Here is a 72,089-nt window from a genome sequence, read left to right as displayed (position 1 = left end):
ACAAATCCTAACTCCACACAGAATTTCGCTGTCACACACTTCACATTATCCTGGGTTAGGAAGAGAGAGACTTAAAGAGATGGTGTTTGATTTTCAGAAGAGGTTCTGTAATTCTGCAGCCTACAGCAACTGTGGTAGCTTCAGAGCTGAGCTCAACAACCCACCAGCTCCAAGCTCTACTTCAAAGTTAGGCCCAGCCTCATATGGCTGTCAGGGCATGGTTGGGTGAATGGCAACTCCAGGTCCTCAGCAAAATGGCCCAGTGTGAGGAGAGAAGTGGCAATGCATTTCTCCCACTTGACAGCCATTAAAGTTGGTTGGGAATTTTCAGTGAAAAAGAGAAAGAAACATCACTGAAAATGTCAAGAAATCATTTCCCTTTCTCTTTTAGCTAGCTGGCATTGATGTACAGATGCCACCGCTCCTTATCTCCTCCATGGTGCTTTGGCCTTGGAGGTCTCAGGTGGACAAGTCTGAGACACACATTACTGTATCCCGAAAAAGTCAATGAACAATATAAAACAGGTATTGGCAACCTTTGGCACACGGCTCACCAGGTTAAGCACCCTGGCAGTCCGGGCCAGTTTGTTTACCTGTCGCATCCACAGGTTTGGCCAATCACGGCTCCCACTAGCCGCTGTTTGCCACTCCCGGCCAATGCGAGCTGCAGGAAGCAGTGCGGGCCGAGGGATGTGCTGGCCAAAGGATGCCGATCCCTGATATAAAATAATGAAGTATCCTGGTTATGGCTAATATCAAAGGGACAGATTACAACTGGCCTTCCTGAAATTGACACCATAGCGTCATGGCCAGCTTCTATTGGAGTGAAACACACAGGCACACTGAGCTACACTAATGCTGGAAACACTGAGTAAAGGAGCTGGGCAGGGGCAAGAAGAAGATGTCCTCTCTCCTTGTGCACTGTCCAGTGCCGCTGATCCAAGGAAGTGTATCTCTCAGGCTGACATTTATGCTTCCAGAGCTCCAGAAGAATTTCTGGCTAACTCAGACATCAGCAGCATGTCCACACTTCTTTTCTAATGAGACCTGTGCTTTAACGTCCTACTGTATTCATGATCTTGTCTGTTTACTAAATTAGTCATAATATTTATTGGACTCTCTTAATCTTTCATGATTTAGATTATCAATTTTGAGGTATCATGCAGAATTAGAGAATGATTGTCAGTATGGTCAAATAATTCCTCTCTTTAAAATCCATTATATACAGCTCATATAAATATATGCCGTCAAGCTAAGGTATTCATTAATAAGAAGCACTAAGTGGACATGCTAACATTAAATTGTTTTTCATATGGTAATAACTGATATTTATTTTAGTAACCATAGTGATGAAAAAGGTTGATTTCACACCCACTGTGAGATTTTCAGACTGTTGCAAAGCTACTTTAAGCACTATAGATCAATACCAGATGAAATGGACTCTTATACAAGATTGACGTTTACAAAAAATGATGCACAGTGCCACAGCTATGTCATAAGGGTATACCTTTTGATGTTTATTCTTTGTGAATACCATTTTCAGTTTTACATTTGTCCCTGCACATACAAATGAGAAACTTTGGCAAAGAAGCTCGACAGACATTTTGGATTCCGGTATCCCATCAGACTCATAACTTTGACAGATGGTAGGTAGCTCTGGCCTTGCCTCAGTTAATTGTGCCATATGGCTGCTAGAGAGTGAATGCAATGCCTGTGCAACTTGTCTTGTGGGTCAAGAACTTTAGGTCTGTTTCTTCTGAAAAATTACTAGTGAATAGAAGCTACTGTATTAAAGGCTGTAAAAATTGTTCAAGGATGAAGAAATTATTTTTGATAACTGTCTAATTTCAGTATTTCTGAGTAGTAGAGGACATTTGGATATCCATCATGAATTATATGCATTACATACTATTTTGTAGTGTCACATTTTATAAATGCGTGAAAACTTTTCATAGCATTGAAGGTATTGTTATTTACAGACAACTGTCTGATGGAATGAATCCAGATTTTTTCCTAGTTAATATTATTCAGCTATGTTTTTACATCAGAAAAAAATCTTGAGATAATAACAACATAAAACTTTTACATAGATCTGGGGGAAATGAGCACTAAAATATCACTATTCTTATCATTACCCAAATTCTAGAATTTAAAAGGTATAGTCTAGTTTCTGTCAGAGGCAGAGATGAAGCTGCCATGTTTACATTACATAATTCTGGTGCAATTGTGAAAACTTCATATTTTCACATCTGATCTTTCATTTTATAAGAGCTGATTTGCCAGAAAAAAACCACACTATATTATTTTTTTCTGGCTAATATAAGGACAGATTGGATACTGCGAATGAAAATCTGTAGTTTAAAAGGTGTAGATTTAAAATCTCTGCACCTGACAGATGCACTCTTTTCTGCTTTGTTGTGAGTATTGTATAATATAGTATAGTAATATAGTATTGAAGTTTTTGTCCTGCTTTGCTAAATGTAAATTAGGGCTCAATTGTGCCAATTAAATACTGACCTGCATTATGGGTGGTGCAGAATCACACAACACTCCTGAGGGCCTTCCAATAGTGCCTTAAATGATATCACTAATGTGTCTCTCTCTCTCTCTTTCATCCTCTTCACACTGAGGGTACGTCTACACTACGGGATTATTCCGAATTTACATAAACCGGTTTAGTAAAACAGATTGTATAAAATCGATTGTGCGCGGCCACACTAAACACATTAAATCGGTGGTGTGCGTCCACGGTCCGAGGCTAGCGTTGATTTCGGAAGCGTTGCACTGTGGGTAGCTATCCCATAGCTATCCCATAGTTCCCGCAGCCTCCCCCGCCCCTTGGCATTTCCGGGTTGAGATCCCAGTGCCTGATGGGGCAAAAATCATTTTCGCGGGTGGTTCTGGGTACAGCCTCACCCCTCCCTCCCTGAAAGCGGCAGACAACCGTTTCGCGCCTTTTTTGCTTGGTGAACTGTGCAGACGCCATAGCACAGCAAGCATGGACCCTGCTCAGCTCAATACCGCAATCGTGGATGTTTTAAACACCTCGCGCACTCTCGTGCAGTATATGCTGAACCAGGACCTTCGAACCGAGGCGAGGAGGAGGCGGATACGGCAGCGCGGCGATGACAGTGATGAGGACGTAGACACAGAATTCTCTCAAACCGCGGGCCCCGGCGCTTTGGAGATCCTGATGGTAATGGGGCAGATTCTATCCATTGAACGCCGATTTTGGGCCCGGGAAACAAGCACTGACTGGTGGGACCGCATTGTGTTGCAGGTGTGGGACGATTCCCAGTGGCTGCGAAACTTTCGCATGCGTAAGGGCACTTTCATGGAACTTTGTGACTTGCTTGCCCCTGCCCTGAAACGCCATAATACCAAGATGAGAGCAGCCCTCACAGTAGAGAAGCGAGTGGCGATAGCCCTGTGGAAGCTTGCAACGCCAGACAGCTACCGGTCAGTCGGGAATCAATTTGGAGTTGGAAAATCTACTGTGGGGGCTGCTGTGATGCAAGTAGCCAAAGCAATCACTAAGCTGATGCTTAGAACGGTTGTTACTCTGGTAAACGTGCAGGCCATATTTGATGTCTTTGATGCTCTGTGATTCCCTAACTGTGGGGCGATAGATGGAACCCATATCCCTATCTTGGCACCGCAGCACCAGGGCACCCAGTACGTAAACCGGAAGGGTACTTTTCAATGGTGCTGCAAGCACTGGTGGATCACAAGGACGTTTCACAAACATCCACGTGGGATGGCCAGGAGGGTTCATGGCCCGCGTATTCAGAAGCACTACTCTGTTTAAACGGCTGCAGCAAGGGAATTACTTCCCAGACCAGAAAATAACAGTTGGGGATGTTGAAATGCCTGTCGTTATCCTGGGGGACCCAGCCTACCCCTTGATGCCATGGCTCATGAAGCCATACACAGGCAGCCTGGACAGTGGTCAGGATCTGTTCAATTACTGGCTGAGCAAGTGCAGAATGGTGGTGGAATGTGCATTTGGCCGTTTAAAGGCGCGCTGGCGCACATTACTGACTCGCTCAGACCTCAGCCAAACCAATGTCCCCTAAGTTATTGCTGCTTGCTGTATTCTCCACAATCTCTGTGAGAGTAAGGGGGAGACCTTTATGGCGGGGTGGGAGGCTGAGGCAAATCACCTGGCCGCTGATTACGCGCAGCCAGACACCAGGGAGATTAGAAGAGCACACCAGGAAGCGGTGCGCATCAGAGAAGCTTTGAAAACGAGCTTCATCAATGGCCAGGGTACAGCGTGACTGCTGTGTTTGTTGATGAACACCCACCCCCCCTTGATTGACTCATTCCCTGAAAGCAATTCTCCCTCTCCCTTCGAGTACAGCTTACTTATGCAAATAAAGTCACTCTCGTTTAAAAATCATGAATTCTTTATTAATTCATTATAAAAAGAGGGAGAGAAGTAAGGGTGTGGTTTGGGAGGAGGATAGGAAGGATGGAGAAGGCCATTAAAAAAATTTCACATTAACGACAGCCTTCTGGTTGGGCTGTCCACGGGGGTGGAGTGGGCGGGTGCACGGAGCCTCCCCCCACGCGTTCTTACACGTCTGGGTGAGGAGGATATGGAACATGGTGAGGGTTGAGGGTGGTTACACAGGGGCTGCAGCGGCACCCTGTGATCCTGCTGCCGTTCCTGAAGCTCCACTAGACGCCGGAGCACGTCAGTTTGATCACGCAGCAGCCCCAGAGTTGCATCCCGCCACCGCTGATCTTCCTGCCGCCACCTCTCATCTCGGTTGTCCCTCCTGTCCTCACGTTCATCCCTCCTGTCCTCACGTTCACTGGCCTCTTTCCTGTAATTTGATACCACGTCCTTCCACTCATTCAGATGAGCTCTTTCATTGCGTGTAACTTCCATAATATCCAAGAACATCTCATCTCGCATCTTCTTTTTCCTCCGCCTTATCTGTGCTAGCCTTTGGGATGGAGGAGGGATGGTTGAAAAATTTGCAGCTGCATGAGGGAGATAAATATTTAGAAAGATACATTTTACAGAACAATGGTTATACTCTTTCACAGTGAACAGCACTATTCACCTAGCACATGTGATTTCCCTACAAGGTCGCATTTTTCATCTTAATAGTGAGTGCTTGCAGCTCTGGAGTTACAGATCTCACAGACACAGGTCCAGGCATCAGAATTCAGCTTGCATGCGGCCATGGTAAGCCACTGTCTTTCGGCTTCTGTAGTGATGTACCCCTCCCCCGCAACGCATGGCTAATACCACGCTAGCTCCCTGCTAATCAACAACCTTCCCACTCCCCCCACCCACTGCGTGGCTGGTAGCTTGGGGAAGATCGCCGGTGACCAAACACAAAAAAGATCATCGGCATTTCACTCCTCCCCTCCCCCCGCTTCGCTACGTGCAGGAAAGGTTTTTTTTTTAAGCTTGCAGTCCACGAACCCATTAGAAAAATGGCCACCCCCCTTACTTAAATTCCTGATTTTTAACCAGGTTATCCTGAACGATATCACTTTGCTGAGGATAACACAACAAGATAAAGAACGGATGCTTCTTGAATGCCAGCAGTCACCGGGACCATACGTTGCTATGCTTTGCCACGCAATGATACCTGATTACTTGCTACATGCATGGCGTGGTAAAGTGTCCTACCATGGTGGGCGGAACAAGGCTGCCTTGCCCAGAAACCTTCTGCAAAGGCTTCTGGAGTACCTACAGGAGCGCTTCATCGAGATGTCCCTGGAGGATTTCCTCTCAATCCCCGGACATGTTAACAAACTTTTCTAAGTAACTATACTGTATGCGACCGCATCCCAAGTCCTCAGGGCAAATCAATCATTAAAAAACGCTTGCTTAAAAACAATGTTTGCTATTTACAAAGGTACACTCACCAGAGCTCCCTTCCATGGCGTCATTGTCTGGGATAGTTGCTTGTGAGGGCTGGGAGCAGGGTAATTCCGTCAGAGTGATAAAAAGCTCCTGGCTGCTGGGGCTCACGGAGTGCTGTGTGCTCTCTGCTAGGTCTTCCTCCTCTTCTTCATCTTCATCTTCCCCGTCTGCATAATCCTCAGACATGGCAGAGATTACAACCCCCACCTCGGAATCCACGGTCAGGGGTGGGGTACTTGTGGCGCAGCCCCCTAAAATTGCATGCAGCTCAGCATAGAAGTGGCATGTTTTTCGACCTGCCCCGGACCTTCCGTTTGCTTCTTTGGTTTTCTGGTAGGCTTGTCTGAGCTCCTTAACTTTCACTCTGCACTGCACTGAGTCCCTGCTGTGGCCTTTATCCGTCATAGCCTTAGAAATTCTTTCAAATACTTTTTCATTTCGTCTTTTGGAACGCAGTTCTGTTAGCACTGAATCCTCTCCCCAGATAGCGATCAGATCCAGTATCTCCTGTGCAGTCCATGCTGGGGCTCTTTTACGATTCTCAGGAGACTGCATTGTTAACTGTGCTGATGAGCTGTGCGTGGTCACCTGTGCTGATGAGCTCTCCACGCTGGGGAAACAGGAAATGAATTTCAAAACTTCGCGGGGCTTTTCCTGTCTACCTGGCCAGTGCATGCGAGTTCAGAATGCTGTCCAGAGCGGTCACTGGTGCACTGTGGGATACCGCCTGGAGGCCAATACCGTCGATCAGCGGCCACACTAACCCTAATCTGATATGGTAATACCGATACTAGCGCTACTCCTCTCGTTAGGGAGGAGTACAGCAACCGGTTTAAAGAGCCATTAAAATCGATATAAGGTGCCTCCTAGTGTGGACGGTTGTGGCGTTAAATCAGTTTTACGCTCCTAAAACCGATTTAAACGCCTAGTGTAGACCAGGCTTGAGTGAATTATGTCTGCAGCACAGTGATTTGTTTTGGTAGGACTTTAGTCTCTTTGTTTAAATATGTTTACGTTAGAGACGGCAAGGTTAAAGTACAGTTCCTTGCACCTGCAGCAAATGTTGGTGAGATTTGTGATGGCCCTTAGTTATTGTGAGGGTTCATTGCTGGGTTCTGTCATGGGCTATAAGTACTCAGGACTACAGCCAGTCAGAAATTTTCAAACAAAATGTTTTTCTGTCAGACAATGCAGATTCATCAAAATCAAAATGTTTCACAGGAATGAGTCTGTTTTGATTGTGACCAGACTTCCAGAGGAAACCAGCCAGGGTTTTCAGGACCTCCAGTATCCATGGTGTGCAGCTTTTGAGTATAGCAGGTCTAACAGCCCCAGCTCAAGCTATTGCTTTCACTGTTTCTAGGCTTCCTGCTACATGGCAGACAGCCTGGCAGCCCTGGAAACCTGGAAGCTCAAGCTTGAACTAGAGGTCTCATGGCTTCTGGATTCCTATTTTTTTCAGTAGCTCTGGGCAGCTCAGGGAGTCTTGTCAAGTTTAAAAAATGAGAATTTTCCACAGAATGGGAATTCCAGCAATCTGACCAGGCCTGTTCAGGACGGATGAAGTGATAGCTCCTTTGGATAGCATCTGGCAGTTTCAATGGATGCTGATAGGAAGGTTCTCACGGCCTATAATACAGCCCCAGCATAAGCTTGGTGGAATTATTTTTGTTCCAACTTATCTGTTTCAGCCTTTGTTTTCTATCATTGATACTCAAGTTTCTGACCCTCTCTCTGGCACAGTGTGTGAAAAAGCCATGGAAATCTGTGTGGGCAACGGGGAGGAAGGGGACATTTAGAGACCAATGTGTCAATGGTCAAAGTTAGCATACAACAATAATGATACACCAGATCCTGGACTCTTTATCTGTGGGTGGAGTGCTGTTGTCCTTTAATATGTTTTTTGTTTTCTAATTTGATTCAGTCTTCATGGTAGAATCAAGATCATGGTTTGTTGTTGTTGTTGATGGTTGTTGCTGTCTAGGACCTGGGAGACCTCTGACCACTTCCTTAGTGATGTGATGATTTGTCCAAGACAGTGGCTGGCTGTAATGTCCTCAGTATTGACACTGAATCCAAAGACCAGGTTCAAGGTGTGCCTGGCTATGTGAGCTAGGTCAGAGATGACCTGTAAAAGTTCTAGGGAAGCAAGTGAGGAAATGATATTTTGGGTTATTGCACTTGTGGCCATGTCAACAGGAATGGTGAACTCTCCCAGAATGGCAAGTCCAGGTTATTGTACCAACATCACTGAAAAGGTCACAGATAGATCCTTTCTGAATCCTTTCGTTTTAAGCGGTCAGTAACCGAGCAAAAAATCTGTCAGCTTTGGTTCTGGTCTGTATTGTTAAATGAATGAATTCCCATGACTCCTTGTCCTATCTGAGATGGGCTAAGTAGCCTTGCAGCAGGGCCGCCCGGGGGTGGGGTGTGGGGGGCAAGTGGGGCTATTTGCCCCAGGCCCCGCAGGGGCCCTGCAAGCTCTGGCCTGGTGGCGGTCTGGGTCTTTGGTGGAATTTCGACGGTGGGGGGCCCTTCAATGCTGCCGAAGATGTGGAGCGACTGAAGGACCCCCCTGCCGCCGAAATGCTGCCAAAGACCTGGACCGCTGCCAGGTGAGTACAAGTGCCACAGCTCCCCCACATTTCCCCAGGCTCCTTGAATCCTGTGGGCAGCCCTGCCTTGCAGGGGTCACGTATGTCATAATGGAGCTTGTGGTGTCATCCAAGTAGGTCTCTGTGATGCAAACTGTATCAGGAGTTTCACCACTGATGAGCTCAGGTATTGTTTGTCATTGGTTGACAATGGATATTGCATTGATCAGCATCAATTTTAGTTCAAATAGCTTTACTCTGCCTTCATTAAGCCCATACTTAGGTAATGGTCTTGTGCAATGGATAGGTAGTAGAGGCCTGGTACACAGTTTTTCATATCTGCTCTGCAGTTTCCCTGAATAGTTCCTCCCAATGTGGGCTGGGAAAGGTGAAGTACGTCACTGAATTGAGGAACACTTCACTAATGCCACAAACAAGACTAGTCTGCTGGACCCCTTTAGGTACCATGACCTGGCTGACTCCTGGGAATGGAGCAGTCTATTCCTGGAGTCTATTGCTGGAAGCATCATGTCTAGAGCTTGAACAACAAGTAAAACAACAACAAAACAACAAAAAACAGAGTAAAAAACAACACCAAAAAACCCTCCACTGCAAATTCACCAAAACCCCAAATATTTCAGCCAAAACCCAAAATATCTTAATTTAGAAATACTGTCATGGTGCCTCATGGGAAATGTAGCTCAGATGCCTTTTGCTCCCATTCTCCTCTATAACCCAGACTCCCTGGTCAAACTACATCTCCCATAATGTTCCTTATTGTAGAGGGAAGGTGGCCTATCATGGGAGTCCCTGGCTATGGTGCATTCTGGGAGATGTAATCCAGCTGAGGATCCTTGCCAATAGAGGAGAGTGAAGAAATAAGCATGCAATCTATGTCTCCAATGACACACGATGGCGTCACTACGAAATGGAACTATTCAAGTTTTCAGGTATTTAGTTTTGTTGGTAAAAAAAAATATCATTTTTTTGGAAAGCAGACTCTTTTTTTTTTTTTTTTTACAAAACATTGCATTTAATTGATTACATCACTGGGAGTTAGACACATTGGGTCTTCTCAAAATCCCACCAGGTGTCTATCTGCATTTGAAGGTGCCTAAATACCATGAAAATCTAGCTGAGATCTCCTAAGACAGGCAGAATCTTTTGGAAGCCTCATTCCTAGTGGAGGTTCCCCGGCTGGAGGGAGGAGCTAAGTGAGGACAAAATCTCTCTCATTTCTCAGTTTCAACTCTTCAAAAAGGGAAAGGTATCCTCTCCCCTGTTGCTGAGTCCCCAACCAGAGGAGAGGAGGGAGAGAATTGCCAACAGAGTCTGAGCTCCTTTAAAGGTGCTCAGGCTCTCCTGCTCCTTGCAGTGGGATTTGTGGCATAGGTAGTGAGCTGCTCAGTGCTGTTGCTGCTGCTGTGTCCCTGCCTGAAAGTGAGAATGCTATCACTGCGGTTTGTGTCTGTACAACGATCACTACATTTATTGATATATAGAACTCTATTCTTTGAGATCCCCAGATAGCCTGTTGTTAAATTGTGCATAAACTTATTAAGTTATTACCACTTTTGATGTTAAAAATACCTAAATACATGACTAATATGAAGTGCAGATTAGATTTTGGCATAAACACATTATGCACATAGTGCCATCATCACATCCTTTATAATTACATTTTTCCCCTGCTTTCTAGTAGGTTGGATGTTTACATCTTCATAACAGTGTACAAATGCTGCCCACATTCACAGTGAGTTTTATATTCCTCCTTCATGAGCTTTTAAAAAGACATTTTACCATTCTCTTTCTACAGAGGTCTGCAGGAATGAGTTGACTAACAATTTCCGGTTTGATCGGGAGCAGAAAGGTCAACCCTACGTATTTATAGTAATTGAACCTTGCAGTCATTTTGTAGAATGTTTTTCCTCTGTAACATGCCACAATATGAGGACTATTGGCACCATTGCAATTAGGAGAAAAGCTATAAATTGAGTAAAAAAAATGACATAATATAATGAAGGCCAAAATGATGTGTGCTTATAAAAACCCATATGTATGGTTTTATAATACAAAAATCATTCATCTACTGTTACCTACACAGAAATAGGCTTATAGTACTATTACCTTGCCCTCTCTCCAACACCCTTACCACCAGTCATTTGGTATATCCACCTTTTATAGCCTATCGTTAATCAAAATTGTAAGATCTTGGTGCATGATTTCTTGTTACTACTTGTTTATACAATACCTTGAACAAAAGAGCCCCAATGCCTGAGTAAGACCTCTGGGTACAAGGACATTATTATTATTAATTATTATTATTAATAATAATAATTAATAAGAAAACAACTTGATTATATATGTTAAAAGTACTTGCAGTAGCACAAAGGGAGTATTTGCAATTCCTAACTTTCCCAGAATTACCAATGCAACACATATACAACCTATAAAACTCATATTTGTTTGATGACCACCACTGTTTTCAATAAAATGAACACAGGCCAAACAGAAGGATTCTATTTCTATCCTGGTAACTCCTTTTATAGTCTTGGGTCAGACACGTACACACACACACACACACTATATATATATATATTAAAAGAGAGAGAGAGAGAGAGAGAGACATTGAGCCCAATTCTTAGGATTTCTCTGGTTGCTCCCACAGGATTCCACATCCAAATTCCCCCTGTGGTGTAATTTATTATTAGGCATGGATGCCTGTTTGGTTAGTGAGTAATTCCAGGTGGCACAGACTCAGTGCAGTGACTGTGCGGCACTTATTTTTTTCAGAGTAGCAGCCGTGTTAGTCTGTATCCGCAAAAAGAACAGGAGTACTTGTGGCACCTTAAAGACTAACAAATTTATTTTAGCATGAGCTTTCGTGAAGTGAGCTGTAGCTCATGAAAGCTCATGCTAAAATAAATTTGTTAGTCTTTAAGGTGCCACAAGTACACTTATTTTTTTGTCTCCTGAGGTAGGCCTCATCCCTATGTAATTCCCAACTGCCAGAACAACCTTTTAGGGGCATAGATGCTTGTCCAGACACAATTACAGCAGCCCCAAAGTTCCTGTAAGTTACTTTGGGAGCCAGAATGGCTTTGATTGGTCCTGGGGATGGGGCAATGCAAACATGGTTTAGAGATGTCTTTTCCTCTCTTCCCACTTTAGTGGTATTGAGAATATCTTTGTTGTAACTACTGAGGCCCAAGTCCATTATCTGGAAATAGTTGCAGTGTCACCTAACCAATTGCTTACTTCATGGCTTGAACTTCAGTCATTTGAAAAATACACTACATTTTAAAGTGGTAAAGAGAAACACAGACAATGCAAAAATCTACCAACCAAGTAGCTTTAGTTATGATACAATTCAAATTTATAGTACAGAAAAGTCATATTACTTTATCCTGTATATAGTGCCTTCTATATTTGGCCATAAGAGGTCTCCTCTAAAATGACAGAATAAAAAATGGGACAACGAACTATTACACTTGAGGTATGTTGGCAAAATTAATTGTGTGTGACAGTGAATCTTAATCTCTTCTGGTGCTATATACTCTTCACAGATGGAAAACCACTCTGAAATTCACAGGGATTTTATTCTGGTGTCCAGGAGATGTCATTGCCCAAACACACACATTAAATTGATCATTCTGTGGTTTATTTTTGAAAAACACACTGCGAATTGCTATTTTGAATCTCACTCACATAATCTGGCAACATAGAAGTAAATCTATGTTTACTTCTTCCTGCACAGTGACTTATTAATTGGCACGGATGTCTCTTTATTTAGAGAGATGTAATAGCCCCTGTTTGTGCACAAAGAGATACTTAGGCTATTTCATTCAGAATTTCCTTAAACCATTACATGAACCAGAATTATATTACAATTTACTATGTCATGGATTTATGGGTTTACAAGGGCTCATGAAAAAATATGGAGTATTGGTGGTAATTCCACATTTTTGATTGATTTTGATTGTTGATACTATCAGTACTAAGACATTGCAAAAATGTGCGTTTTTAACATCAGTTTGTCAAAGATCAGTAGTTTGTATGAACAACAAGGAAGAGCACAGAACAAAGAAAATGGACTGCTAGTTTAAGGATTAATATGTTTACCTGGGAAGGTATTTGCTCAGTGAAACAACCTACACAGAGGAGACAGAGAGAAATAGTTTTCTATTAGGAAATGATCCTTATAATTATTCTTTTGGCTAATAGTGAGTGTAGATTCAGTTTAATAACGGATGTGTCCTGGACTGGGAGGGCTGCAAATGACTCTATCCTGCACATACGAGGGTATATGCATAAAATTTAACAGATTGTCTCCATCTGTAATGTCTATGATATTAAGATCAAGGAAACTAAGAAAGGATGTGTATGCATATACCTTCATATATGGGATGTGAGGAGTGAGTCCAAAGGCCACCACTGCTTCTGAATGGTGCTTAGAGCTGGTCTTTGTCAAAAGCAAGGAAACATCATCTTAGATGCTGTTCCAATGTCCAATACACATCAGGCATTTCAAAGGAAGCTAGGACTATCCAGATTCAATTAAATGAAAATGGGAGACTGCATCTTAGAGGTGCAATACAAAGATTTTAATAATCATAAATACAGTAAATTGCCATTTAGTAATACTTAGGGGTGATGGAACAGACCTCAAATAAGGCTTGCACAGAGTTGGAACTGTGGGAAGGTTCATTTTAAAATTATTTTGAATAAGAAAAATCATGTATATTTATCATCATGCCTTTAGCCAGTGCTTTACAAATTTTTAACAAGGCATCCATTGCTCCAGAGGATTTATAATTTAGAGGTCAGATTGTGCCTGGTGCATAGGAGGAGCCTTCCTTTACACTTGCATAATCCACATAAACCTGGCCAAAATTAAAGTCCTTGCACTCTAGGGGAACACAGGGACTGTTCCCTCTCTGTATTCCTGTGATGCAATTCATCCCAAGTGGTAGGGAGGGTTGATGGTCTCACCTTACTTTGTAGTAATTTGGAGAGTCTGCCTGTCACATTGGAGCTGGTGCTTACTGCATCAAGAGTTCTTACTCTGTGCACGGAGGAAGTCTGGGAGGAAATCTGTTTCCATCAGCCATATCCTCCAGACAGGGGGCAGCTCCACTCAGCCTTTTAGTCTGAGCTGTGTGCAATATGTTACCTAACAGAATCAAAATCATGAGTTACTTTGCTGTGAATTGTTGCCAGATTTGGATGACTACAGTCCCAATTGTTCCTGAACTGTCAGTCCATGTGTCTTGAAAGAAAAAAAGAACAGCTGATATGGTAGATAAAGGACTAAAACATTTATGTTTCATCAACACCAGGTAGTGTAAACTCAGGTTTCAATAGAGCTTATGCCAATTTATGCCAATGGTGAAATTCTGACCACACTGAAATCAGTGGCAAAATTTTTATTGACTTCAATTGGCTAGGGGTTTCACTTGGCTCAGTATCTGGTGTTCTCCATTTTTTTCTGCTCCTGCATTATCAGCAGTCAAAACTTTCCTAGAACATGGCTTCAGTTAAACACCAATTACAACAAGCAGTGGAGTTCAGCAACTTTTCCTGGAATAATAGTAAGCTTCTTTAAATATGCTAAGGAGCAGGTTCATTCCAGTTATTTCTAAAAGGAATTCTGTTCTACACTGTATGCTCTATGCTTTTGGATCTGGCCCTGGCCTTATTGAGGTCAAAAGCAAAACTGCCATTGAGTTCAAAGGTGTAGGGTAGAGCCCTTAATAAAGTGGAATCAACTGTTTCTGGCTTTTAGAGTCTTCCACATCACAGGAAAATTGCTATGATTCCCTTGAAATCAAAAGTTTTAAAATATATTCCACCACTCCAGCATGCATCCCCCCACAATCAAATCCAAAAATTACCACTCCCCCAAAAGTAAACAAACAAACAAACAAATAAAAACCTCTAAATTGATGAAAATCCAAATATTGTGTTTTTAGGATATTGCAGTGAAATACAGGGACATCAGTGAGAAAAGCAGAGGTATTCTGTCTCCAGCTATATTACCTACATTTCTGTGTACCTGGATATTGCCATGGAATTTAAGTGAAAATGTCACTTACATTGATTTCACTTGCTCACTGTAAATCCCAGTTATAGGCATGCATGTGGGTCCCAGTCTATGGGATCAATGCACAGAGAACAAAAAGAAGGTAAAGGGTGAACGAATTAAACAGAATATAATACATGTTTTAAAGGAGGAAAAGGTTATCACCCAATTTGCCAGCTTTTTGTTTCATTTATCTTAATCCACCTTCCTTTTTAACATACTGTGTAATTCCTTCATTCTCAAGCAACAAATCTAGGTGTCTTTGGATCTCAGTGATATTTATGGTTTCCCATGTCTTGTACAGTAAATTATTTCTTATTTTTTATCTTATGAATTGAACACTTTTCTCCTAAGCTCCCTATTTACTCCTTGTCTGATTTTTGTATTATGTCCTGTGTTTTTAGCTTTTTATACTACAATTAAACTTCATAAATTTCAACAATTTCTCCTTCCTAATTTTTAGAGATGGAGCCCAAAGCAAAACTCTGATATGTTCTCAAGAAAACTTTGAGGTATGAATTTGATCTTAATTTCTCACTTAACCCCTATCTCCATAATAGGCTAAACCGGATCCCACAACCAGAACTCTGAGAAAGTTTAGATCTGGATCAAACTTTGGGGATGGGACTAGCTCTAATGACTTCTGTGAGGTCACCTCAAAGCATCTTCTTTTCCAATCAGAATAACACAAACCCTTAGCATTTCTTCACAACTTAGATTTTTGTGACCTAGCTCAGCTGTGTACTTCATCCTCTCCAGTGCAATTATATCCTTCCTATTCTCTGCTCCAAACACTCAAGATAAGAAGCCAGGTTAATTATACCCATCTTTGGTGTAATTTATGCTTTAACCTTGGACTTGACATTTATTCTGCTATCTCCTCCTCAGCTCCCACCAATTTATTCAAACTTGTGGCCTTAAAACAAAATAAAAATGATAAATCTACCTCATGGTCATTACTTATATCTCAGTTTTCAATCCCTTGATGAAGTGCTGGGCAGTTGAGATTGTTATATGCATATGCATCATTTGAAGATTACACATTTAATAATGACTATGAGATGACTACTTAGCAGTAAATTAATAACTACTTATGAACAAAAATGATTATGCCAAATTTATGTTTAAAAGTAATTTTAACTGTAAGGGAATTGACTCAATTTTCTAGAGTTTTAAAGGTGGTAAATGGATAAATTCAAGTATTTCAAATACATTGTTAGAATAAACTGACATCCATTCACTTTTAATAGTCCCTTTCATTTCAATTCCCCCCCCCCCATAGGATTATCAGAGGATTGGGCCCATGCATGGTTATCAAACAGAATGTAAAAAGAAAAGACAAATGATTTCTCCAGAAAAATCTGATCACTTATTCAGTTGGCTCCATTTTCAAAAGCTGCCTTTGAAATTATTTTATTAACATTTGGACTCCAGTTGCACAGTGTCAGAAAAAGCATCCAAGTGAAATAATCAATAGGACCTTGCTTCTTGGCAATATGATGGGGAGGAGGGGGAAATAACCATTTCCTGATGGCAATATTTGGATAGAAAATAAACCATGCCTATCCTTTAACCATAAAAGCTTATTATTTCATAAGGTGGAATACTAAGGGCCAAATTCTGATATGCTGACTCCCAACCGAGTAGTAGTTTATTTCACCAAGAAGTCCTTTTAGGCCAGATTCTGCCATCCTCTTAAAGGTGCAGCATAAAAATCACAAGTCAATGGGCCAGATTCTGATAATTTTACTAACTTGTACTTTCTTTCCTCCATGAGTAATCACACTGAAACCAGGATTCTGGTAAGTGTCAGAACTTTTGGGTGTTTGTCAGAGCTGGGTGAACTATTTTCTGTAAACAACTGAAACCAATGGCACTACTCAGAGTGAGGTGCTTCTCCAAGTATCAGAATCTGGCCCATTGGAATCAATGTGTGTGACCCTGTACCTCAAAGAAGCCATTGTGAGGGCCCATAGGGCTGCCCAAATTACAGCAGCCTGTCCCAGATATTCTATGTGTGGCAATGACACCCAGAAAGCCCACTGCATTAACTGCTATGGCTCCACCTCTAGTATGTTCTTCCCACATCAGGCCCCACCTCTGATACCCTCTACACTATGCCAGGCCTTGAAGTATAGACCTCATAAGGAACTATAAGCTGCCTTGTGTCAAGCTTGTGCCAGGGGGAATTCTCCCTTGACTGGATCTGGGTCTCTAACTATCCTTTTGCAAGATTAATAGCAGATGGGAGAATCTCTCTCAATGGGACTACCTGCCAAGTGCTGCCAAGGAGCTGCTTAATAAAAATAAAGGGATTAAGATCTGTCCTAATGGTAATTGCATCTGAGGGGAAAAAAATCATTTACACACTCATAACCGAAGCATTTGACTTTCTCCCTGTCTTTTTTTCTCTTCTCACTGCCAAGCTCTCCCTTTACAGCAGTTCCAGAATATGCCCTTTCCTCTGTATCTCTACTGCTAAAACTCTAGTGCACATTCTGTTTCTCCAGCCTTGCCAGCCAAAACATTCAAAAATAATGACCCAGGCCTTCCAAAATCATGAAATTGGCTTAAGAATCGTGAGATTTTTTAAAAATACATTTTTTATAGTTTTTATTTGGATATTGGCATTTCAGTTATATTCTGGGCTTGTTTTCAAGCTATTCTCCATAACCAAGAGGGCTAGAAACTGATTTTTTTAAATGAAAGATGGGATTCTTCCATAATTTCAAAATTCTAGGAGCTTGGGTTTTAAGAAAAGCATAATGAGCCACTGAAGTAAAGAGGTGGCACTGCCACATCCATAGGCTAAATTTTGCTTGTAAAGATTAGGTTGAATTATGGTTTTAATTGGCTCTTAAATTATTTGAACTAATTAATTGATCCATAGATATCTTTCCTTCAGAGAAATGATTGTCCTCAGAGGTTTAGTGTCCAGTAGGCCTCGGAAGACGAGAACCAGAGGTCATAAAGACCAAATTTGGTTGGATTAGGTTCTATTCTTGACATTGAAAACATTTGATTTCTTGCATTATCTATGGGGGGAAACATACCTTGTTGGCATTATTTATATATTACAGGGATTGGCAACCTTTGGCATGTGGCCCATCAGGTAAATCCACAGGTGGGCCAGGACAGTTTGTTTACCTGCAGCATCCACAGGTTCGGCCTATTGCAGCTCCCACTGGCCGTGGTTCACCATTGCAGGCCAATGAGGGCTTTGGGAAGTGGCGCGGGCCAAGGGAAGTGCTGGCCGCTGCTTCCTGCAGCCCCCATTGGCCTGGAACGGCAAGCCACGGCCAGTGGGAGCTGTGATTGGCCGAACCTAAGGACGCTGTAGGTAAACTAACTGTCCTGGCCTGCCAGCAGATTTCCCTGATGGGCCGCGTGCCAAAGGTTACCAATCATTAGCGATCTGGAGGATGGTGTGGACTGTACCATTAGCAAGTTTGCAGATGACACTAAACTGGGAGGAGTGGTTGATACGCTGGAGGATAGGGCTAGGATACAGAGGGACCTAGACAAATGAGAGGATTGGGCCAAAAGAAATATGACGAGGTTCAACAAGGATAAGTGCAGAGTCCTGCACTTAGGACGGAAGAATCCCATGCACTGCTACAGATTAGGGACCGAATGGCTGGGCAGCAGTTCTGCAGAAAAGGACCTAGGGGTTATGGTGGACGAAAAGCTGAATATGAGTCAACAGTGTGCCCTTGTTGCCAAGAAGGCTAATGGCATTTTGGGTTGTATAATTAGGGGCATTTCCAGCAGATCGAGAGATGTGATCATTCCCCTCTATTCAGCACTGGTGAGGCCTCATTTGGAGTACTGTGTCCAGTTTTGGGCCCCACACTACAAGAAGGATGTGGATAAATTGGAGAGAGTCCAGCGGAGGGCAACAAAAATGATTAGGGGGCTGGAGCACATGACTTATGAGGAGAGGCTGAGGGAACTGGGATTGTTTAGCCTGCAGAAGATAAGAATGAGGGGGGATTTGATAGCTGCATTCAACTACCTGAAAGGGGGTTCCAAAGAGGATGGATCTAAACTGTTCTCAGTGGTAGAAGATGACAGAACAAGGAGTAATGGTCTCAAGTTGCAGAGGGGGAGGTTTAGGTTGGATATTAGGAAAAACTTTTTCACTAGTAGGGTGGTGAAGAACTGGAATGGGTTACCTAGGGAGGTGGTGGAATCTCCTTCCTTAGAGGTTTTTAAGGTCAGGCTTGACCAAGCCCTGGCTGGGATGATTTAGTTGGGTTTGGTCCTGCTTTGAGCAGGGGGTTGAACTAGATGACCTCCTGAGGTCCCTTCCAACCCTGAGTTTCTATGATTCTATGATTCTATGAATCCCTGAGATATGATGTTAGCATTTATTCTACCATCTATGCTTACTCTTAACCCAAAAGGCGGCATTAAAGTAAAAAATGGATGGGAAAACAATTTTTAAATTTATTTTCCATTAATTATCTTGCTTGACTCAATTGACTTTAAGAGTATCACCATGAGTACCTCAGAAGGCTGATTTTGGCTTTAAGCCCTAACAGTTACAGTATGCCTAACTGCAAGAACAGAGGAGTTGAGGATGAGGGTAGATTTATTTTTAGGACATCCCACCTCTAATAAGATCCTCTTAGAGTAATAACTTTCCAAGTGCTGGCAATGTTTCTAATGATTGGCCACAGAGCCGATATCTATGACCTTAAACTTAATAGAGCCCATATAAATACCAACACTATCCCTTTCTTGGGAATTTCTACCACTTCTTTTGTTAAACTAGGAAAATGCATCTAATAGCAAATGAAGTTACACTGGGGGGATTAAAGATTACTATTAATATTCCAACCTAATGAGGTAACCAAACGTTATGGTGTGATGTGTGAATTGCAGCCATGGGCTGTTCTTATTATTATAGATTGATGGACCTTGAAGCCTGATAACATTATGCTCACTTTATAACTGCTAGTCTTTTATTAGACAGCTTTTTTTCCTTCATTTTTGAAGATATTCAACCTTGGATCATGCAAGGATCCCATATGGAAATGTATTAAAATATACAGTAAATACATAATGTAATCATGTTTCTCTTTGAAGAAAAGTATGTAATGCATAAATGACCCCAAGGAGGTAATATTTTAGATGAATTTTTGGGTTCAATATTTTCCAGTAGATTGGATTTATTCCTTATTTGATTTGCATATGAGACTCATGCTACATAAAATGTATACTTTGAAAGCTACAGCGCTAATGATGCTTCCAGTTCTTTTTAAAAAACAACAACTCTGAATTAAAGATACACCACATACTTTTTATGTAAGGGAAACATGTAAAAATGAATCAAGTTCTTTATTTTAAGTTAAATTATACATCAGTCAAATATACCAGGTGTAGCTTAACTTTACACCTTGACAAATTCTGCTCCCAGAGATGATTTATGAATTAGAGATGGGTGACTTGGCTTGGCTTATCCTGCCCTTTCTCTCAGCTCTGTGTCCCACCTCTCTGATCTACTGACTACGATTTAATTCCCAGTTAGCATTCTGTGGATCGGCAGAATTCTGCCTTGTGACCAGACCCAGAAATATTAGTTATTACGAGCACCCTGGTGTGCACAAAAGAGTCAATTACATTTAGGAAAGGCATTATTTTGTTGTAATATTTTTGTTAGCAGAGTTAGCAAAATCACAACATTGGAAAAAAATTTAAAAAATAAAAATTAGACGTTTAAGAAAAACCCAAGTATTTCTAGTATTACGATTTAACTAGTAGAGAGAGAGAGAGTATATGCTTGAAAAAAAATCAGTTTTCAAGAGGAAAAAAAAAGTCTCTGGTTGCTGCAAATTGGAAAAAAATGATTTTCACGTTTTTGATGAAAACCTGAAACATTTTGATGAAAATTAAAAATTTTCATTTTTGTTGAACTTTTTGTAGGAAGAAAATAATTTGTTGCTTTAGTAGAGACTCATCCAGGGCCCTGTCGTGCTAGATATGACACAGAGTTAAAAAAATTATAATCCATTTGTTATATGATAAGAAACAAGAACTGGATACAGCAAACAGGTTACAATAAGACAATGTGATTAATGAAATAAGCATCAGGCAGCAGTGCTAGAACTACACATTCCTGGAATTATTTTTATAGTATTTGAGACAAGACACTGTACTCCAGGGGGATTTAAATAAGGCCTGATCCTCAGATGGTATAAATAGGCCTAGCTCCATTGTTATATTAGGTAGCTTAAACAGCCAAATATGCATCATCAAAGAGGTTGCTAAATGATGTAGAAGTAAACTTTACTATCTAAAAGAACGGAGTGATAAAAAAAAAATAGTAGGGAGAGTGGCAACCAGTGACCATGAACAACTTGATTTAAGCATAATAAAGAATACGAGGGTTTTCTGACTTCAGCACTAAAATAATTATGGCTGGATTCTCATCCACCCTAAGGCCAATGTACACTGATCTAGTAGCATTAAGTAGACTTCAGGGTGTGTAAATGTAATTTACCGTAATTTTCTCCCATTATGAAGCCTCTAGCCACTTCCAGAGTGTAAAATCATCTTAATGTAAATGAGAACCAAATACTTTGTTGTCACGAAAGCAAACTTGGGGGAATTAAGAAATTTGGGGGCAGATTTTCAAAAGAGTTCAGCTCTCGGTAGCTGCCATCCATTTAGGCATCTAAATAAAGTGGTCAGATTTTCAGCAAATGTTCATCACCTAGTAGTTTCTGTTGGGAATAATTGAAGCTAATACATGTTGAGCAGTCCTGAAAATCTAGCCCCTAAAGGCTCAGTTTAATATTTCTTCCCGAGGCAAAACTACTAGTGCTTGACTGAATAAAGAGTGTTGAATAAAGAATGTAGGACTTTAATGAGTAAAGTGCAGTCACAGGCAATATTAAAAAGACACTGTGAAATTCAACACCACACTTCCATCAGTAAATATTTTTAAATTTACAATTGTAACAAATAACTTGTGGCTATTGTAACTGTAATCTCAGATTAGAGAAAATATTATTTTGTTTCTATTTTTAAATTGTATTTTGTGCTTCGTGAATAGCTAGTTTCAATTTTCTCCAGTATATTTGGTCAGTCAATTTCCTCCTCTATTTGTATGGGTCTTTCCAACAGCAAGAGGGGAGAAAATAATTATAAAAATAAAAGAGTGATTATATAATCATAAAAATTAGCACTGGGTGACTCGGCGTCAGGTGTTCTGTCTAAAACCAGTTTGAAATCATTTTAAAATGGAGTAGATATCAAGTTAACAATGCCCCTTTAAAATCCTCCAGTTTGAGAGCTGGCTGGCGAATCCTAAGAAACAAGATGATTAAGGTGTGAGAGACTCTCATTCCTTTCAGTGAGAAGCATTCGCAAAGCAAAATGTGGCCAGTGGGGCTTTGCAGAATATGCTCAAAGATCTGATGTTAGAAGAAAAACACACACACCTACAAAAATCCCTGTCCTTTAAAGGCCTGACCCAGAACCTGCTGAAATTCTATAGAAAAACTCCCATTGGATTTAATGATTTGGATCATGCCCTAAACAGAAAAGAGGGAGTCAGCCCAACAAGAACACACTGAGTTAGTTACAGCTCACAAGAAAACAACAAGGGCGGAAAAAGAGTAAAAGGAGTTGTGGGGAGTAAGAAGGGTTTTTATAAAAATATCAGAAGAAAGAAAAGGTACTAGACAGAAGATAAAAAATACGACTCAAAAATGGACAAGATAGTGAAATTCAAGAAGCAAAATAAAGATAAAGGGTTAGGTTAGCCCAACTGGATTCAGAGGGTACAATGTATAGCCTCCTGCACTCACATTGACAGCTGCACCTATGGAATGATTCACCCTATTATTATTAATATTATTTATTTATTGCAGTATGTAGGAACCTCAGTCATGGACCAGGATCTCATTGTGGTAGGCCTTGCACAAACACAGAACAATAAGGCAGTCCATGGATTAGTCATTGGTATGGGACAGAAACTTTAAATTCTGGCCAGAGCTCTACCAGAGTCCCTCCAGTGATGGCTGTCTGGGAGCAGTGCTGAACCTGCCCACTTTAGGGTTGTACCAGTCAGTTACATCCTCCATGAACACTCTTCTTGACGACATTCTGTTACCAAAGGTATGGAGTAGAAGTAATGAGAAAGAAATCAAGACAGTGCAGAGATTCAAACTGGATGGAACTATGGTCAAAGTAGCTGAAAAGGGAGAAAATGCTAACAGCAAAGTTTTGGGTGCACTGGGGAAAGGGGGGAAAGAGAAAGATGCTGCAAGGAGCTTACAAGAAAGGGAAAGATCAGATTCTAAATAAAAGCCTTCTGCTTTTTCTTGTAGTCAGTGGATGAGAAGCCAGACTAAGGAGTCACAAGTCTTAAGTGGAAAATGCAGGTTCCTATTTTAGGTTTTTAGTCATTTCTTTGTCATCTTCACATTCTGATACTGCAACAAGGATGAGGATGATGCTACAGAAGTTTCTCTGATGGCTAAAAATAATTCAATCAAACCATGATTCTCTGGAGCCTGGCTGGCTGCCATGTATCTAACCTGGTTGGCTGCCAAGTGTCATGCCCACACTCCCACACAAAAATGTTTGATAATTTAATCTACCGAGGATTTAATTTAGGCTGGTAATGAATGAAAAATGAGATTTAAAGGTAGCCAAGGGGTAAATTCAATGACTTCAAACAAATATCCCACACAGAAGAAATTACTTCAGTTCTTAAATGATTTGGCAAAGGATTTTCCCTAAGGACAACATTTTATTTATCAGGTTTTTATTTTCCTGTTAAAATGCCTTTATAACTATATTATAAACAGTTCAGGTCTCAAGGTAAAATATGCAATGTATCCCATATAAAGGAAAAAAAGATCTTCTCCGCAAATGACCCCTCTTGTCATCCTTCAGTGTGGCTTCCGAATTTACGACCAGGATATTTTTGCTTGTGAGCACTTCTATGTGTTTGAGAGAGATAAAGTACTTTTGCAGTAGTCTGACTATTCTTCTGAGGAAGTTGACATGTTGTAGAGCCAGAAACCTTTCCTGGGACATATGCATCTCAATGGCACCAGTACTATATTTGGGCTGAATAAAGTGTTACGGACCAAGTTCAATTTTAAATTATATGTGTTTATATCCACTGGCTGCAATGGAATTGCACTAATGCAACTGAGGCCAGACTCTGGCCATCCTTTGTAAATTATGATGTACATTTTCATCTATTAATTTGGGCCTTTTGTGGAGAGATTTATAAAAAGCTTGGGAAGTTCTTGCCATTTCCCCCACATCTCCATTCTTTTTTTCCCCTTTCCAGTTACCCCTTCTACCCTTCTGCACACTATTTTGCATCAGCTCTGCAGAAGCCCTTATGTACAAATATATAAACCTGATGGAAGAAGTCATAACCTTTGCCTCAATTTCAGGAACTCCCAAAGTATAAAGGTATGCAAGACTTGTGTCTCTAGGAAGAAGGTGGCTTGGAACTTAGTGAGACACATGCATACTACAAAAAGGGACTACATTGTGGCTCTTTTATTTTAGTTAGAACATCAATGCAATATTGGCATTCAGGAACCTCCAGGTGCCTCAAAGACTAGTAGTAAAGTGTCAAAGAAACACTTTCTGTGCCAAAGGCCTTTCCTTTGGACCCTTAAACATATTTTCATTGAGTAAAGCTATGGCATTTTTATTTCTGCAGTGATTTTTTTTCTTTTACTGCTACATCACTAATAACAAAAGAAAACCATAAAAGATTATTTTTGTGATTCACCCAGTATTTGGCTCCTCAGCTCCTCTGTCACTGGGCACATGGTGTTGCAAATACATTCAGGTTTGATATTTGTATCAAAACTCATAAGGTTAACATTTTTCTCTCCGAACAAGTTAGATCCCTCCTCTGGTGGTACTGCACTCAGTGCAGAAAGGGTACTTCCATAGAAACCACACTGCCAACAACAAACAGAGAATATACAAGAGATTTGCATTGCAGTCAAGAGAGCCACAGTGTGTATCAGGAAGGAGAATTTAAAGTGCCTGGTTTACAAGAGAGTTTCAACTCAGCCAGTATTTTTGTGGACACAGTTTTGCTCAAGCAACATAGCACATGCAAAAACGCTACCACTTAGATATCTAACCACAGATTTCTGTGTGCAGTGAAGTAGTAAGATATCCAAGTACAATGCTTGCAGTTAAATGGAGGTTCTATTATTTCTGGGAATAAAATTGAGCCTTTAGAAATGTTGTCTGCCTTTTAGAATTAGGCTGTAGTTATAAAACAAAAATTTAAGTGTGTTTGGCCCCTGATCTAAATGTAATTTGTGCTAATTTTGATGGACTGTCAATAACAGAATCCATTTCAGAAAAATGTAATATGGAAAAAAGAGAAGAGATAGGAAAGAAAAAAGTGAATTTCTTGTAGTCAACATTTGTGTCATGTTTTTCTGGTAGCTAAACACTTCAAATAAGTTAAATACCTGATAGGCTGCCACTTCAACTTTGTTAGAGTAAAAGATGCTGTAAAATGACTGGACAGAGAGAATTATAGTCTGCAAGAAATTTCTTTCTCAGCAGAACACCAAAATGAAACAATTATTTTCTACAGCTGTGACACCATGGAATTTAAACCCTTTTCAGAAAGATAAAAATGGAGCACAAGTGACTGACACATCAATATACATCCTATAAATTAAGGACAGCATATAGTAATAAATATCTAAATGATAACTAACCAATTTGGGTCAATGACCAATTTGTGTGAAGACCACTCAAAATAAGTTCTATAGGTTCTTATTTTCAAATGTATCAATACAAAAATCAAAATGATGCAAGGTTTAGGCTAGTTTGGAATTTCAAAGTCCCGTGGGGCCTTAGTCAAAGCCAGTTTAAGTCAGCAGAAAAACTGCCACTGATTTCAGTGGGCTTTGGATCAGTCCCTTACTCTGCAACCAAGAACAATGTCAAGGTACCAGAGTTTTACAATGCATGATCATAGAAAAGACTAACTGAAATTGTGAAGACTCCTGCTTTTCATTTATAACATATGCATCTCAACTTGCACTTGTCCATTGATTACATGTACTGGTTTTATTTTACACAGAAGTTCCCAAACCGTGGCCTATGGAGCACTTGCTGGTTGTTCTTAAAGAGTTGGCTAGTCACAGGGTATTGGCTTATTTCCAGATGGGTGGGTGAGATGAAATGTAGTCACTGACAAGGAAGTAACATAGAGGGCAAATTCTACTCTGGTAAGTGGGCATACAAATTCTTCCAATGACGTTTGCATCTGAGAACCAAATTTGGTCCTAAAGCATAGAGAATTTCAATATCTCAGAACATATTTTGAGAGTGTGTGGACTAATCACAGATCTTTTCCAGGGTTATATACTTATCGATCCCCGAATCCTTTTCAGATGCCACCAAGTCTCCAGTGTCATGTCAACTTCTATAAAGTAGGTCAGTGTTTATGGCCAACCTCAATAAATACACCTTTTTCTTAGGGAGAGAAAGCTTGTGCAGTCTTTGGCTGCTAAAGCTACCTTTATGTCCCCAGAAACCCTCTGTTACAATTTCCATCGAATACAGTGACACTTCTGATTAATTGCCAGCTTCTCCCCTGCTGAACTCAGCCAACAAGACACTTATGACTCCAGCAGATGTTTCTGCACTTTAGGCAAATTACAAAGTTTTTATATTCCCTCCACTTTCTTCAGCTGTAACAAAGACTTTTACTGCAGTCAATATCACACAGAGAGGAACAAGATGCTGGCCAACCAATACTGGCACTGAATTGAGGCCAGGGCCCCATTGCAGGATACCTTACTAGCCCATGGTGCCATGCAGGAGATGTAATATTTTAGAAAGGAAGTGTTATATACATCAGTGTTGTAATTCCAGTGGGATCACTGCACTCAGACAGGGAGAGGGTCTGCCCCCCGAAATCAGGACGCTGTCTCATCTCTTTTTCACTGTACTTATCTGAGCACATCCCCCCAGAGGCCTGCAGAAAGCTGGAGATAGGAAGAGATGAATATCTGGGAGGGTTTCTTTCACCTAGCTCTGAACCTCTGCAGTGAGCTGAGAGAGGGAAATGGAGACAGAGTCAGCAGACAAGTAGTAGGGAAGGAATAAAGGGAAATCATTACCAGGGCCTGAGGACAGCAGCAGGCCTCCATTAGATTCTCACATGGCCTGGAGGCAAATTGCCATCAGGAGCAGTATTGGGCAGCAGAGCTACCGGGGTTACTACTAATCTCTACTCTATAGCAGCATGTGCACAGTAAGGGGATCAGTGTTGCAAGGATCACTCTCTGGTGCCTGCTGTTGGGCCCTTGTACAAACCCTTTGCTATATGTTTGGTTCTCCTGACCCCTGTACTTCACACACATGCTATTTTGTCTTAAACCCTCTGCTCTCCTAGGAGGTCCAGAAAAAATTGTGACTGTTAGCCTTCTTTTACTACATCTCACTGGATATGTCAAAATACTTAATCTTCTGAATAAAACTTGTTTCATACCAGCTGTGATGTCCTTCATAATTATGAATCGCCACATCAGAGGTGCATGAAGGTTGTACATTTATTCCTGGAAATGCTGTCACTTTTCAGGGCAGTTTGGAGTGTGCTGTCAATTTGCCTTTTGGCAAACATGGTATTTTTTGTAGCACTACATCACCAACCTTGTCTTATTTGTGAAATTTTGTTTTGGAAGTGGCTCATTTTCAGTCCAAAGTTTACTGTGAAGTGTTACAAAGGGATCTCAAAAACTGGGTGACTGGGCAAGAAAATGACAATGATGAAATGCAATGTTTATAAATGCAAAGTAATGCACATTGAAAAACATAACCCCAAATATACATACAAAATAATAAGGTCTAAATTACCTGTTACCACTCAAGAAAGAGAGCTTGAAGTCATTGTGGAAAGTTCTCTGAAAACATCTGCTCAATTTTTAGCTGCAGTCAGAAAAGTTAACCAAATGACAGGAACTGTTAGGTAAGGGATAGGTAATAAAACAGAATATATCATAATATCACTATATAAATCATGGTATCCTCACACCTTGAATATTGCATGCAGTTCAGGTCACCCCATCTCAAAAAGCTATATTACACTTGGAAAAAGTACAGAGAAGGGCAAAAAAAATGATCAAGGGTATGGAGCAGCTTCCATATGAGGAGAGATTTAAAAGACTGGGACTGTTCCGCTTAAAAAGAGATGACTAGGGGGTGATATGATTGAGGTCTATAAAATCATGAAAAGTGTGGAGAAATGGAATAAGGAATTGTTATTTACCCCTTCACCTAGCAAAAGAACCATGGGTCATGCAATGAAATTAAGAAGCCAGAGGTTTAAAAGAAATATAAGGAAGTATTTCTTCATACAATGCACAAAGTGCGGAACTTGCTGCCAGGGGATGTTGTGAAGGCTAAAAATATAACTGGTTTGGAAAAAGAATTATTTAAGTTTAAGTAGGATAGATCCACCAAAGGGTATTTGCCAAGATTGTCAGAGACACAACATCCTGCTATCTGTGTGATTGTTAGGTGCTTGTATTGGACAACACAGGATGGATCAATAAATTGCCCTATTCTGTTCATTCCCTCTGAAGCTCAGTCATCAGTCAGTATCAGACAACAGGTTACTGGTCTAGATGGACCATTGGTCTGACCCAGTATCGCCATTCTTATGATCTAGTTTTATACCATGTTCACACTATTGGTTTCAATGGAATGATACCAGTATAAAACTGGAGAAACACAGTAGTAAATCAGGTCCCATACATAATATATATGTTCGGTATCCAATATAACATAATAAAATAAAATTAGAGATGAATGGTGAAAGTATTCTGAAAGTATTGGACAAGGTGCTTTGGAAATATAGGGGGTTTTGTTTGTTTGTTTTTTAAAGAGTTATCTTTCACTTTTTGAAGATTTTCCTTTTGGAGGTCATTGTGACACCAAATCAGTTAGATGCAGAAACTCCAGATGTTTTATTCTGTTGGTCTTATTAAAATATGGTTAGTTTACGGGTAATTGGATGTGCATTTATTTAGTTAATAACTCTGATTTTCATATGCATATTATAGTCCACGTGGCTATTGTGCACATTGTAATCAAGCATCAGACCAAGGTGAATATTATAAGTGTGAATAGCACAATGGGTGCTTTGTAAATTATTTCTAGTCTGACAGACTTCATAAGCCTCACCCAAATGCAGAAAACCATATCTGGAATGGCATGTGTGGAACAACATAGGGAGGTGAGTGCTCTGTTCTAGAAGAGGATGGGGAGATGGAAAGAAATGTGAAGGACAAATGGTTTGCTATGTGAGATGGGAACTTGTAATAGGGGAAGCCCATTTGGTGGTCTGAGAAAGCATGGGGTTCATTCCAGTGCAGCTCAGGCACCCCTGTTACTTGACAACCTTTAGGCATTTAAAAGCCTAATTGAATTTTCAAGGTAAAAAACCCCACTCATTTAAAAAAAAACCCTAGAGTTAAGGCTGAACATATGTAACATTAACCTTCCTGGAGAATTCCTTAAAGAATGTTGCAGCTTAATGGTGGGAAAAAAGCAGAACTTTGGAAACCTGAGAGATACAAAGTTATCTCTTTAATAAACAGTAACAGTCACACATTGGGAGTTTTGGAAATGCCTATTTAGTCTCTTTCAAACAAGCTTAATCCAGTCACTCTCCCACCAAAAGCCTCTTCAGGGATGCTGGAACAATTTGTGTAGTGGGGGTTCTGAGAGCCATTGAACCAAACTGTTAACCCTGTATATAATGGAAATCACTTTAAGCCAGGGTGTGTGGCAGCTCCTCCAGCATCACTGGTTCCAGCACCTATGAACCTCCTATTCCTTCTTTTTTCATAGCTACTTTATACAGTGCTATCCGTTTACTGTAAGGAATTTCCCGGAATGAATATTTGTTAAATATCTTTTCTAAGCACCTTAATACATCAATAGGCATTATTTATGGGCATCTTACATTTGGAAGAAAAAAAAACGGTGACAAAGTCAGGCTGAACGGCTGCAAGAGGGTCCTGGAAGGCAGATATATTAGCCCTAGAGTGTTAAAGGCCCTTTTTCCTACAAGCTGAGAATGGGTTACCTCAGGTCACTTAGGGACACCTGAATCCAATTAAGGGAAGCCTGAGGCCTTTAAGAACCCCTCCTCTGGGGGAGAGAGAGAGAGAGAGAGAGAGAGAAGCTGTTGTCAGACTGAGAGGCTGTGCTCCTTCCCATAGGGGAGACAGACAAACCTGAGTGCCTGCTAGGGGAAGGACTGACACCGCATGGCAACTAACAGGGTGACACCTTGCCCAAGTGAGGGGGGCAGCAAAAGGCTTACCATCACCAGAGGAAGAAGCACTGAGCCGGGTGAGAGAAAAGAGGTGCCTTGCCACACATGGTGTCAGGGGTGAGATAGACTTCGTGGTGAACCGTCCCAGGGTAAGGTAAATCACCCCCACCCCCAAAATGGACGACATAGTGATGATGTGACAGCATATCTTCTCGCCTTCTAGAGAATGTATATGAGTCCTAGCCTCAAGACCAGTGAGCCAGCCTCCTTGCTCCTTTCCTGGGTTGGGAGGCCCAGAAAGCCTATTACAACATGGCAACAGAACTGGCTACAGATTACTCCCAGTTGAAGGCTGAGATCCTGGCAAGGACTGGAGTGATGACTGCTATAAGAGTCCAGAGGTTCCAAAAGTGGAGGTATTGGGACAGAAAAGCACCAAGGTCCCAGCTGTTCTACCTGATCCATCTAACAGGCTGCGCCCTGAGATCCACAGCCTGGAGAAAATTTTGGAAGTCGTAGTCTTGGACAGGTTCATGAGAGGACTATTGCCAGATCTACAAGGATGGGTCAGCCAAAATGACCCCTCCTCCTATGATGAGTTAGTTGCACTCGGAGAGCGACACTTAACAGCCAAAGAACTTTCTAGGACTACTGGGGAAGAGATGTGCAGGATCAAGAGGCCAGACCCCTCCATGAGGGCCCAGGTTTTTGAAGCATCAGGTAGGACTATGTTGGGGAAGAAGGAGGCTGAAGAGAGGCCTAAGGCCGCAAAGGGACTTGGGGACTTGGGTCATGGGGTAAGGGCCACTAGCCCAAAGAATGAGATAAGGTTATAGGTGTCATGCTTTTAGGGAAGTAGGGCATATAGCTGCTCAGTGCCTTAATGTGGAGGATCCCATGCAGTGCAACCATGAAGATCTTTCTGGCTTGATAAACCTTGTGGGAGTTGTGATGACCCTCATAGAAACACACAGCCGGTTAGGAGGAATGACATACAGACCATTGAATTAGTAGACTCCAGAAGTGCCGTCACGTTGGTCTCAGGAAAACTAGTGGGATGGGAGCAGCTGTCTTGGGCCAAACACATCAGAAAAACCTGTGTACATGGTGCTATCAATTATTATCCGGCCATCCCTTTACAAATTGAGATCCAGGGAAATATCACAAGGGTGATGGTGGGGGGTGGACCCGACCCTCCCATATCCGGTCCTTATAGAACAAGACTTCCCAGGTTTTGGAGGCCTACTCCGCATAGATGAGTCAGAGGAGGTTAGTAACCCCGAGTTTGATACAATGACCAAAGTAACTTGCCCTCTCCCAGTCTTCTGTGAGTTAGCCCAGGACTTGTTCTCTACACCTGGGAAGCCCTGGAAGACTAGGCACAAAAGGAGGGCAGACAAGAAGTTGGGAATGGGCATCTTGTCCCAAAACCAAAAGGCTACACTCATAGGGAAGAAATCATGTCTAGCTGGCTTGGGGTTGATGCAGAGGTTTGATGAGCTGGAAGCTGGGCCCAGTTCCCCAGAGACCAACCCTGAGAGGGAAAAAGAAGTAGGTCCCCTTGAGTTTGGGCATATTGGACCCTCATTTGAGAATTTGGGGCAGGATTAGGCCAATGATCTGCTACGCAATAATATTAGAAAGGAAGTATCTGAGGTGAATAGGGTCATGGTGAAGGGGAAAACCAAAGGCCCAGGGCCATACTTCATGTTAAAAAGGGATCTATTATATTGAGTATTTCGAATGCAAGAGCAAGAACTGGAGCAACTCTTGGTACCTCAAAGGCATCAGAGGGCAGTGTTGGACCTAGCTCACAGTCATTTGTTCAGAGGACACCTAGGGATAGATAAGACCTTCAATCCAATTCTATAGAGGTTCTTTTGGCTAGGAATTTATATGGAAAGCCAACGATATTGCATCTCCTGCCAGAGTGCCAATTACATGGCCCCTGACCAAACTTAAGGTCCCCTTCAGTACCTCTGCCAATTATTGAAGTCCCATTTGAGAGGATAGCCATGGACCTGATAGGCCCACTGGAAAAGTCAGCCAGGGATCATCAGAGAGCGTTTGTTGTTCTGGACTACACCACACAATACCCAGAGGCTGTACCCCTATGAAACACGATGTCCAAAACGATAGCCAAAAAGTTAATTCAAATTTTCTCTAGGGTGGGGATTGTTATGCTTATAAGAAGCACATGGAATCTATTAAAGGGGATAAGGCAATATGCTATGCTTATTGAGAGTACAATTTAAGCATTAAAATCATCATGCTTCCATTCACACACACACACACACACACACCAAAGGGTTCTGCAGCTGGATTTTATAGTTACCAGTCCTTAGTGTTGCTCCCTCGGTCAGTTCCAATGGCCAGATGAAATTGCACACGAGGGAGAGGAGCTGGGCATCTGTCAAATGCATTCAATGCTCCGATGTTGATGCAGAATGAACCCAAAATCCCATGGCAATAAGTTCCCATACAAGTCTGTGAACCTTGCTGTGTCACACTGGAGCGGTCAATCACGAAATATTTAAGGTTGCTCTTAATTAGCATTATTTTGAGCTGTTACTGGGAGGATCTGCAGCTGTTTCTTATCTGTCCCTTTGGCTCAACTCCTTATCTCATCCTTGGGGTGTATGCCTTTGCTTTAGGGTTGTCAATCTGCCGTCTGGGTGATTGATAATAAAGTTGGTGCCTCTTGACTCCTCCACTCCCTTCTTGATCATCCGACCCAGTTGTCTTTTCTCAGTTAATTACCATACATTCTTCACTCACACCAAACAGTAAATAAGGCAGTTACAGTCATAAAACTTCTATCCTTTTAAGAACAAATATTAACACAATCAGCAAAAAAATAAACTCAGAACAATTTCTTCTTACTAAGTCAAGGCTACAATGTCTTCTTACTAATTCAAAGCTAGCAAAATGGAGTATAAGGCAAAATAAGCAAAATGGAGTACAATTTTACTTGAGACAATTTCTTCTTTTGGCCTACAGGATACCCAAAGAGATCTTGACGGATCAAGGAACCCCTTTTGTGTCAAAGTTGATGAAGGACTTATGTACGCATGCTCCACAAACGGGCCCTAAGAATGTCAGTCTACCATCCACAGAATGATGACCTCATCAAACACTTTAATAGGACTCTGAAGAACATGATATGGAAAGTGATGATCTGGAACTGGAAGAACTGGGATACCTTACTACCCTACTTGATTTTTGCTATAAGGGAAGTTCCCCAGACTTCAACTGGGTTTTCCCGTTTTGAGCTGTAATACGGTCTCCACAGTTATGGACATTGCCAAGAAAGGCTGGGAAGAACAGCCTAATCAGGAAAGAATCATCATTGAGCATGTGATGCAGATGAGGGACAGGATAGGTCAAGTCACCCCCATAGTGTGGAAACACATGGAGAGGCCACAGGAGGCCCAATGGACCTATTACAATCACCGAGCGACAGCCCAGAAATTCCAGGTGGGATATTGGGTAAAGCTGCTGGTGCCCACAGCTGAAAGTAAGCTCTTGGCCAGATGGCAGGGGCCATATAAAGTAATAGAAACCATTGGGGAGGGCGACTATAAGGTTCGACTGCCTGATCACCAGAAGCCAGAACAGATCTACCATGTTAATCTATTGACTCCCTGGCAAGACAGGGAGTTCATCTGGTCACCCTGGTGTTTCCACCCCAAGAAAATAAACATCAGGGACAGGTGGGAATATCCCCTCCCTTGAACAGAACAGAAGTCATCAATATGATTGACCTGAACCACAATGTGTTCTCAGAGAAGCCAGGCAGGACCACAAAAGTTCATCATCATATCATCACAGATCCTGGAGTAAAGGTAAATATTAAGTCCTACCAGATCCCAGAGGCAAAAAAGAGAGGAGATCAGGACTGAAGTTAGGAGAACGCTGGAGCTAGAAGTCATTGAGAAGTCCCATAGTCAATTATCCAGTCCAATTGTCCTCATACCTAAACCATATGGCAGCATGAGGTTCTGCAATGACTTCCGAAAATTAAATGAGGTGTCCCAGTTCAATGCTTACCCCATATCTCGAATAGACGAGCTAATCGACTGATTGGGAAAAGTCCAATTTTTGTCCACCCTTTGCCTGACCAAAACAATTGGCAAATCCCTCTGGCCAAGGATGCCAAAGAGAAGACTGCATTTTCTACACCAGAAGGATTGTGCCAGTACATGGTCCTCCATTTTGGATTGCATGGCGCTCCCACAACCTTCTACCAACTCATGGATAAGCTGTTGCATCCACATGGCAAGAATGTGGCCTCTTACTTTGATGATGTTGTCATACGTAGCCCAGACTGGGAGATGCACCTAGAAAAGGAGGAAGCAGTATTGGATACCCTGAGGAAACTGGGTCTCACTGTGAATCCCTCCAAATATGCAGTAGGGCTAGCAGAAGCAAAATACCTCGGGTACATCATGGGAGAGGCATAGTGAAGCCCCAACTGAACAAGTTATAAGTGCTACAAAGTTAGCCCTGACCGATCCAGAAGAAATGGGTCAGAGCATTTCTGGGGATAGTTGGGTACTATAGGCTATTCATGCCCCACTTTACTGCCAGAGAGTACCCATTGATGGATCTGATAAAAGCCCGGAGCCCAGACATAGTGAAATGAACCAGCACAAGTGACGAAGCTTTTACAGACCTGAGGACTGCCCTCTACATTAACCCAGTGCTAGAAGCCCCAGACATTGAGAAGGAGTTTATATTGCAAACCGATGCCTCCGAGGTCGGGTTGGGAGCCATGATTTCTAAAATGGTAGGAGAGGAAGAAAACCTAAGCCTATTCCTTAGCAGGAAACTCCTGCTCAGAGAACAAAAGTATGCTGTGGTAGAGGAGGAATGCCTTGTGGTAAAATGGGCCATGAAAACCCTCCATTACTACCTACTTGGACAGAGGTTTACCCTCATCACTGACCATGATCACTTGAAATGGACGGACCAGAAGAAAGAAAGAAATGCAAGGGTAACAAGATGGTCCCTGTCATTACAATCCTTCCACTTCAGAGTTCAAAAAAGGTCAGGGACCCGGCATGGCAATGCTGATGGCCTGTCAAGCGTGCACTGTTTTTCGACCTAAGTAACCCATACCCATAGTGTTGAGCAGGAGGTGGGGATATGTGACAAAGTCAGGCCAGATGGTTGCAAGAGGGTCCTGAAATGCTGATATATTAGCCCTAGAATGTTAAAGGTCCTTTTTCCTATTAGCTGAGAAGGGGTTACCTCACATCACTTAGGGACACCTAAATCCAATTAAAGGCCTCGTGAGCCGGAGCTGCAGCCGGGGCCACGGGGCTTGCCGCGCTCCGGCCGGAGCTGCAGCTGGGAGAGCGGGGCCGTGGGGCTTGCCGCGCTCCGGCCGGAACTCCATTTGGGAGAGCGGGGCTGTGGGGCAGCCACGCTCCCGCCTGCGCTTTGGTCAGGGGAGCGGGGCCACAGAAGACCCCGGAGCAGGGAGACGGCAGCCGGAGTAAGTAAAAAAAAAAATTAAAAAGGCACCAAAGGTGCGGGGCCCTCTTAGGCGCGGGGCCCGATTCCCAGGAATCGGGCGAATCGGCCTAAAGCCAGCCCTTCCTGCTCCTACACCCTGTTTAACCCTTGTTCTCCATATAGAGCAGGGATGGGACACTGATGGACAGAGACAGAGAGCACCTGGGGCAGCAGCTGCTCTCTCAACTTCCTGATCCACTTAAAAAGACAATGCACTTAAGAGTGGGTCAGTTTACTTAAAGGGGCAGTGTGCATCTCTCTCTCTCTCCCACACATAAGGTGTGTGTCTGTCTCTGTCTGCTATGCTATCTCCCCTCCCCTCCTTTCCTGCTGCCTTGTAGAGCGAGAGGCTACATTAATAGCAATGTGTTAATCCTTGAGGGCTCAGCTGAGTGCTAGTTCATTATTTAGCACAGGGGTTCTCAAACTGGGGGTTGGGACCCCTCAGGGCATCTCGAGGTTATTATGTGGTGGGGTCATGAGCTGTCAGCCTCCACCCCAAACCCTGCTTTGCCTCCAGCATTTATAATGTTGTTAAATATATATATAAAAACATATACTGTTTAAAACGTATACTCTATGTGTGTATATATATAATATATAGTTTTTTGTCTGGTGAAAAAAATTTCCCTGGAACCTAATCCCCTCATATACATTAATTCTTATGGGGAAATTGGATTTGCTCAACATCGTTTCACTTAAAGTCGCATTTTTAAGGAATATAACTACAACGTTAAGTGAGGAGTTACTGTATAAGTGGAAAATAATTTTGCTAAGCAATATGAAAAAAATAAATATTGTTTAGACTTAAATGAGCTATTATCTTCTAGATATTGCCAGGTACTACTAAAAATGCACTATGTTTATAGTGAATGCAATTTGCACCAATAAAACGGACGTTTACTAAGACAGTTTTGTTGCCATTGAAAACAGCAGCAACAAGCAAAATGGCCAGTGCCTGTAAAATATTAAAGGAATAACATTTGCAATGCTATTGTAGCAATGTTGGCCAGGAATAATGTGAAATAAGGTAAGCAAGAGCTCCTTTTGAACTGGCCACTCTCTGCCTAAGTTGTCTCAAAAACAATCAGGAAATCATGCAACATTCATCATACTCTCCAGCTGCCTCTGCTGCAGCCCTTGCCTTGCCCTGCCTGCACCAGCTCTGCCCCCCCCATGCCTGCAGCCAGCTCTGCACCCCATGCCCACAGCCAGCCCCTGCCAAACCCCCTGCCCTGTCTCCAGCCAACCCCTGCCACACACCCCTGTGGCCCTGCCCAAAGCCAGCCAGCCCTACACACACCCCTGCCCGCACCCAGCCCTGCACCCCCTGCTCTGTCTCCAGCCAACCCCTGCTGCACCCCCATGCCTGAAGCCAGCCAGTCCCACAATCCTCTGTCTCCAGCCCTGCCAACCCCTGCTGCACTCCCCTGCAGCCCTGCCTGAAGCCAGCCCAGCCCACCCCACACCCCCGTCTCCAGCCAGCCCTGCACCCCTTGCCCTGCCTGCAGCCAGACCCTATCTCCAGTCAGCCCCTGCCCTGCCTCCAACCAGCCCCATGTCCACTGGTGCCCTGCAGTTCCCAGGGCAGTAACCCTGCACACCTGCTTCAATGAGGGAGGGCAGGGAGCAGCTGGGACCCACACATGTGCACACCCCCAGGGATTGGCGGTGACCCACACATGTGAAACGGCGTTCATTAATAACCAATCAACAGCATATATGAATCAATGTACATAATATATAATTTTATTATTTATATAGTTATGGAAAGTAAATAATACAAGGAAGAAATGAAAGGCTTTTTTTTTTTAGTCATCCCTGCCAGGGCCCCGCCAAAAATGTTCGAATTGGGCCCCGCACTTCCTAAAGCCGGCCCTGGGAGCAGGGGGGGAGGGGGACGCCCTGACATTAGCTCTCCCCCTCCCCCTGCACAGCAAACAGGAGACTTGGAGAGCAGCTCCAAGCCAGAGGGCAGGAGCAGCACATGGCAGTGAGGGGAGGGATAGCTGCAATTGCTAGCCTGCTGGGAGTTTCTGCACAGGGAACTTAGGGGAGCAGGCAGCTGACAGGGGGAGCTGATGGGGGGGCTGCAGGTCCACCCTGGTTTCAAGCCCCCACCAGCTAGCTGTAACAGGCTGCTCTTCCTGCAAGCAGTGGACAAAGCAAGCGGCTGTGGTTAGAAGGGAGCATTGCACAAATTTAAATGAGCATGTTCCCTAATTGATTAGCAATGTAACAATGAAAGAACATTAATTGGATGACTTTAAGTTAGTAGTTACTGTATGAGGTTTTCATCTTTTTTATGCCATAGCTCTCCATCTATAGGCTGACCAGACGTCCTATTTTTTAAAGGGACAGTCCCATATTTAAGCCCTCCTGCAGGTGTCCTGACTTTTTCTTAAAAATGGGCCATTTGCTCCATATTTTCTGTCTCCCTCCCATCAGTACTGATAGGTTCTGCTGCTGGCCAGATCCCTGCTTGCCAGCAGCCTGCCCACCAGTGGTGAGTGGGAGGGTCCAGTGGCCGATGATTGGCGTGGGTGTGGAAGGCTGATGGGGGGGCAAAGCATGCGGGGCCGGCCACTCCCCCTGCTCATCCATCAGCACATCTCCTGCCGCGTGCCAGCTCTCGACCCGCAGGGCCTCACCCTCATCCTGTTTCCGGCCAGCACTGTTTCCAACCAATGAGTGTTGGCAGGCTCCAGGCAGCGACCAGTTCTGTGTCGCCTCTTCTGCCCACCCACCGGCCCTTTCCGTGCTCCCCGTCTTGCTGTCCTCTCCCTGCTTTGCCCCTTTACTCCCCCAGCCCCACTGCTCCTCCATATTCCCTCACGCCAGTGAGCTGTGTCCCGCTCCCAGTGCTGCGTGGACAACCAGCCCGTGGTCAGAGCGTTCAGCTCACCAACAGTCTGGCTGGCAGACTGCTTCCTTCCCCCACTGGGCCAGCACCCCAGGAAAGCCCAAGAAGCTCTGGCCCAGTGCACTGGCCAGGACAGGCCGAGTCCTGCGTATGCCAAAGCCCCATGCAGTGCTGGCATGGGGAAGGCTCTCTGCCCCTCAGCTAAGCTCTGGAGTGGCCGGGGAAAGTAAATTACAGCCTCTTCATGTCCTGATCTTGCAGACTCCACAGCATCCCCCCAGGCAAGGGATTATCACCCTCTTCACCTGCCTCCCCCACCCTGAATCCTACCCCCAGGGAGCACGGGGATGCTCCGTCCCCTAGGCATCCTCCACTGCTGAGCCACCTCTCTGGCCGGGTTCACTGAAGCCCCTGCAGTCAGGTTTCCTGGACCCTGGTGTACAATGCATCCTTAGGGCTTAACCCCTTCCTGCCTGCACTGTAGCCAGAGGCAGCTGGGTTATGCCAGTGGCCAGCAGCAGCCTGGAGGTGTTAGCTGCCTTTCGACACTGTGTGGGCAGGAAGGGACAAGCTGCTTCCAGACATAGGGTGGGGGAAGAGATAAGCTCTACAAAGACACAGGCCAAGTCATCCCTTTCCCGTCCCCTCCTCCCCTGCAGCTGGAAGCAGCTCCCACCTCTTCCCTACCACACAGTGCAGAAAGGCTGCTGCTGGCCACATTCTGGTGTGAACCCTGCCAGAAATCTGGGGAGGGATGCGTGTGACTCTGCATGCCCCCCCCCAAAGATGTTGCCTCGGGAAGATGTGGCACCATGGGAGGCGGGTCTGTCCCGGGGGCCCAGCCACGCATGAAGGGTGGAGAGTGCCAGGCAGGGAGGGTCGGGTCGGTCAGTCACCCCCAGTGTGTGAGAGAGGTGTACAGGAGTGTGTGTGACCTCTCCCCATGTGATCATAAAGCCTTTTAGATAAAGAAGGTAAATAAAAATAATTCAACTACACAGTATTTTTTTAAACAGGGTCTCAGACAACTTAATGTTAATTTGAAAGTTTGTACTGCATAGCTCTGATTGATTGATGTTGAACTCACTTGAATACGGGTAATTTTACCAGGTATCCTGCATTCAGCATAGGAAAATACGGTCACTCTATCCATCTATTACAGCACGAGATCTGTTACCTGAGCCATTCAGCTTTGTAGAATGTCAGTATTTCAGGTCCATTCAATAAAACGTCTTTCCCCTTAACACACTTCTGATGATACAATTACGATATAGCACCTTTTGATGTGACACAGCAACACAGAACATTTTCCCCTTTCTTCTATTTTGTTTGCTTTCACTGTCTCACATTTATCTGTTAACACAATGGCACTCCATTAGTATGTAAGCTGAAAAATAAAAGAAAGAGGTTAGTAAATCAAGTACTGGGAATATAAGAAAACCCCAAAGAAACCAAAGCTAGCAATGATGTTTTGGCTCTGAGGACATCTTCGAGCTATGGAAGAAGTGGAGGAAAGGTTAGTTGGATAACAAATGGCTGGGAAGTAAATTGCACATTTATAAATTTCTATATCTATAGATATAAAAGGGAAAGATGAAGAAGGTGAAAGAGAAAATCAGAGGAAATGAGCTAGAATATAAAAGTTCAAGTAATTAGAAAATCAGTTTACACACAGAAGAGGTGTAAACAGATTAAAGGGTACAAAGACAATCAAAGGGTAGACGAAAAGTACTTAAATGAAGGTGAAGGAACAATATGAGCATGTAAATAGAAGTGGAGAAAATAGAATAGAAATAGACTGGAATAGATTAGAATTTAACCAGTAGTGCTGATTTGAAGAAAAATATATAGGAGAGAAAAATGGGAAATTGTAAAGTAACCAATAATAAAATAGAATTAAAGATGAAAAATAATCAGAGATCATAAGGAAGAAAAAGACACAAGGGGAAAAAAAGAATGAAAAATAATAAGTAAAGGAGAAGAAAATCACAAAGGACTAGCATAACAATAGCTTATTTTAGGCTGGGTTTTGCCTCCTATAAGGTTATGGTTTTCTTCTACAAGATTATTTTACACTGTAATTTTTTCTTTTAGTTTTTTCTCTTAAATTTTTGTTTTCAATTATTGTTTTCCTTTCTGAATATCTTACCTAGATTTCACATTTTATTTTTCCATTCACTGTTACTCATTTACTTGGACTGTAACAGGGTGGTCTGTCCCCTCTAATAGTAATGGGGACTAGGCATCATCCAACTCCTGTTCCATGGCATGGCCCTATAAGGCTTTAGGAGTTTTTATATATATACTAGGGCCTAGGACTTGGCAAAGAATGATGCCAGGAGAGAGGAAGTGGTCCCAGGTAATAATCAATGGTGGGTGGGTGGGATGCAGGAAAACGTACACGACTGTTCCTTGGAAGGCCTTGGACCAGAACACTTTAGTTCAGAGTAGGGAAAGGCTCCTCTACTTTGCAGCCAGCCACAATGAACCCTGATAAAGAAGGCAGCATGTATGAAGCCTCGTCCCTCATAACAGAGACAGCAGTAGGGGGAAGGACAGCTTTCCTGTTGATCTCTGTTAGCCTAGGGAAGAAAGGACTGATGTGAGACCTGGCTTCCAAGCTGAGGAGGAAGATTACATCCGAGCTAAAATGCTGGGAAGAAAGGACTGTTGTAAATGAAATCTTGGTTTTGTCTTCTGTTGCTGCCAGGCTGGGTGGAACAGAGTGAGGGCAATTTAAATGGTGTAGCGGGAGAAGCTTGGAGAGGAGAGGCTGATTGCAATCCTTGCATATTTGAAGACTGTTATCAAGAGGACTGTGATCAATTGTTCACCATGTGTGCTGAAAGTAGGACAAAACATAATTGGCTTAATCTGCAGCCAGGGAAATTGGGGCTAGATATTAGGAAAAGTTTTCTAACTATAAAGGTAGTTCAGGAATAGGCTTGCAAAGGAGGCTGTGGAATCCCCATCAACTGAAGTATTTAAGAACAGGTTGGACAAACATTTGCCAGAGATGATCTACGTTTAGTTGGTCTTGCCTTAGCACAGAGGACTGCCCTTGGTGGCCTCTTGAGGTCCCTTCCAGCCCGACATTTCTATAAGTCTATGAATATTTATTTTTTTTATACAAAGTAGATAGGAAAGATAGAAAGACAGCAGAGTGGTTAGGGCAGTACAACCACTGGTCAGTCGCAATCCACTTTGGGGTAGTGTGACAGGGTGCTGGATACAAAGTGCTTAATCAGCCTCCTGCCATGCCAGCCCCAATCAAGGAGAATGGATTGGGGCTAGCTGAATAGTCCTGCCTGCTTGGCAACTAGGAACTGCTGCCAATCTAATTAGCCAGGGACTATAAAGGCAGGGAGGAAAGAAGTGGGGGGCAGACAGGGGGTAGGGAGAGAAAGGCTAGAGTCTGAGAGGGATGGATGATTCTGGTCTGTTGCTGGTGAAGTGCCACACAGGGAATGAACAGAACAGGTAATCATCAAGTGATCCAGCCCCTGTCACCCATTCCCAGCTTCTAGCAAACAAAGGCTAGGGACATTATCCCTGCCCATCCTGGCTAACAGCCATTGATGGACCTATCCTCTATTAACTTATCCCATTCTTTTAATGAACCTTGTTATAGTCTTGGCCTTCACAGCATCCTCTGGCAAGGAGTTCCACAGGTTGACTGTGCATTGTGTGGGGGAAAAATACTTCCTTTTGTTGTTTTAAACCTGCTGCCTGTTAATTTCATTTGGTGACCCCTACTTCTTGTGTTATGAGAGAGTAAATAATATTTCCTTATTTACTGGGGGATCGGAGAGAGGGAACAGAAGGGAGGCCTTCCAGTTCTGCATGAAGCCCTGGAAAAAGAGGGAGGGGATGTGGATTGGGGTTGGGGTTTAACTTAATATCCTTGGGTTCAGATTCCTGTTGAGTCTCGGTTCCTCATCTTGGGTTCTCATCTTCTGTGGTCCACCCTGCATCCTCATCCTGGCCCTTATCAGCATCCTGTCAGATGATAAGGATGATGAGACTGTGGACGGGATCATGAGTCACCTCAGGCTTGGTACTGGGAGCCCTGAAGAGCACCCAATCTAGCTCCTTGAAGAAGAGGGATGTTGCAGAACCCCTCCCAGAGTAACGGCTGGAGTCTTTTGCCTAAAGTTACCAGAGCCTGAGTTGCTATATTCATTCCTGGATAAATACCCAACTATGCCAGTCTCTCTGAAACTTCCTGCTAAAGATGGATATTCCTGATGCTGCAGGAGAAGTCATGAAGGACAGTGAACTATGACCAGATATTGATGAGCACCTGGGTGTGCTTGGCTGACCAGGCAGCAGCTCTCGGAGCAGGCTCCATTTTCACATATATTGGAGAAAAGAGTGCAGTGGAAAACTATTGTGAAGTGGTCAGTGCAGATACTGGTGAGTAGAGTGGGAGAGGCAGGGAGCAGGGACCTTTATAGTTTTGGTTAAGGGTCAGGCAGGAAAGGGTTCAGTGCATTGTGGGAATGGGGCTGAAGGACTACTGAACTCAGAATCTGATACATGGCCCTGACCCCATCCACATTACAAACTGATATGGATTTGGGGCTGTGTCACAGCCTAAACTATGTTCATACCCACACCTCTCAGGCATGCTAACCTTTTTGCCCTGCATATGTCTTGAAACCCATGCTTCTGAGTTTTTGATGTGGATGGTAGGGGAATTCAGGCACAACCATGTGCATGGACCCATGACCTGTTGCCAGTGTAGATGTAGCCTATGTGTGTGGTGGTGGGGAGGAGAAGGAGAGGTTCCTGATCCTGCTTGTTGGCTAAGGGTCTTCCCAGGGAAGCCTGTAATCTGAGAGCAGAAGTCAGTCTACAGCCAACATAACAGCTGCCTTGGCAGAACTACAATCTAGCACCCTGGTGTTAAACATGTAGCTACCCAATCAGGATGAAGAGCATACCCACTAACTGTTCATGCCCCAAATGTTAATAAATCCTGTTCAAATCCATTCAGCAGAAAACAAGTAGATCCTGCTTTTTAATAGTTCCAGCACAGTTAGATCAATCCTATTAACTAGGCATTTCAGTTGTCACCCATGTGCATCACATCAATAGGTCACCCTTTTGTATGACACATGTGACATGGTTTATTTTTAGATATTCATGACTTTTATATTTTGCATCTAACTTTATTTCTAACTGCCTAAAGCATACACTTCTAGTATATGCATAGCTTTTCAAGATTCCATAATTTTTCTGTTGCTCTTGGGAGTGTGAGGGGAGAAACACACGCACATGCACAAAGAGCTTTTTAACTATAAGAAGAATGTCTTATTTTTCATCTTTCCATATCTCAAGAATGATTGGAGTGATGTTCAAAGAAAAACTTCCTAACTGTCAGGGTGGTTAATCACTAGAATAAATTGCCTAGGGCAATGGTTCTCAAAGCCGATCATGCAGCCCCCATTGGCCTGGAGCAGCGAACCACGGCCAGTGGGAGACACAATCAGCCAAACCTGCAGACACGGCAGGTAAACAAACTTGCCCAGCCTGCCAGGGACTTTCCCTGAACAAGCGGCGGACCAGCTTTGAGAACCACTGGCCTAGGGAGGTTGTAGAATCTCCATCATTGGAGCTTTTTAAGAGCAGGTTTAGACAAACACCTGTCAGGGATGTTCTAGATAATACTTAGGCCTGCCATGAGTGCAGGGGACTGGACTAGATGGCCTCTCAAGGTCCCTTCCAGTCCAAATAAAAATCTCTATTTGAAAGGCCAAATATGAAAACTTTTCAAGTGAATAATTTGGAGAGTTGTGTGTGTGTATAAACAAGGAAATTGTTTTGAAATCTTAATACATCTTTAACTATAGAGGTCACTACTGACAAGTCATATAACACAGTTCTGTTCTAGTTCGTCCCTATTGTGCAATTGTTTAATCTCCTTAACTCATATTCCAGTATGTGTTTGATCAGTCCATCTTTTTTCCATTGGCTTTAGTATCGCCATAAACACCCAGTTATTTTCTAACTGTATGGTAACTCTCAAGCTGCCAATGTCTAACAAGGAGAGCAACTCCACTGAAGTCAATGGTAGCCTTTCCATTCACTTTAGTGGGAGTTATATCTGGCACTAACATATGGGGACACGCTATGCGATAAAGACCCATATAAGCACATGCTGCTCATAATAGGTGTAGGAAGATATGATGTTATATATTTAGGACCAGATTTTCAAAAGAAATCAACATCCACAAGTGAAGCAGATTTTCAAAAACATTCAACTCCCATTTATATGTCTAATGAATGTGCACTTCAAATTCATTCAGCACCCAGTGATTCCCATTGAAGATAATGGGCCGAGTTCTTTTGAAAATCTGCCCCCCTCATTTGGGTGCCTAAATTAGAGCTGTGTTCTTTTGAAAATTTGATGTTATTTAGCTATCCAGCTAGCAGCTAACATTGGGTGCTGAGCTCTTTTGAAAATCTGACCCTTACTTTATACCATAAAAGTAATATTTTTCCACAATCCTGTTTTGATGATATAGTATATCTGATGTAAATAATTTACAGTAATACATGTGAGAACACCAGGTCTGTGTGGGATGGTGTTAGATTTGGGTCTAAAATGAAGACCGTTTCTTCAGATGAGGGGCAGTTGAGGGGAACTGTATGCTCTTAATTTCCAAATTAGTATTTCCATCTGTTAAACAAGTTGTAATTTTCATATTTTTATTCATTTTATTTTCTCTTGTATAATTAAGCTTAATTGTTAAGGAGTGATCCCTAATTTTGAGTTCTTTGCCTGGAGTTTTCCAAGCTTTTAAAGTGAGATTCACAGGTATTGACAAAGATCTCCTTGAAAAGAATAAAGATCATAAACTTCCCTCCCTTGGGGCTTGGTTCATTAGCTGTTATCTATGGTCTTTCACATCACAGAAGCTGTGGAAACCTGCAGATCCTAGCTCAGCTAGAAGCCACCTATTCAGATATTTGTTATGTCTGAAACCCATTGAAAAACAAAACAAAACAAAACATTTTATTTCCTTAGCAAACAGTGGAGGGTTTGAGTGAGAAGTGGAGAGCATAAGCAATGAGGTCTCTCTACTGCCCATGGCTGAAGATGCTAAACTCCTTTTAAAGGTACTATTCTCTATATCTAAAAAGAGTTAGTTTCAGGAGGATTCTGTAAACTAATGGTAAATAATATTCACAGAACAAGTTGATTAGTGTAATTACAAACTTTTGTGGGTTTGGTAAATATAATGTTCTTTTGCAGTTGTTATGAGTGGGGACTAATTTAGTAACATTAATTCAGAGATATAAGATTTGTGTTTGGGAATATAAGGATTATGTGTGTTTTTTACTCAGAGAAATGGCCTGCCTAGAGCACTTCAACACACTCATCCCTCATGCCCTATGTGAGCGCTAACATTATGATAGTGCTGAAGGGTTAAATCTGCTGGGACATGAATGAGAAAAATGGGGAGAGTGAGTGTGCAGGGATTCCCATATGAAACTTCCTAACTTAGAAGCAGCTTCCCCAGTCAGTTATTTACCTAGTAAGTACCCATCTAACCTCCTCTTTGCTAATTGTGTTCATTGTTAAATGCTAAAGTTTGTATAGTTGTTTACCTTTCCCCTCTTGCAGGGCGGATAAGGCAATCCACAAGTGTGACTAGCTCACTAAGGCTATATCTACACTACCACTTCTGTCAGCAAAATGTATGTTGTTCAGGGGTGTTCCACTGTTCCACCCCCCTGAGCAACATAAGTTACACTGGCATAAGCAGTATTATGCACAGTGCTATGTCAGTGGGAGTGCTTCTCCCACCAATGTAGCTACCACCACTCATTGAGAGTGGATTAATTATGTCAATGGGAGAGCTCCCCTCGGCATAGAGTGGCTACATGAGATATACAGCAGTGCACCACTTTAAGCTCTCTAGTGTAGATATAGCCTAACTCTGCCCCACCCATCATTTGGTTTAAAAGAAGTGTCTCCAGTTCGTTTTTTCTTAAGAGAAGCCAAGGATCATCCACTAGCACTTCTAGCTTAAAATACTGGAACTTCCTCTCACAGAAAGGCATTTACATCACCTGGTACTTATTGCTATTGTTAGATGTTTGACTGTCATGTTAGATCACAAGTCCTACAGAGGACAGCTTGGTTACCTACCAGATTAGCGGTCATGGGTCACCAGTGTTAGACATTTGTGGGGCGGGGTTGCCCCAGCTCTGCGCAGACAGCCAGCACAGCAGACCTCAAGCAAATCACCCAATGGTCACAAGATTCTTTAAGGTATGAATGCAACAAGCCAGGTTTATTGTTGACAAAGCACAGTAATAGCACCTGGCAGACTCTAGGAGGGTACTAAGACATGTGTGCCCGTAACAATGGACACAACTCAGTGAATGGCAGGACATTCCATTTCCCCCTTGGCTGGACCAAGACACTCTTTGAGACACATTTTATACCCTTATACAAACAAATTACCTACTGCCCCTCTGACATAGTTAGTTACTGCCCCTGACATGGCTAGTTATTTATCACCCATCTTCTTGTACATGTTGGTTCAATTAAAACATCTTTATTTATTGCACTGTCATCCTGACCTTATCTTTTAGGAGGGGCAGTGTGTTCCTGTTATCCTTGGGGAATGTTTTTGTACCATCATTAATATTGGGATATTCTAGTACCACTCTTCATAAATGTGTTTGCACAAGTACTTTGTGCCTAGTACTTCTTAAGAATGTCTGTGGGGGGGTTCAATATTAGCCCTGTTCTTTCCAGATTATGTAAATTTGCAAGCAGGCAGAGCCTGACATTTGCTCAGAGTCTGACTTTTGCTAACTTTACTTTATATCAGCAAAGCTTGCCCACTACTTTAGCTTAGGCCTCATACGAGGCCGCTAATGCAAGGGCTTATATCTCAGGCTCTCTTCCTACTACAGCTACATTGCCAGGTAAATGGGGCTGAGCTGTCATCTTCAAGCATGTGTGTGGATCTTAAGTACTAATTAAAGAACCACTAATGTCCTTCCTCCTTGGACAATCAATTACTGTTGAGATAGAAGAGCTACTTAACCACACTTCCTTGAAGTATCATCTGAATTATATGTAATTGGTATTTGTTGCCAGGGTTAAGCAATCTTCATTCCTTTGGTAAATTTAATATAATAGTACTATTTTATCCCTCATTCTAGGTGAAATTGTCCCTGAACTTTGCCTTGTTGTTCTTCACCAGCAGCTTAGCCTACTGCTTCTCCTTACCTCCCCATCAGCAAGGATGAACCTATTTATATATTCAAACAAGTTTTCAATCTTTTTTTTCTCCCACCCTCTCTCCTCCACGCAAAGTATTTTTTTCCCTAAGATGGTTACTGGTGAATTTCCACTTTTGCTTGAAATTTCACAAAGTGTTTTTTTCATGTTTTTTATTTGAATCAACATGAAAATTATCCATGCATTAAAAATACCACAGAAAACCAACCCTTTGAGAGTGTGAAATCACCTGCAATGCAGTGGAGGTACTTTGGGGAACATAGTACCGCCATAGTCTGTATTTTTTTCATAACTGTAAAATAGATTCTTATAGAATGTAAACTTAGTTAGGTGTTATATAGCCACAACCACTTTCAATGTGGTATTTAAGAGAAACTGGCCCCAAATCTCAGTGTTCCTGCTCCGGGAGCTCCCGGGAACATTGGCAGTGATTCTGCCAATGATGGCTCAGGCTGCCTCTGGTTGTACCTATGGTTTCAGGCACATGGTTGGAATCTTGAATTTCTTTAATAAATTTTAAGTAAAATTCATTTACATGACTTAATTTGGTTTCATGGAAATGTCAGTTATGGAGGGTGTTAGACTTACCTTTTTCCATTTTACTTAACCTGAGTCCTGCTTGTCCACTCATGCTACTAGTTGCTCTAGTTTAGAGACAACAGCGTCCACTGCTGAGTGAGCAAGTTCCTTGTTTTAAACCAATGCCCAAGTTCCCAAGCAAGGTGGCCAACACTCCTACTGTTTCAGCTAGGGTTTTACATCAGTATAATAAGGATTATTTTGGTGGTTTTCTGGTATTCTTGCTGATATAAAGATGAGATCATGGTGACATATTTAACGGGAGAAGAAGGTGCAAATAAAGCAAAGGATATGTATGAGGTATATAACTGATAACAGCATGGATATCCTACTCAGCAAATGCCCCCCCACTTAAAAATATGTTTTGAGCTGTGAGTTCATTTATTCTCCATACCAGATGTCATCAAAACACAGCCCCTTTCTATATGTTACATATTTGCTTTATATTAGCTCCCCATTCATATAGTACTTTGAGAGAGAAGGACAATATAAAAGCTACGTTAGTTCTTCCTTGATGCCAAGGAAGTGTTCGTTGCACCCATGCAATGGTTGAGAGACTTTTCCAGGACATTCATTCTGTGCTATTTTCCACTGCAATTAAGGGTGCAGTCATGTATATGGTGGAGCTATGAACAACAGTGAGAGGGAGCAATTGGGAATACCTACTGCGGTGGTCTACATCTGCTGAAAAACAGGGCATCCTCCCCTCTCCCGTTTCCCCTAAAGAACAAAGATTAGCATCTAAGACTAATGAGTCCAGGAGGTTCATGCAACCTTATTGGGCTAGTAACTATGGAGGTTTTTGTTTAAACAAGCCCTAAGGATTTGGGAAGTTCAAAGCATAGTAATGCTCTTTTGTATTTGAAAACTAATAAGAGTAGCAACAAGCTGGGGCTTCTACACTCTGAGTGCCTGAGATGCACTTATTTTTCTACAGAAGTTTCAGGTAAAATGCTCATATCATGTTTCGTAATCTTTTTTTTCACTCTCTTCTGTTGTGAGCAGGAGGTGTGTATCAGGGAATTCTCTTGGTTATTAGCTTTCTTTTGTTTCATTAACTAATTTCTCTCTTTGATTTGTAACTATATTTAACTTGCAGCATTTTCAGATTCATCAGCAAAATATTCAAAATAACAACAAAAACATGTTAATGTGAATAGTCAAGATGCTTTGATTGTTTTCTTCACTAGGTCAAATCATAAAAAAAAAGTATAAAAATTAAGTTATAATCCTTGTTAAAATACAAACACTTGAAACATAAAAGGTATCCTTCTCTTTGATCTGCACAATGAACAAGGGGGGAAAGGTTTATCAGCTTCAGGGGATTTTATTTTTGCTATGGAGAACATAACATAGCTTTAGATTTGTTTCACTGGAATAGCATGTCTTAATGTGCATGGATTCAAACATGAAGGATGCTAGTCACAAATTTACTAAGCAAAAAAGGTAGAAAGTTTTATAATGGTATCTTTATAATTCCTGTGGAAGAAGCATAAACTGTATTTTCAGATACATTTTTCAGAGCTTAATAGCACCCTGATCTCTATATTTAGTTATATTTTTGTTACTTTACATTTAGTTACAGTATTCGAAACCTGATAAAAATGGAATAAAACACCGATAGGTGAAATATCCTGAGCCAGATCCTCAACTGATATAAATCAGCAAATATTCATTGACTTCAACTTAGCTATGTTGATTCACATCAGCTGAGGATCTGCTCCCATGTTAATAACTGGCTGCCCTCTTTAAAAATATATATATATTTTATATATTGGATGTGATCAACTACTATTATAGACACTGTAAATTTGCCTACACTACTAGCTAGGGCGGTGATTCCCTTGCTCCTGTACACATATTAACACTAGCTCCCATAGAGTTAGTTGAGTATAAATAGCAGTGTAGGCATGGTAGCATGGGGAGTAGCAGTGGTGGCATGGTTTAGACATGCCAGGTACAAAGCCACCTGATACCCTTTGTGAGCAAAGTTATGCAGGTGCTTTACATGCATGTTAACAACCAGGAATTAAATAAGTCTCATTTATGACAGTGTTCTAAACAGCTGCAGGTAGAGCAACATGTCTTCATCTACTGTCATGGTTTCCCTCCATACTTGAGCAGCCGGGCACCCTGTCATAAACATACAGCTAAGGGTAGCATAAAATCCCTCTTTACCCTGTAAAGGGTTAATTTCTCTTTAACCTGTAAAGGGTTAAGAAGCTCAGATAACCTGGGTGACACCTGACCAAAAGGACCAATAAGGGGAGAAGATACTTTCAAATCTGTGGGGAAGGTTTTGGTCTGTGTCTTTCAGAGCGAGCCAAGAAACCAGGCAGGGAAATTCCATCTTCAGTATATCTGAACTAAGCATCTAGTTGTGCAGAAAAGAAATGTTAGATTTCCTTTTGTTTTAGCTTGTGAATTTTCCCTGTGCTAAGAGGAAGGTTTATCCTTGTTTTTGTAACTTTAAGGTTTTGCCTAGAGGGGAAATCCGCTGTGTTCTTGAGTCTTTTGTTATTCTGTAAAGTACTTACAATCCTGATTTTACAGAGGTGATTCCCTTACCTTTTCTTTAATTAAAATTCTTCTTTTAAGAACCCGATTGATTTTTTAATTGTTCTTAAGATCCCAGGGTTTGGGTCTGTGTTCACCTGTACCAGTTGATGAGGATATTATTCTCAAGCCTCTCCATGAAAGGGGGTGTAGGGGTTTGGGGGGGATATTTGGGGAAGGTAGGGCTCCAAGCGGCCCGCCCTAAATGTTTGTTTAAATCACTTGGTTGTGGCAGTGATACTAAGGCAAGGAAGGAATTTGTGCGTTGGGGGAGTTTTTAACCTAAGCTGGTAAACATAAGATTAGGGGGTCTTTCATGCAGGTCCTGACATGTGTACCCCAGAATTCAAAATGGAGAAGGAACCCTGACACACCCTTCCTCAGTGAAGGTTGAAAACTGGGAAAAAAACCTTTGTAGAAATCATCCCAGTAGCCAAAATGCCTTGCACACAAGAAAGAAATGTCTGAGATGATGGTTTGTTCAATATTTGTACAGTGCCTAGGAAAATGGGGCCTGACTGCCATGTAATTAATAAATTACATTTAAATCTATGTTAACATAATTGTATTAAGGTTGCAAGTTAGCAAATGCCATAATTAAGGTTGTTTGGGTTTTATGTACATGAGAATTCAGTATAGGTAATTCCCAAAATGCATTGCTCCAGCACCACTGTAGTATAGAAGTTGTGACATCATAGAATGTGAAATATGAATATATTAACATAGTTGTTCCAGAAAACAATACTGCTGCGTGGATGTGCTGATCAATCAGGTATGCCTGCATATTGGTTGCATATTCATGTCCTAACTGAAAAGTGGCCATGTACAGCAGGGGTATGACTCAAGAAAGTTCTCCCATTAAACCTTCCACAGATGGATGCTTACTCACCAGATTTGTCATACAGGGACAGCATGTTTCAGAATAACATCAGCAGTGCTATTGCTGCTGCAAAGTGATGTATTAATTTCCAAGAGAAGTGGATGTATCTCTCTGAAACATGATACAGATTGTATCTCTAGGTTTCTTTGCACTTAGTCTGCTTTCCAGTTCTCCAAATTCAGCTGAAGTACTGTACCTCCCCACTGACTAGCAAGGGAGACAGAATGGCCCAGATGTACATAGTTACTGAGGAACCTAACGCCAGATGTAGGTGCCTAAGTCAGTTTTAGTCTCCACTGTGGTCCAAAAACTCCTGCTAGGCTGCCGCCTAAGCTTTCAGGACAAAAAGTTCCCTAAGTTCCTATACTTCTGCCTCTGGACATGCACACTGCTGCCTTCCTCTAGGCAGCCAGATGCATAGTTCCTGCTGAAGCCTCAGCGCAATTCATGAACCAATGAAGCTAGAGGCCCAATCTATTAGCCATACTCTGAACATGCCTAACAGATCAAACTCCCATTCGAAATCCAGCTGGTGGCAGCAGGGGGCTCCTCTAGGCACAAAAAAAAAGCTGGTGTGCCTGCGGCGGCCAAATCGCGGGGCGGCAGGCTGCGCCCGGCGGACCTGCCGCATGCAGGCCCCGGGGAGGCGCTGGGGCGACCGGACCGACCGGCCGCATGACATGACTGGGGCGGAGCCGCGCGGTCCTCGCTGCTCGGCGCGCAGGCATGACGCGGCAGCGAGCGCGCGCGCTCGCCGCGCCGCCCGCGCGCCGCGTCCGCCAGCCCGGGGGGCCCGCGCCAGCGGGCGGACCCCAGCAGTCCCTCTGCGGTCATGCCGCTGCTCCGCGTCCGGCTGCCGCGCCGCCGCGCGCGCCGGCGCGCCACTGGGGCGAGGAAACCTGGGTGGCAGTGCCACCTACTTTACAACTAAGGCACTAAGTGGTTAGTGCACTTAACTGTGAGGTGGGAGACCCAGGTTCAATTCCCCTCACTCTGCCTGAAGGGGAGAAAGTAGTTGAACAGGGGTCTTCAACCTCTCTGGTGTGTGCCGTATCCACTGGGATATAGGACATGGTGATGTGGGGGGAGGGGCTCCCTCAGCCTTCCAATTGAAGGTGTTGCACTGAAACATTAGGAGACTGACTCTAAAGCCTGGTGGTTAGGGTATCCATGTGGGAAACCCAGAGTCCTGTTCCAATGACTTTTTATATACACTGGAAAAGTTCCAAGAGGACAGATTGTGGGCACGCTAGGTCAGGATATCCCACAGCCCAGGGGTTCTCAAAGCTGGTCTGCCGCTTGTTCAGGGAAAGCCCCTGGCGGGATGGGCCAGTTTGTTTACCTGCCGTATCCGCAGGTTCCACCAGTCGTGGCTCCCACTGGCCGCGGTTCACTACTCCAGGCCAATGGGGGATGCGGGAAGTGGCACAGGCTGAGGAACGTGCTGGCTGCTGCTTCCCACAGCCCACATTAGCCTGGAGTAGTGAACCATGGCCAGTGGGAGCCACGATCATCGGAACCTGCTGACATGGCAGGAAAACAAACTGGCCCGGCCCACCAGGGGCGTTCCCTGAACAAGCACCCTACTCGATATTTTTGAAGGATGATTCTGTTTAAATAAATAACTGCCTCTCTTCCCCTGATATGCGAATCACTCTAGGGGTTAGGTGGGAGATAGGCATCCAGACACTTAAAGGAAGGCAGCAGTGCATATGCACAGAGGCAGGAACAGTAAGTGCCTTGTGAATTTATTCTGAAAAACTTAGGTGCAGAAGGAGAGGTTTGGCAGGAGTTTTATGGATTGCAGTGGAGCCTAAAACTGGGACCTACACAGTTAAATTCCACACATAGGTGCCTGAGTACTTCCATGGATCCCATCCCTACTGTACAGTAGTACAGATCGTTGCCAAATGATAACAGGTCCATTCCCCAAAGGCTTGCTCTCTAATGACACATGTATGGGTAAGCAGTACAGGAAAGGATGGAACATATATTGTAAAGTGAATTGGCATAATGCCTTGCATTTTAGAATAACAAATTAATTCTGAAAAGGCTCGCAGCATAGAAAAGATGAATGTAAACCTATTGCAGTTATTGCCAAATAAATAAATAATACTAGCCCACAGTGCAGGGGGAGGGAGAAGCAGGGGGAGTGATTTATATAAGTAACTTTTTAATTTATATATAAAAGTTTATATATAGAGACAGGGAGAGAAAGAAAGACAGAGTATCAAGGTAGTTTTAATTATTTATATATATATATATAAACTAACTTGATACTCTCTCGATAAGTTGGTTTATATATAGAGAGAGAGAGAGAGAGAGAGAGAGAGAGCGCGTGAGAGAGTATCAAGGGAGTTGATATATATATATATATATATATATATATATATATAATTAAATCTACCTTGATACTATATTTTAAACCTATAAAGTCACAATATACTCTAAATACACAATTACGTTTTCTCACTCCATTCTTAACTCATGCTGCTATGCCTAGATATTGCAGCACATGTGCTGTGTAACTTGATGTACTGTTATTAGCCACCTGCTATGACTTAAGAATGGGATCAGATGTTTTTGCTTTAAATTTGTTGGTTTTCATGGGTTCAGTCAGGTCCCTTATTATTTTAGAAGATGCTCCTCCCTCCATTTCCATTTAAAATTGACAAATAGTTTACAAAATAGGAAGAAATGTTCTGGAATAATTCTGAACATGCTCCTTAGAGCACAAAATAGTCAACATTTTATAAAATGGCATTGAATTTTTGCTAATATTTATGATATAAACCAATCAAGCCTTGAAATTCAACGGTGAAACTGACAGTCTTGGCCAGATTATCTCAGCGCAAATGCTGCTGGCGGTGGTTAAAAAAACACAAACAACCCAACCCCCTGACACCCAAAATGCTAGTAGTTGTCATATTTAGCCAGTACATGAAGAAGTGGGGAGTAGGAGCTCCACAAAAAGGACTCTCCCCCTCCTTCTATCCCCACATTATGCAGAAGCACCAACTATAGATATGCGCCTTTTCAGTTCTGGTGAGCAGTTTGCAAGGAGGCAGAGACAGGAGTTTTATAAACATAATTATGAAGAATATTGCATTCCAGGAAAGACTTGTATAACATATGAAGGGCACCTTAGATCCAATAGCAATGTGAGGCAGTAGACTGTGATTAAAACTAAATGTTGTAAGTCTGTATGTTAACACTAAAGCTGGTAGAAATTTTTCAAAATTTCAAATGTTGTGAGCAGCCCTAACACATTCTCTAGTTATAGAACAGGGCCTCGATTAATTCCCTGCACAGACAGGATCTGGGTTTTAGGCCCCCAGTAGTGGAAAGTCTCTGTATGTGTATGTGGGGGGATGGGAGTGGGGCAATGGTACAATACACCTGCTACCCACCACTTCCTGGGGACAGAGATGGGTATGGGTAGAAGTGGCCACTGCAGCTCACAGCCTTGGTCTGGAGATGAATTCATACAACACAACTCTCAGCAATCCTATGCCATCAGTGCTCCTATGTAGCACAAGTTGGAATTTAAAGCTGTACTGGAGAGAGGATTCATCTTTGGAGAGAGGGAAGATGTGTCCTCAGGGGTGCACCTAGCCCCAGGATTGTTTGTGGTATTAATACTTGTGCCTTCAACCTGGGGTTATTAATGCATCCAGTCTTAGTATTAACTAGAGCAATAAAAGTCTGTGGAGCTGCAGAAAAGACTGACTGATCAGGAAATAAAAAGAAATCATCTGCTATGGATGTCATAAAAATATCTCCTAGAAAGAGACCATTTCTGATATCAAACAGACTGTTTCATTTGGATTTAAGGGGCTTCATATTAAGAAATCAAACACATACAGTACACAAATGATTTATTACATTTTCCTAAGAATTTCAGAAAAAGTGAAGATAAACCCAGCACAGATTATATTAACTAATCGTAAATCCTGAAAGCATCCCTATTGACTTAGGAAAACTACTGCAGGTAACAACTTTCTTCCAGCTATTCCCCTTTCTTGTATTTCTTCGTTCCCCAGATTAGATGCAAGTCCAGTTCTGTGGATGCCTGGCAAAGGGATGCTATTACACTGCTTCAACTTTCACTGCCTTCTGATAAATTTTAGCCCAAAGGAATGGGTTTTTCTTTCCTTTCATACCTTCCCTGAGAAATATAAGAGGGGATTGTGTTAATAACCAGCAGAACTTCCCGAACTATCTTTCTTTGAAGCCCGTCCACCTGACCAAACCTTTTCTTAGTTAATGTGTTTGATCTGATGGCATCATAGCACAAAGAAGTATGGCTACAAACTTCACAGACAAGAGTACAATGGTGTGTAATGTTCCTGCTCTAGGAGAAAACAGCCATTTAAAATGCCCTGGAAAGGGAATAGGGAAAAGGCACCATGTAACAAAAAAAATGGCACAAATATTAAACCAAGAAAAGTCATAAACTCCATCACAAGTGTGTGTGTGTGTGGACTGGGGGAATTCTATTTTTTTTTTACAAAAAAAATATAAATGGGGAAATGGATTGTGATGGATGTTAACTTCTCACCACAAAAAAGGAAAAATTGTCTCCCGCCCTAAGGCATGACAATGGTAACCTAAATTTTGGTGTCTGAGGGTACGTCTACACTACGGGACTATTCCGAATTTGCATAAACCGGTTTTGTAAAACAGATTGTATAAAATCGAGTGCGCGCGGCCACACTAAATACATTAAATCGGTGGTGTGCGTCCACGGTCCGAGGCTAGCATTGACTTCTGGAGCGTTGCACTGTGGGTAGCTATTCCGTAGCTATCCCATAGTTCCCGCAGCCTCCCCCGCCCCTTGGAATTTCTGGGTTGAGATCCCAGTGCCTGATGGGGCAAAAATCATTGTCGCGGGTGGTTCTGGGTAAATGTCGTCAGTCACTCCTTCCTCTGGGAAAGCAATGGCAGACAAGCATTTCGCGCCTTTTTTCCCTGGATTGCCCTGGCAGATGCCATAGCATGGCAACCATGGAGCCTGTTTTGCCTTTGTGACTGTCACCGTATGTGTACTAGATGCCGCTCACAGAGGCGATTCAGCAGCGCTACACAGCAGCATGCTTTTGCTTTTGCATGACAGCAGAGATGGTTACCAGCCATACTGCACCATCTACCAATCCATAAATTGGTAAAAAGATGATCATGGCTACCAGTCCTTTTGCACTGCACCATTTGCTGCTGTCATAAGTGCCCCGGCTGCTCTTAGCCAGGGGCACAAAAGCCAAAATTGGGAATGACTCCCAGAGTCAATCCCTCCTTTTTGGTATCTAAAAAGAGAATCAGTCCTGCCTAGAATATGGGCAAGTGTACTAGAGAACCACTGTATCAGAAAGTGCAGCTGCTCTGTGTCAGATCCTGCAGAAATTATGAGCTGTATGCTATTCACAGGGGGTGCTCCTGCAACAACCCCACCTGTTGATTCTGTTCTTCCCCCAGCCTTCCTGGGCTACTGTAGCATTGTCACCCCACTTGTGTGATGAAGTAATAAAGAATGCAGGAATAAGACACACTGACTTGTTAGTGAGAAATGAGTGGAGGGCAGCCTCCAGCTGCTATGATAGTCCAGACAGGACAGTAAGGAGTGTGGAGGAGAGGAGCCCAGCATCCCTCTGCTAGTCCAGGGGCAATTGAATCTTTTTTTTACACATGAAGGGTGGGGGCTGACAGAGCTCAGCCCCCTGTTGCTATGACGACAATGGTTATCAGCCATACTGCACCATCTACCAAGAAAAATTAGGGCCAGGCACCTTTGATAGACCTCACCGATGCTAGTATGCATGGTTACCAGTCCTTTTGCACTGCCCCATGTGCCAATAGGCTGATGACGAGGATGGATACCAGTCATATTGCACTATCAGCCATCCATGGTGGGTGGGGAGCAAGGATGTTGGTGTTGAGTGCTGCAGCATCGGGTCTATCTGCAGCATTCAGTAAAGATAGGGTGACATGTTAAAGAGTCAAGAGAGGATTGTTTTCCCTTTCACTTCTGGGGGGTGGGTGGGGGGGTGCGTAAATTGCCGAGCTATGCCCTGACCCACCGCGGACACTGTGTTTGACCCTAGAAGCATTTGGAGCTCAGCCAAGAATGCAAATACTTTTCGGAGACTGCAGGAACTGTGGGATAGCTTGAGTCCTCCAGTCCATGAGCGTCCATTTGATTCTTTGGCTTTCCGTTATGTTTGTCATGCAGTAGTGCACTGAGCCCCAGCTATGGCATCTGTCTGGAGATTTTTAAAAAATGATTTTGAATTTCGTCTTCTGTAACGGAGCGCAGGTAGAACAGATTTGCCTGCCGTTACAGCGATCACGTCCGCATCGTCCATGCTGGAGCTCTTTCTTTATTTTGATTTTTAACTGCATCACCACACGTGCTGATCGGAGCTCCACGCTGGGCAAACAGGAAATATTCATTAGTTCGCGGGGCTTTTCCTGTCTACCTGGCCACTGCATCCGAGTTCAGATTGCTGTCCAGAGCGGTCAGTGGTGCACTGTGGGATACCGCCCGGAGGCCAATACCGTTGATCTGCGGCCACACTAACCCCAATCCGATATGGTAATACCGATATTAGCGCTACTCCTCTCGTTAGGGAGGAGTACAGAAACCGGTTTAAAGAGCCCTTTATACCGATATAAAGGGCCTCTTAGTGTGGACGGGTGTGGCGTTAAATCGGTTTTACGCTCCTAAAACCGGTTTAAACGCCTAGTGTAGACCAGGCCTGAGTGTAGATACTCACTGGGACAAGATTAATTGGGGTCTCCAATATAGCCAGGTCTTACTAAGTTAAATTGAGCTCTGCTCTGAAATATGACTCAGTAAAAATGTGTGTCTTAGTCATCACATATACAGACTTTAACTAAAGAGTAGGAGCCAACACAGCTAATCTTGAATAAGTTTTTAACTTTATTCATCATTTAACTTAGTGCATCACCAGCAGAACTGGTTAAAATCAGTTACATCTGAGTAAAGCTCTTAAAAGCAATGAGGGCACAACCTGAAGACCAAAGGTGTATACAGGTGTAACTGCATCTTTGTTAGTAGTGGTGACGTGGGAAATAGACAATAGATGTCCTCACTTCAGGTTGAGTTTTCAGAGCTGGCAATTGGAAACCTCCCCCAACTCTTGTGAATGAAGCACATCTGATGCAGAAATCATTCAGATATATTAAACATAGGACCCCTATGAAAGCATTTTTTGCTGAATAACTATTCCAAGTAAATTCACACTTTAAGACATCTAAGCTGAGAAATGAACAGGCAGGAAGAAACATATAAAGGCATGGGGTGGTGGCCATGACATCAGGGCTGTCCCTAGCTATTCTGGGGTCCTACGCAGCCCTCCCCCCTATGGGGGCAAGGCCTCTCCGTGGGGGGGGGGCTGGGTTGGGGGGCAGGAGAGAACCACTCCCCAGCATTCACCGGTGACACGGTTGGGGCTGGGTCCCTGCACTTCCCGCCACCGGTGAGTGCAGGACCGTCCCTGCTGCACTTCTCAGAGGTGGGAAGAGGTGAGGCTTTGGGGAAGGGATGGAGTGCGGTGGGGCAGGGGCAGAGCAGGGGCAGGGGCCATGGGGAAGAGGCGGGGCAGGGGCTGGAGCAGCATGCAGCTGTGCAGGGCACCAAAAAATTTGGTGCCCCAAGTTTCCTGGTGATCTACGCAGCTGCGTTCTTTGCATATGGGTAAGGACAGCCCTGCATGACATCTGTAGAATGTGACTTCTTGAAACTAGTGACAGACTTTGAATACCAGATCACTACTGAGCACCAAATATGAATCTTTTTTAGCTTTGATGCCTGTATTAACTATTACCACCTACTAAACCTGAAAGGTGCATTTCTGAAAACATCCTAAATATGTTGAAATCCTTTGTAGTTTTCTGTGATGCCACTCAATGGCAAAGTTACTCTTCAGCTAATACAGGCTGTGTTAACAAGCTTTGATTTGTTAACACTGAAAAAGAATGGGATTTTTGCAGTTTATTAAACAAGTGAGTGGTTAAAATCACTGTCTTTCACACATATAAAGAGTGTATGTGTATGTGTTTTGCAAATCAGATCCTTTAAATGAAAAGTGCTATTTGCTGATGTGCAAAACCTTACAGCTCAAAAGCTGTTACTGTAAATTTGTCAAAATTCCAAGCTTTGCCAATGTCATGAAGGAATGTGAAAAGGAACCATTTTAATGTTCTGGTTACCTTTACCTTCTATGTGACAAGCTGTTTTCACTTATATGACATACAGGGAAACAGCACGATGAACAGATGTTTCATGAAGCAACTACAAATATAAACCAAATATATTTTCAAGCATATTCAATATTCATTTACTCTTCTTCTGACATTACTTTTTGGATGAAAAGAAGTAGTGAGAGAATATTATTTCTTATTTTTAAAACTGGCAATAATTATTTCACAATGTGTAGATTACTTGATTGAACATAAAGCCCTCAGTCAGCAGTCCAGTTCAGAGGATTGAAGGCAAAACAAGAGAGAAGGTTTTAGGAGTTAACTTGAGACTGTAAATCAGCAGGCTAAGGGAGACCAGAAGTGTCCAGGAGGTAAAGTGTGTGATCTTTAGAGCCAAGATAAAAGATACAGCAGATGGCTGAGTTTTGTTATGGTCTTGATTGGGGATGGCCATATCTTATCATCATAGAAGGCCATTAGAAGGCTCCTTATCTACCTTCCTTTGGCAAATTTGTGGCCCTTGTTACCATAATATCTGAGAACCCTATAATCTATATGTGTTTATCCTCATTTTACAATTGCAAAATGGAGACCGAGATCCTCACAGATATTTATGTGCTTAACTCCCATTGTAATCAGAGGCTAAGGACCAAATTTACAAAGATATTTAGGATCATAAAGATGCAGATAAGCACTGAGAGGTTTTTGAAAAGTGCCTAAGCAGTTCAGGTGCTTAAGGAAATCCCTATCTGCAGCCCTAGGCACCTATCTGCATCCTTATGTTCCTAAATATCTTTGAAAATCTACTCCTAAATGATTTGCCCAAGCTTATGCAGCAAGTCTGTGGTCCAGCAGAGAACTGATCCTGTGCTCTTGAGTTAAAGGTGAAAGCCTTAAATATTGGACCATCCTTCCTTTCAAAGATAATAAAAGAATGGAAAGGTGGATACATGTCCCTGAAAGATGGAATAGGGACAATGTGACCGTAGATTCTTTTGGATGTCTGATGTTCCATACATCATCATATGCACCTAAATCACACAGTAGGAAGTATGACTTAAGAGGTGCTGAACACAATTTTCCCAGGCATGTTACAATTATAGAAACATATCTGCTAGCGTCTCTTGATGCTGTTTTGTGTATTCTATATTCTATATGACTTTCTGAATGTATATCACTGTATTAAAGAGTGGAAAGAGGTCACAAAAGTATCTCTTTGCTATACATTTCACTCTTCTGTAGTAATAGTAACAATATTATGTAGTCCTTACATAGTACTTTTCGCCAGTAAGTCTCAAAGTGCTTTAGAAAGAGAAGGAAGCATCATTATCTATTATTATACATTCAAATTACAAATAGACAGCTTAAAAACATTTAGTTCCCATAGGGCATCAAATGGGTCAACATATTAGTTAGAGTTGACTGAAGAATATTTAGTTATTCCACTGAAAATATTTATGAAAATAGAAAAAAATGTTTCCATTGAAAACATACATGGAAATACTTGACTTTTAGTTGAAAAATCAAAAGCCAAAAAGTTTTGGTTTAAAACAGAACATTTTGATTGGGTAATGCCACCATGTACTTCATGGGAATTGTAGTTTGCATGACTCATGTCTCCATTCTTCTCCATGACTTGCACTCACTGAACAAACTACATCTTCTAGGAAGCACCACACTCTCCCCCATTGTTAAGCTATTGCAGTGAATCATGGGAGTCCCTGGCCATGTGTATACTGAGAGATGTAGCCTTGGTGAGGAATCTGTCCCAGAGGAGAATGGGGACAAAAGACACTGTGACAGCATATCCAAATCAAAGTATTGTTGGGTGGTTTGGTTTTCCAACAGAGGCAAACATTTCTGTGGAAAGCTGACACACTTCATGAAAGTTATTTTAATCAAAACCCTAGATTTTGACTGAAAAATAGTTTTCACAGAATTTTTCACCTGCCCTAGTTTCATTGGTAAGATTAAAAAACACCCATAGGCTTCAATAACAAATCTCTGCAGGGAAAAAAAGTTTTTTTTATTAAAGAGAAAACACAGAAAACAGTACTACTCCAATACCATCTTTCTCTTAAAGCAACAATGGTTGAATCATGATAATAGAAACAATGCCCACAGTACCGGAAAAAAATTCCAAACCTGGGTGACTAACATTGCACTCCTAAATCCACATTTTAAATAGAGTACAAGTAGCTGATTTTGCAAAAGTTAAAATCCACTGAAGTCAAGCTGAAAAGGCTCAGCAATTCTGAAATTCACTACTTCTAATTAGTCATCTACATATAGATTTAGAAGCTTAATTTTAGGCCCCCAAGTTGGAACTAAAGTGGGCAAGGGAGTGGTTACTTGAGTGATTTACAATTTACCTCTCCGTAGAGAACAATCTTGCTCTTGCAGGGGAAGGTAGTAGCCTAGATGATCTAATCATTTTTCCATGTCCAATTTCTGATTTTATAATTCTAAGTTTATCTTGCATCATAAACTCCTGTTGCAAACCCACAGTACCTGACTTCATTCCTCCTCTCAGTTTCTTTCTGTCCCTTGCTTTACCGCCCCAATATCCTATCTATACCTTGCTGTGTAATTCCACCTGTCAATATCCCCAGCACCTTCTTCTATCTTGTCCCCTGGTTTGTCCTTTATTCCCTTCCTTCTTACCCATTATTGGGCCTTACGCCATCTTCTCTTTTCATATCACTGTGGCCTGCCCTGCCCCTTCCACTTAATTTCCAATCCCTTGTGTACTATCAGCATCTCTAATGTTCCAACCTTTGCAATTTAGTCCCTGTTCCCTCATTTAGATATATCCAGAAGTATCAAAGATTTTCCCTTTAACATCATGTAAGTACCACATTAAAACTCTATTACTGGTAATGGAGTTAATGTAAAAGTGCAGATTACCTATAATTTATGACAAAGTAATTCTGTGTCTTAGGCACAGTAATGAATCACCATTTTAATTTAATTGTATTGGACACTCACCAAACTTCCAAAGTGACAGTGTGTGTCTTGCTTAAAAGAATTTTCAATCAGTGTAAAAGCCATGACCATTGGAGTCCTAACAATCCTATCCCAGAATAATTTCAGAACAACAGAGTTATTGTAGCAGCTGGTGTTTGGGATGTCTGGTGACCCAGAGGAGGACGGGGGTATGTCAGGTGATATCTTTGATTTATATCAGCCATTGAATCAGAGTCCTGTTCTTCTATAGCTACAGCAGTTAACTAGATTTTCATTCCAGAGTCATGAGTCTTCGAAGGGGTTAAGGAGTAAATTATCTAGTCACATTGATACCAATCTATGGTATACACATTTTAGCCCAAATTCATCCCTGGTATAAGTCTGTTTTTTTTTCCCTTCAAAACGATATACTGGGAAGAAGGTTAGACCAGGATTTTTAAATACAATGCATTATTCACAGATCAATCACATAGTCCTGAGAGATACTAAGTATATATTGAGGTGCTCAGTGGTCTCAACTCCCAGTGAGTTCAGTGTCAATTAAAGGTGCATAGCACCATGCATCTCACAGGATCCAGAACCTAAATTATCTGAAAATAGAGGAAATTATACAGTGACCTCATAGAAAAATGGAAAATCTGGAATTGGCCAGTAGAAGAGCCCTTGTGTAAGTATTTCCTTTGTAAAATAGCACCATAACCATTGACCAGACCTGTAGAAGTGCTCTGTGAAAGCTAGAAAGCTTATCTCTTTCACCAATAGAAGTTGGTACAATAAAAGGCATTACCCCACCCACCTTGTGTCTCTCATAACTAGGGTTACCAGATAGCAAATATGAAAAATTGGGACAGTGGATGGGGGTAATAGGAGCCTATATGAAAAAAGACCCAAAAATCGTGACTGTCCCTATAAAATCGGGACGTCTGGTCACCCTAATCATAGCAGACTGGTCAGACAAGACACCAATGTTTAAATGCAACAAATTTCTGCTGATGTCAGTTTGCTGCTTTGTTTCCCAAGCAAGATTTTGGATATTTTATGTCAGTGCTGGCTCAATAATTTTGTTCATCTAGATTTGAAAATACTCAGATGTGTTCTAAGACATGCAACTAATAAATCGGAGCATATGGACAATGTAACCACATGGAAGTAAAACCATCCCACCAATGCAATTTTTCTCTTTCATTCTCTTTTTCTGGATTCAATTCTAAGACCTTGTTAACTGAAGCCAGGCTATAAATTATTAATATTAGAATTAATAGAGATCTGTTGCCAAGGGAATAACAGAATAAAATGGTTTATATTGTGCTGATGTGCACTTAGAAGTTTCTCCCCACCCCCTCCATCTATTTTCTGTCTTTCTTTCTTTTTTTTTTTAGTTTCTTCTCCTATCCATGTATATGTCATCCAATCATTTGGGGGGAGGAGGAGGATCTGAACAACTTGGTTCTTTTCCTGATGGAAGTTGGAACTTGGTAATAAGTTCTCCTGAAAGTTTTATGTTTTCATAACTATTACACTCAATAAGTATGCATTATATGCTATTAGCCTTAGCTAGGTATTCTAATCTAACAGTTCTGCACCATGTTCACATTAATATGCAAATGGAATGAGAATACAAAATTAAATGGAAATGAAAGTTGGAAGTTAATTGACATTTTTGTCACAGGAGCTCAGAGAAACACTATTTATGGTTTAATGGCAAAAAGCTAATGTGTCATCCTAGGGAGGGCTACATCAATCTAAGCTAAGGCGACTTTACCGAGCTACAGTGCAAAGTGCTGTTTGTGCATGCAGGTTGCCAGCTCCCCCTATGCAGGTGGTCCCATCACTGTAAACCTACACTAAATTGCTGCCATCCATTATACACAGTAGTTGCCTGGATGGTTGCCTAGCACAGACTTACATAGGCCATCTATTCCTGTCAGAAATATGATATGTCACTGACAAAAGCTTAATTACACCATTAATTAATAGGACAATTTTCAAAATGCTTTGCAATGCAGCTTGACACTCATTAGTGCCATTTATGAATAATTTTGCCCAGGGTATAATACTCTACAAAGTGCAATTTAAAAGGGAATACATGCTTAAAACCTACCTATCTGTGAAACCAAAATAAATTCTTTGTTGAATTAGGTCAGGGCTTTTTCATAAAGGGTGGCTATCAACTGAATGCTTGTAAAGGTATTTCTTTTTTATATTAAAACATCTATGACATTGTGCAATGAACTTCATCATTTATTTTGGATTGAATTCATTTGGAAGTCAGGCAGTCACCCTGCCTTCGCTTATTGGATCCTTGGGCCCAATCCTTGGGCTCCATTCTCATTCAAGATGATGGGCATTGAAAGTGCTCTGCAAATCAGATTATTAATCACTTTCTGTCCATCTAGGGCTAAACTGTGGTTTTTCCCTTATGTGACTGCATAAAGTGTATGGAAATGAACAAGGAGCCTTCTCCCTTTCCATATGCCATGTAAAGGGACCCCAGATTTGAAAGCCTTCTGGTTGGGGGAGAATAAGGACGGCTACCAAATCTATCCACTTAGAACAACTGGCAGATAGGGATAGGTGTGTGGGAAAGGTATAGGCATGGCTCTGCACCCCTATGTGCTGGTCAGCTATGTTGGGGGGTATGCTGCATCCCCTAAAGGGGAAGGGGTGCCTAGTTGTCCTTCTGCCATTGCAGCCTGGAATGTCTCTGAGGCTTTCTGCTTTTGCAAGGCACAATGCCTTCTTGTGCTTTGCCTTGTCTGGGGCAGCCCCCTACCATTCCTTCTTGAAGACTCTGCTGTTACCAGTGTCCACATCTAGATCCTTATTCTGTATTTGCTCAGGTTGAGAAATGAATCCACCCACCCAACAAAGGCCCTGATTAGCATAGAATGCAGAATCCTCATACTTCAACACCACAGGCTGTGGGAACTATCATCCCAATGCTGTGCTCTTTTCTTTATTGGTTCCTCAGGGATTAGATAATCAAATTCAAAGTTTGCATCCTGCTATTTAAAGTCCCCCATAAGGCAAGTCCCAGTTCCCCAAGGAACTGCCTCTCTTATTTCCTGTGGACAACTTTTCTGATAGTTCATATCAGTTTATTGGCTATACTGAACCAAACTCAACTGCAAATATACAAAAATAAGCGGGTGAAGGTTGCCACACAAATCCCTACAATAAACAAAATATAGCAAACCCTATCTTAAGGGATCAGCAGAACTTAGCTGTGTAACAGAGATGGTCTACTAATAAAAGTGGAGATACATTTGGAGATACTTTGGGTCGGGGTGGCCCAATAAGAGAGGAAGTTGCCTGCTAAGGATGGATGTGTATTATATGGCTTAAGGGAAAGACTTTAAGTATGGGTGCCTAAAAATAGACTCAAACAAAGATTTTCAAAGGTGGCCTGTGACTTTTGTCAAGTCAATTTTTGGGTGCCCAGCATGAGACTTCTTAAAGGAGCTTGATTTTCAGAAATTTATGAGCATTCACCCTCAGAAAATCTGATCTCACAAAGGTGTCTTAAGTTTGGCACCCAAAGTCATTAGTCAGCCAAATCCTTATACTAATACATAAGGAACTAAAGTGACCTGACCTTGAAAAGCAGTGAGTAGCCAGCAGCTTTGATGGATTTCAATATGACTAGACCTGTGGTTCCAATCCAGGAGCACTTGCTTGGCTTTAAGCACATGAGTAGTCCATTGTTGTCAATATTAGCAATGCTCAGGGAAATGGTCAATAACAAAAAATGTAAAACGTAAACAGTTTCATAACTATCTTTCTCACTTATGAGAAGAAATATGAAAGAAATAATGACTCATCAGTGTAGGGAAATTGAAAAGCTAATTGGGGCTTTAATCAAGTTAGTTGAAATTTAAGATTTCCTCTGTGAGGAATTGAATATATTGTAAATGAGATTTTTTTTTTAAATCTAGTTGTTAAAATGAAATAGTTGCTTTCAACACTACATGAGCACTAATGTTCAAATACAGAGGAAAATACCATTCTAGTTATAATAATAACTTCCTTGGTATTCAAAGATAGAAGAATTTTTTCTTCGTGTCAAACATAAAGCTTTGTTGTACTTGACAGAAATGGTGAATGTGGCTACATACTGTTCTCTCTGTACCTCAGATGTCTTTTCTAACTTCATAAAAAACTAAAGGAGGTATTTATGTGCTAAGTGGTACCAAGAGCATATTTACAGGGAAAAAACACATTATTTTTCTCTCAAATTCCTGGCAGTGTTCTTGCTTCTGTTTGCTGTGGAATTCATTTGGGTGAGACTGTGTTACCATTTTCCAGTAATTCAACATAGCCAGCTATATATGCAATGACACATTATAAAAAAGGGGCCTCTGAGTGAGTGGTACTCTGGGGTGTATGCCGTTCTGCACTGGGGTGACTTGTTCAGAGTACAGGTTGCTTTATTGCATCAGTGCTCTATTTTAAAAAGCCCCCCTCCCAGACAGAATCTGTGTATCATGTTAATCAGCTCTCCAATTCTTATGCCCCATTTCCTCCCCTCCCCATAGAATATCAGGGTTGGAAGGGACCTCAGGAGGTCATCTAGTCCAACCCCCTGCTTAAAGCTGGACCAATCCCCAGACAGTGATAGGAAGATACTGTAGGGCTGTTGTTGGTGTCTCTTCCCGTTTAGTTTTGTTTTGCATCAAACCTAATCATACTTGTGTTGGTGGTTGCGTTACAACAATATTTGGAGATGGTTCCTGCTACTCATTCAGGGCAATGACGTCTACCTCTGAAATATTGTGGTGGAGAAGGGACTTACTGAATTTGCAAAAAAAAGCCTCTACCATTCCCAATCATTGATAATATATAAAGTCCCTATCTTTTGTAATTGTTGGAGAAGATGATCCATTCAAAGGTATTCTTGCTCTTGATCACTGGAGATTTTTAGCCTGAAGAGACCTGCATTTACCTCAGGCTTTATAGCCCTTAAATGTTTTCCCTTGGTTGGTTGATGAAGGATATCCCACACTTTCAGCATGATATTGGAGAGGATATGCGGATGGATGCTGATGATCTGGACCATAAAGTTTGAACCTTACAATCCAAATCCTTCTATTTACAGCCTATGTTTCACAATTCAGAAATCCCATGGCTCACCAGGATTCAGAGCCCTTCTGAATCTGAGCCCACCTACTGCTTACCATTGAGAAAATATTTAAGTTTTCATCCACAAAAGCTTTGAAAAATAATTCTCGAAGGCCTCTGCCACCATGCATTCACCTGGATCCGTTAATAACACTAGTGCAATCTTATAGGTAATAATTATGAGTTTTGTTAAGAATGGATATTGAGGAAGATGGTAATGAGTTTTTGGCACCTTTTGAGGAATGTATTCATATTATACACTGTTTACTGAACTGTTAAGCAGTATACTTTTAGAATATTTTCAAAATATATGTAGTATTTAAAAGCTGATGTTCAATGGCAGGTGCTTGTGTCACTCAAATTCGTATCAAAACTCTGGAAATGTGCCTGCATACCCCAGATGCTTCATTTCACATTTATTTCACAAAGTAACAAAACCTTATTTTGTTTTCATGTCTTGAATAACCTTTGCTCTGTTGTCAAACTGAGTTGATTCTGACTCTTCATACAACAGTTTCCAGAATCATGCTTTCTAATTATAGTGGTATTGATCCTCTTTTTCTTATTTGTATCATCACTAGTTGCAATGAATACATTTAAATTCCTGTATTGATGCAAATTTTCTAGGACAGTTTTGACAACAAATAATTTTTTTTTTCTGACACATCCTCTCTTTTCATGCCCTGATTCTTTTACTTGGCCCATTTTGTAATCTAGCCACTTATTTTTCACAATTTAGGGTTTGCAACTGCCATTGTATGCTTTTAAAAACTTACAGATTATGGCTTAAAAATTGCTGCTTTGCAGTTCTCATCTACATATCTAAGGAACCAGTTCTGCCACACATATGCACCATGAATAAGTAGTACTACTGTGAATAAGAGCTTTTAAGACCTGATCCTGTGAAATGCTGAGCCTTTTCAATTCCCTCCTTACTGTAGCTGTCCTATACCTATCTAAAACAGTTTAATACTTAGTACCTGGAAAATATATACCTTTTTACATTGATTTATGGAAAAGATATGATCCAGATTCACTGATACACTCCAGCAGTTTTGTACTGATCCAATCATGCAAAATTATTAAAAGCATGGTTTTGTTAGGTTTATAGCAGCTTTGTATCACCAAAGTAGGTCGAACATACTGGTGCATTTGGCCACTTGTTTTCAATTTGCCTGTACCTATGAAGTTACAAATATGTAAATAAAATTAATAGTTCAGATTCTGCCATACTTACCCACAGTAGTCAGTACCTTACTCCACAAGAAGTCCCACTGATTAACTTCAGTGAAATTGAACCCAGCTATCAACCTGACTCATTAAGAGTGGATGCATGCAATCAATGGGAAAACTCCTATGGGCTTCACTGGGTTTTGGATCAGAACCAGATCATGCCAGCACTGATTTTGCCCTGTCTTTTATTACATGGCCACATACTGGTTCTCAAATACACTACAGGAATTAATTAATATGTATTAATTATTATTAATATTAATACTATTTTTGTTATTGGTAGAGCTGGTTGTGCTGCCTGGAGTTAAGGTTGCCTGATACTATCTTTTATAAAACAATGGTTTTCAGCTGCTTATAGCATTGCCAAACTTAAAACATTTTGGCTTAAATTTTCCATGCTGTGTGTGTGTCAGTGCTTTTTTTTTTTTTTTTAAATTTCAGGTAAACAGGTTCAGTCATTTCTTAGAATGGTTTAGACAAGTTGTATGTCTCTGAAAAGTCTCAGTTTGCACAAACTCAGTAGAAACTTGTTAGACTTTGGCAACTAAATTCTCTAAAGATTCTGTCTACACTGGGCATGTTCCACCCAAGGGATGCAGAAGCTGAAAAGGACATTTCCTGCAATTGTTCCTCCTGGTAACTGTGGACATTGCCTCTTCTCTTCTCTCAATGCTCGGTGTTCCCCTGGTTATGCTCAGTCAGCAAGGGAAGCTATCAGGCTGTTTGCCCTGGGCACTAATACTGGGGAGCACCAAATCCCATTTTTTTTGCTTTTGCCTTTTGGGTATATGTCTATGTAAAGGGTTATTGGGGAACACTGAAAATATATTACACTATGGGGGAGAACAGACCTCGAGCTGGCCCTGCTAGGCAGTGGGGAAGAGGATGAGGAAGAAATTTGAGGATGAGGAAGCAATTTGACAGAGTGAAGAAGAGCTGGGTACATGCATATAAAAACGTGAGAGGGATGGTAGGGATATTGCCAGAGCCAGATGCTGAGAAGAGCAGGAGGGAAAGGGTTGGGTACATAAACATAGAGGTAGAGGGAGGAAAGAACTTTTGTCGGGGCTGGATGGGGAAGAGGAGCAGTAGCCAGAGTGGAAGGAACAGAAAGACTTTGAGGAACAGGTACTGAAGGGTCACTCCCCTATAGAACCTTATTCAGTGAATGAGTGTTCACTCAGTATTTCTTTTTACCCTCCTCAATCAATATCTCTCTCCTATCTCCTTTACCTCACACTCTGGATTAAATACAGAATTATTAGTTTCCAGTATTTCTGTGCTGCTCCATCCACAGTATATATATTAACAAATTTATCATGAACAGATATTAATTAACCCCTGTGAGTTTATGTGATATTTTCTTCAATTTACATCGGGGACAAAAAGATTAAGGCCAAATAGGTGTCCGTGATTTTTGGGTGGTCCATTTAAGATATTTAGGACCTGTTTTTTCCAAGTACTTAGCACTTTATATGTTCACAGCTCAGCTCCAATTAATATTAGCTGCAGTTGTGAGTGCTCAGTATTTCTGAAAATCTTACCTCAGTTGTCTCAAGTTAGGCACCTAGAAAATGAGGAATACACAGTTAGTGACCACTGTGAACATTTTTGTTTAAGTGACTTCACTTTCTTTAGACAGGAACTCTGTGGCAAAGGCAGGGATAGAATCCAATTGTCCAGGGATACATTCAACTGCCTTAACTGGGAGACCCTTCTTTCTCTTCCTGCAGTCCCCTGCCTCATTCATCCTGCCTTATTCACAACACACCTTCCAACTTCTGGCACAAAGGAGTCGGGGTCCTACAGACAGCAGCCACGTTCTCTATACAACCCATATTCATTTCCTCAGCACTATCCAACCCATACACTGAATGAGGCAGGGGCCCTCTGGAAAAATAGTATGTGATCATAGAATCAAAGAATATATCATAATGCAAAAACAACCTCAATTCTGCCATTTCCTAACTCTTGAGTTCTGGATTAGGCACCTGCAAGTTTTTTTAATGTAATTTATTATCCATATTGCAATACTTCCTAGTGGCCCCAGTCAGCAATCAGGACCCCATTGTGCTAGGCCAACTGTTGTCAAACTGTGGGTTGGGACCCCAAAATGGGTCAGGACCCCATTTTAATGGGGTCGCCAGGAGTGGTGTTATCCTTGCTGGGGCCAAAGCCCACGCCCCACTGCCTGGGACCAAAGCTGAAGCCCGAGCCCCAGCACCTGGGGTGGAAGCCAAAGCCCAAGAGCTTCAGCCCTGGGTGGCGGGGCTCAGGTTACAGGCCCCCTACCTGGGGCTAAAGCCCTGGGTATTTGGCTTTGCCCCTCTCCTGCCCAAGATGGTGGGGCTTGAGCTTCACCCCCCCCCCCATCCCAACCCACGGCAGCAGGGCTCAGGTAGGCTCAGGCTTCGGTCCCCTCCTTGTGGGGTCATGTAGTAATTTTTGTTGTCAGAAGGGGGTCATCGTGCACTGAAGTTTGAGCACTCCTGTGCTAGACAATGTGCACTCACTGACTCAGAGACCTAGATTTCGGCATTTATTTTTTTCAAACAAATAGCTCATTTGCTGAAAGATGCAGGGGCAGGTTGACCAAAATTAGTCATGAAGGGACAATTTTTGGCTAAAATGGTCATTAATTTTTTCGCTCATTTTCCATCTATCTCTAGATGGAACAATGTGGGGAAAACTCCACAAGGATTCTGGTCAATTTTCCTCCTTATCTGAGTTTTCCCAAGGGAGAGGGTGATCTGTCCCCCCAGGAAGTACACTGTATGTAGAATCACTGCCAATGAAAGAGTGAGCTCTTACAAAACCACCAAATGGAAAATTTTGGAAATCATTGCCCCTCTGCCATAGAATTGCAGTACTTTTATTACAATGCAGATTTGCTCATATGTTGTGTTAGAAGTCCACTGCTCATATCACATAGTCATCCTGTGTGTGCAGGGTCACAAATTAAGAACCTGATCCTCCGAGGTGAGGTGCTCAGTCTCTCCTATAAGGTGCTGT

This window comes from Mauremys reevesii, linkage group 1 (assembly GCF_016161935.1).
Source record: "Mauremys reevesii isolate NIE-2019 linkage group 1, ASM1616193v1, whole genome shotgun sequence".
Classification (NCBI taxonomy): Eukaryota; Metazoa; Chordata; order Testudines; family Geoemydidae; genus Mauremys; species Mauremys reevesii.
This window is presented reverse-complemented; position numbering follows the sequence as displayed.